Raw genomic sequence first — 72,089 nt, forward strand, 5'->3', positions numbered from 1 at the left:
AGTCAGTCAGTAATGGAAGGGTAGTTGTGAAAACATACTCTGAGCCTTCCCATGAATCTTTAAGGAACATTGAATAATGAAATCCCAAACAAAATGAGTATTTGACCAACTTGTTTGAACATGTATTACCATTTCAAAAACAAGTCAGAATTACGTGTTTTTGTGTATAAAGTCAGTTTGCAATTCTTTCATACATTCTTTCTTTAGTATTTCTCTGGTGTAAAATGAAAAGGTAGATGCTTTTGCAGAAAAACAAAGGATTTCCCTCTCCTTTAAAGTATGCAAAAGCCCCTTGAGCATTTCTTTTATGAATTGGGCCCCCTTTTTTGCATAGCTCCAACTATTCTTGCTTTATTACAATGGCATATTATGGCTCAGACATTTTTTTGTCACTCATTCATAGCCCCCTAGAGAAAGATGCTTCAGTAAGCAAGAAGAACTCACTAAACTTACCACAGAATCAGTGGAATACTTTTTTAAAAAAGTGCATAAACTTCTGTTCTTAAACATTGTCATTCTTCACCTTAACAAGCACAGAAAAAAAGAGGTTCCACTGCTTTCTCTGCCTTGTTAGGTCTATCATCTTTTTAATTAATAGTATTTTTACGCAGCCGTCTGAACTGTGTCATTTCCATTATCAGGAAACCACTGCCATTAATGAATAATTTTCATTTCTGATCTTTGATATCATGCTAGTTGATCTTCTGTTTCCATGCTGACGAATGATAGCATCGTTTTCTGCCCACGATCAAATTTAATTTGGACTCTGATTATATTATGCTGTTGCGACTGAAGTGTCAATTTTTGTCAGGCAATTAGGAGCTATAACCTGTGAAGTTAAGTTTGATAGGCATTGTAATTGGATTGTTACAGTAATAGCTTAGAACATTCCCTATTTTTTCTTGCTTCTTTGATTCTTGGTGCATATTTCAGTTGTGTGAACAAAAGCATTTTGTTGTTATGAAACTGTAGGACTCTCAAAACAACAAGACAGAGAATGGGTTTTTCTGCTCTCTCATAAAAATAAATATATCCAGTATTTATTGTTTTGTAGCAAGCTTCTGGAAAAAGCTATGGACAAGCTAGATGGCCTTCTCAAGGGGTCAATCTATATTTCCTTTTGGGACAAAGAAAATCCAACCACTCAATAATTTTTATATTAATATATCATTATTAGATACAAACCCTGTAACCTTTAGGATGGTGTAGTACTTTGGAGAGGGCATGGGCACATACAATCTGCAGAACTTTAAACCCAATACACCTGTTTTAGGATCACTCCAGTAGTGGGTTCCACTTACCTTTGCTACCGGTTTCGAACTGTGAGCATGCATGCGCACTTACTTTGCTTGCACGTGGCGCTTCTGCACATATGCAAAAACTTCTGCGCATGCGCAGAGCATCCGTGATGATGTCCAGGAGGGTGGGCAGAGTCTCCCACCACTGCCACCACCACCGCTACTACTGGTTCGTTCAAACTGGTAGAAACCCACCACTGGATCATTCCAAAGATCAGGTTCTGCACTTCCAGTATTTTGAGTTCAGTCCTAAAGTGAAAGTAGTAGGTTGAAGCTTCTCTGGGTATGATGGAATAAAAATCCTTTAGGAAATCTAGAAACGGAGTATTTATTAAACACAAGCTTAGACATCTATTGGCAATTTTGCTCACTTTTGCCAAAGGCCAGGTATGCATAGATGACCCAGAATGAGGGGTCATAATCATCTGGAAAAGGAATAAGTGCTAATATCCTCTTGGTGTATGATATTTTCTCCCACCAAAGAATAGAATATGCAGATTTAGGGATTTAGGGCAGAAGCTACTGTATGGTACATGCCTAGCAGAGGTAGGTTCCTCCTGGTTCCGCCGAGCAATAGCAGTGACGATATGATGTCACCGAACCAGTTCTCTTTGTTCAGGAGCTGGGCCCTCCCGTCCCACCTGTGTTATTCTTACCTTTTATTTGGCCCTGCCCCCAATCTATTCGCTGCCTCCCGAGTCCCAGCTGATGGCTAGAAGGAAACAAACTGTTTAAACTCTTGCCGTGGGGCTTCAAAGGGCCGCCCTACAGCTGATCAGTGTTAAAAGGCAGTGTGGTGGTAGACCGGTGCCTCGAAAAACAAATGGGTAGACCGGGATGCTCGAAAAACAAATGGGTAGACCGGGACGCTCCAAGAACAAATGGGTAGACCAGGATGCTCCAAAAACAAATGGGTAGACCAGGATGCTCCAAGAACAAATGGGTAGACCAGGACGCTCCAAGAACAAATGGGTAGACCAGGACGCTCCAAGAACAAATGGGTAGACCGGTACAGCTCTGCAAGCAGTTAAAAGCCTGGTAGACCAGTACCTCTGCTAAATCCTAAAGAATTGTCATATGACCATCAAGCCATGCCCACAAAATAAGCCACGCCCACAGATCTGGTAGTAAAAATTTTTAGAACCCATCCCTGATGCCTAGCCCTAATCTACCCAACCCAACCTTGCCCTTGTCATGTTTTCTTGCTGTAGAAGAACTGGTGTATTAACTAACCCTAGGCATGACTGAATTATCTGTAGACTGTCTGAATCATCCCATATCCAATTCGATAGCCCTCTTGACAGTCCTTTCCATAGGGGATACCAGAAAGACAAGATAGAAGTTGCAGCACAGTCAAGACCCTGTTCTTCAAAGATACAAGTGTCATTGATACATACCATAGGGGTGGGTCATCTTCCCTTTTCTGATCCCCTATAGGTGTGATTGCCTACAAAACATACAGCTGAAGTTGGTCAAAACAATGACTGAGTCTCAATGGTATATTTGCCTCTATCTTTTGCTGTTGCTTTTATTATTTTTAGAAAAAAACAAAGGTGGACATTGATTAGATAAAGCCTGAAAGAATATCTAGCTTTACTTTTTTAATTCCTACAAAGGAGGGTCAGATATATTCAGCTCTGCTCAGCTAATGATACTATCAAGCACCTGGACTCAAAAAAGCTCCCAGAATCAGATAATTATTTTTAAATATTATTGTTAAAAAGGTATGGCTTGTCGCTACAGCAGAGATTTATTCCAAAATTAACCCCTTTAACATATAGTACATGGAACTAGAGCTTCCCTATTCTTTGATCATAATTTTGATGAAGTATTGTATTGTGTTTGTGAGTGTTTCTTTGAGTCAGCATTGACTCCTGGCAAACAGCCTGAACTGGTCTTGCAGTTTTCTTGGCAAGTTTTCCAGAAGTGGCTTGCCATTGCTTGCTTCCTAGGGCTGAGAGAGAGTGACTTCCCCAAGGTTACCCAATTGGTTTTATACCTAAGACATGACTAGAATACCGGGTCTCCCAGTTTTTAACATGGTGCGATAACCACTATAGCAGAGGTGGGTTTCAGCAGGTTCTGACCAGTTCTGGAGAATCGGTAGCGGGAATTTTGAGTAGTTCGGAGAACCAGTAAATACCACCTCTGACTGGCCCCACCCCCATCTATTCTCTGCCTCCCAAGTCCCAGGTGATTGGGAGGAAATGGGGATTTTGCAGTAACCTTCTCCTGGAGTGGAGAGGGAATGGAAATTTTACAGTATCCTTCCCCTGCCACGCCCACCAAGCCACGCGCACCAAGCCGTGCCATGCCCACCAAGCCATGTCACACCCACCAAGCCACACTCACAGAACCAGTAGTAAAAATTTTTGAAACCCTCCACTGCTCTTTAGCATGCATAAAATAGCTTTCTTACTGTTTCCTTCCTGTTGAGAGAAATGTACATATTTTCAAATACCTTATCAGAAAATCAGCAATAGCCCCCATCAGCTGTTCAGGAGCAGCTGGGACAGAGTCTATCTCAATACATGTATAGTGAAATAGCTAATTGATACACCCAATTGTCTGAAAGGGCTCTGCAGCTGCAGCCTTAATTGCTGTGTATGCATTCCTTGGATTGGGGTCTTTGAATGCACATGTTCAAAATTCAGAGTTACAAATATTCTACTTCCCAGCCCACCTTTCTTACCTTTTTACTTTTGAGAGGAAGAGAATTAATCATATGATGAAATGGAGACAAAATTAATAAGAAAGAACGATTTGCCATATTGTGCTCTCCTGCACTTCCTTGAACAGAGAATCTATGGCTCTAAGGGTCAGCATGAAATTGGCTTTACAGCTTTTTTTTATTTCTGAAAAGCAATTTTGGGGATAGTTATAGGGATATTTATTAATTCCCCACGTAATTTTGTACAGATACAGGTAATTAATTCATGTAATTCATGTATCATCAGCTAATTAGCTGTAATGTACGGTAGTCATAAACAGTACAAACCATTTAGAAAAAGCAACTCCCATTTGTTATGAGCACTCTAATCAAGAGGGAGCAGTATGTGCACCCATAAAAAAAAAAGTTTCCAGTCTGGGAGCAGCACCTCAACCGAGTACCAGAATTTACATGTAAATTGGAATCATCATCTTAGGAGATGGCAGAGCTCACAGGCTCATCATTTTCTCTCTGCTGGGTTAGCAATGTTTTAACCAACTGGGGGCAGAGTTACAATATATATGTATGTAATGTGCATGGGGGTGGGGCTGGAGTTATGTGTGTGTATGTATACGCACACATACATAACCATGCAGACATGCACTCACAACTCGTGTAAATGCACACACATTGTTCTAAATCTAATGTCTCAATATTATAATGAGTGCATTATAATACGATATGGATTCTTTCAGGGAAAAATGATGTTTTCTTGCCTACTCTACCACTTGAAATGTTTGCGCTTAGGTAGATTTGCTTTAAGGTATTTAAATATTTCAACAAATGTCTTACCTCTAAACAGCTCTTGAAACTATCAAGTCTCTTCTTGCTTTTAGGAAAGACAGCAATCTGCTGCTTCACATCCATTTCTGGTAAGAACAGGGGCCAGGATTGGCTGATAGCAAAATGGCTGTCATACAACTATTGCTCTTTAATCTCTCCCTCAATTCCTTTTATATGTTTCACCCTCATCTGTCATTTATGTGCAGTTTTCCAGTCATGCTTATTTCCTAATTTCCTTCAGTGGTTTATAAATAGGTTATTTTTCAAGGGAATAAACGCTTCATAGACCTATTACTAATTTCCATGTGGCCCTGTTCTGGACTCAGCCTTTCCTTTTGTAACCCTTGGCAGGAAAGTTGTTGCCATATGCCTTAATTTCCTCAAGAACTTTCTTAGTCCCTCAGTCCCCAAGGTGACTTTACTACCATGTCATCAAGTGGTTTCCAGTAATCTCTTCTTCATGTGACATTGATTTTAGTGCAGAAAGCTCTTTTAGGTGAATATGGCTCTATCTTAATCATACTTACCACAAAATTGTCTATGTAGTGGCTGTTTTAACACAGTCTTTCTGGTCTCCTGTCTCATTTTTCTTAAAAATGAAACTGATGAAGTTTGAATTAGGAATTGATATACACCAGAGACATGCTTATTCATCAATCAGTTCTACTTATGACCATGTAAAGTTACTTTTCAAGAAAGTGGTATGTATTTCCTAGCCATGTAATGTAATGTAAAGCAATTCAAAATACAGCTGCAGTGTAAATATTAAACTTCTTCCTCTTCCATTCTTATAAATCTATTCCTTTTCAAGGAAAAGAAAATCCCTCAAAGAGTACAACAATTTAACTATGAGAATAATTATTGAATTTACATTTAGGCCTAACAAAAATAAACAAAGAACTAGCAGCAAAATTATAACCTATTTGCAAATGCAGTTTAAAAATTTAAAGCTGATAATATTGTACATCTGATCTTATAACTATAGCAAGGAAATTGAGAAAATGCAAGTTGTTGGAGTTCATTCAAAATATATTTAAACTTATAAACACCAAAGATGATGTCCAATTATTAACAAATGCAATTATTTCCCCAAACGTATGCCCAAAATTCTCCATATCTGCATTAGAGATATAGAAGTAATCTGTCATAAATTTGAAGTCTTTTCAAGTGGAATGGTGTGATCCAGCACAATGGAACTTGTCATGAGACAGACAAGCACATAATTCATGGAGTCTGTTAGCATCCTTCTCAAAACATTCCTTGTCTCAAAAATGTCATTAAAATGCATATTTTTGCAGCTTCAAAGTGAATGCCTTTCAAATCGGTGTCCAAAGATGAATATTGAGAAAAATACTTTAAAAAAGACCAATGTTATGCATGGTTGTGTATATTAGGAAAGTCTCCATAGCAGAGGACAATTAGTAGAGGACAATATATAAATTAAATATATAAATATATTTTAATAATTCAGAGAAAATTAAATGAAATTGACTCAGCCTGCAATGTATTTGATACTGGCAGTTAGATAAGACAGGAATACATTCGTCAAGATTTGGAAATTTTCTGAATTACCCAACACTTTTTCAGAAGTATAGTAAGTGCTTTGGATTTTCCATTGTTGCGTTTTACGCTTTTGGATGTTGCCCAGAATGCTATGCATCAGTTTCCTCTATTTTTTAATGGTCCCCTTCTACATATCTATATCAAGGATAATGCACAGGATTATTTATGTGCATCAAAAAATACTCCCTTTAAAGAGCCTGGAAAGAATATTCTGCAGTCAGTAATAGAGCAGGTAAAAATAATTGCTTTCTTCTTCAATAACTCAATCCCAATCTTGTTTCTTTAAAAAGAAGCTCCAACATGGATCTCCCGGCCAACATCATTCTGTCTGGGACTGTTTCAAGATGGAGACTAAACCCCCTTTATATTTGACAGCTACATCATGTGAGGTAATGGAGTATAGTAGGATCCTTGTTAGCCATGACAAATTGTACCTCAGAGCTCTTGACACACCTGTAATAACTGGCATTTTGATAATACAAAATAAGAGGTCAAGCTTGTAAAATACGATGGCTGTGGTGGGCTGAGTGTCCTCTCATGCGAACTCCCTTTGCCATCTCCACAAAAAAATGGCTGTAATTCTGGGCTTTTTCTGACAGCTCCTTCCTGCAGTTTTCAGTTAAAGTAATTGAATGGAAAACCTTGATAATACTTCTTATTCTTTCTAATTTGTCATTTCTGGGCACACTTGGGATGAAGATGACCTTTTGAAACTTGACCTAACTTTTGGTAATGGGCAGCATCTTCATTCTTGCTTTTTATTCATAGGAACACTGCACACTTCTCCATCAGCCGGAATAAGAGCAATTAATATTGTTCTATTAACCTCTTTTCCAAGTTTTTATGACCTTTCTCCTAAAAGACAATTACCGAATTTTATTCTTAACAAACCTCATTTATCAGAACCTTTTGTGCTGTGTGGGTTATTGCAGCATTTAAAAAAAAAAAATCTCCTAGACTACATTCATTTTGTTTTCAAAGGGTTGTACTCAATGTGTGCATATGTATATTTATAAATATGTATATTTATTTGTTTGTGTGCACATACAGACATACATTCACATATATTCACCCACATATATACGTTCACAGAAAGAGGAAATTGGCATGAATTATATACATTTACTTTAAGTCTTATGTTAGCTTCATATTCATTATTTAAGGCAAGATCACAGAGAATAAGGTTTATAGCTTTATATTTTCTTTTGAACCAAGTTGCTTCTCCCTTCTCTTCTCATTGGTTGTGATTAAAAAAATAATTAGTGATGCCACCAGACTTTAATGTTGTGCTGATTTCAATTGCCCAAAACTTTTCACTTTGTGAAAAGACTTATCTGGAAAAAGAGTGGGTTTTCAACTCTGAGACTTTAGCTATGTTTCCTGCGTAGCTGGAATGTCTGGGAGTAAGGACAGCTAAAGAAAACTTGTTATCCCTTGGACTAGAAGAGGAAACTTAACAATTAATCCTTAACAATTCCATGCAATTAAATTCTTTTAAAGGGCTCCCCTCACAAGAATATCATTATTCTACAGCTGAATCTGCTTTTCACAAATGAAGGCAAAAATACATGTCCCAGGATAATGTCACAGGATCTAATCTGAATTGGTCAGTAGGATCACAGATTTAGTTTTCCAAACTTTCAGACTCATGCTGGAACCTAGCCTCATGGAACTTCTCAGATTGGACCCTGAACCTGGTTTTGTTCTGTGCATATTTAAAAGATCCAGCCTTTAATAGCAAGAAGATCAGCACAAAAATACTGTTGAGGGGCAGAGACTGGAGACTGGGTACAGAGCATACACCAGCCATTTGGAATGGAATATTTGTGTATGATGATGGGCACCAGGCAGTTTGGTCTTTCTTGCTTTGCTCATGTAGGGAGAAAACACTGCTTTGCATAGGGTTCAATAAAATTCCACTGGAGTTTTCATTACCAGCAGGTTAGGAGTGGGTTGAGGATGTATGCTTAATTGTGTTCTGACCAAGCTCCCCAAACAAGACAAACCCTCTGATATAAACTCAAAAGACTCCTTTATTAGGAGTGCCAGCGCCCTGGCAAAAAGTTTCTCTCGCAGGCTAACAAGTCCCTTCGGATGGAAGATGTATAGTTGTCTGCCACATCTATTCATCTCTGCCCCTGCCTTTAATCCCCAGAGCTAGGGTGGGGCTTAGCTAGCAGCGGTGGCTCTTCCTTCCCCAGGATTGGCCCACGGCTTTCCACTGCCCTCCTCTTCTCTGCCTCTGATTCAGCCGCACATCAGGCACAGGACCCAGCTGTTCCTCCTCTTCTTCATCAACGACCTCCAGACCTGGGGGCTGTTGACTCTCCATCTGAGGGCTGACGGACGGCCCAGGCTCTGCCTCTGTGTCTCTCTCTGCCAGCTCCATTCCCTCTTCCCCCTTGGAGCTCTCGGGTTGCCCTGATGCCAACCCTGACTCCCATGCCTCCTCCTCCTCTGATTTGGCTGCTGGAGGGGCCGGTGGCCAACAGGACACAATAAGTTGCTAACATACTATATTCTGAATATTTTCTCCATTGTGTGCCCATTCAAAGTACCCATTCAAAGTCCTGGCTGCCATGTTTCATAAAGCAGAAAAAAAGGAAACATTTCCCTGGGATTTATTTGTGGTGCAGAAAGTGGAAGAAGCTGTAGAGCATCAGATCAGATGATTATATTCTAAGGGGCAGTATACCCACACACAACACACAAAGAGATAAACCCAGACACACAACATTCCTAGATGAAGGTGTTTCTAATTTCATTCTCTCTCTCTCTCTCTCTCTCTCTCTCTCTCTCTCTCTCTCTCTCTCTCTCTCTCTCCCTCTCTCTCTCTCCCTCCCTCCTTCTCTCCCTCCCTCCCTCCCTCCCTCTCTTAGAGGGAGGGAGGGAGAGAGAGAGAGAGAGGGAAAAACTTGCAGAGATGTTTGAGATAAAGCAAAGTCTTTCCAAAATTGTGGAATGGAAAAACATTAATTTCCAAACACTGTGGGAGAGATTATGACTTACTTTAGTATGTGCTGGCCATGGGTTTTAAACTTAATAGAAAGTAAAGTGGAACCTTACTTGTTGTTGCATTTCCCAGAAAATATTGAAGCCACATGACAAAATATCTTACTTTTTTTCTTCTGAATCTCTGCAAAGAATTCAGCTGATTCATTTCTCACCACCGCATTCCCTGAAATGGCTATTGGATTATGTTATCACAAGTTATTTAGAGAAAGCAGAAGGACAGAATCGGACTGTGTGTGTTTTTTTAAAAAATAAAAATAAGAGGTAAAATATCCTGAGACATAAATTTAACACCTCTATCTGCAAGGTGGAGAAAACTTTTGCTACTTAAATATGTTTGGGTACTTGGTAATTTATGGGAAACCAAAACAGGTTTTTCTCAAACTTTAAATGTGGTTAAGAATAGTTAATGGGAGGGGAGCCATTTGGCTCAGCCCTCAGATAATTTTTAACCAAATCCAGCAATATCTTCTTAATGTCTCCTGTCAAATTGAATATGATATGGTGGCTGATAGCCTACTGATAAACCACTGCAAATTAGTCCAGATTTGATTCTAATTAAAGATGCAAGATGCAAAAAAGTCATGATTCAATTTGAATCAACAATTTGAAATTTAAGAGCAAGATGATATAGCATTTGATTTTAAAAAATGTCCATAGATTTTGCCCCTAGACGATAATGGGGAAGCATCAAACATTTTGGCTGAAGAATCTTAGACTGGTCACGTTTCAGCAGTTTTGGTTTAGAGCAATGCACTTTTGAAATAGTTCTGTCAAACCTGTCTTAAGACAGAAATAATAGAGAGGTCTTTGAAGAAGCTTCCAAATTGTTCAGCAAACAGACTAGAGAGAAGTTGTGCAAACAATGCTGAAAGAGGGTAACTCTGAGAAATCACTGTTCAGCTAAACTTGCTCTTATGAGGACTTTCCTTCCTGTCATCACTGCTTTTATGGGATGCCAGGAGAGTTATCATAAGTGGTTGGCCAATGGGGGGTCTCCTAGGAAGGACCCCTCTGATCACTTTATCAGGGTTGTAGCTTGCTGAAAATATTCTATGGTAGTTATGTATTTATTATTTTTTATTTATTTATTTATTTATTTATTAGATTTCTATACCGCCCTACTCCCGAAGGACTCAGGGCGGTGCACAGCCAAACAATAAAAACACATGCAATACAAAATTTAAAAAATACATTTATTTATTAATGTTATATGCCACCCATTTCACCTACTTAGAAGAGGCAGCAGGGACAGAATGGCATGGCACATGTGATATTTCTAGAATGCACAGGGTTTGTATAAGACTTGGCATTCTTGAAAACAGTAAATATTTAGCTGGTGCATATAGAATTAGTCTGGCCCTCTTCATCAGGAGCATTAAATCTGTCCTGGTCATGCTGAATTTAAAAAGAAGTTTTAACCTGAGAGTGTAGATCATCCTTGAGGTTATATACAGAGAGCTGAACTGCACTTCCAGTATGTTGGTAGGTTTAGCACTGAATTGTAATATTGCAATACTAACCCAGAGGCCAAGTTAATGCTTGTGGCTGGCCTTATTAAAGGAGTTGAGAACAAAGAAACTGTTGTGATCTAGGCTTCCTGAGTCATTAAAACACATGAGTAGTCCCAAAAACCTCTTTTATTGTAACAGCTATGAATTACGTTCATTCACAGCTGAGTCCCAATTAGTTGCAAAAAGTCCTTTGGGAGAAGTCCTTTGGGATAATCACCAACCTTTATCTCCCTTGACACGCTGCCAAAGACCTACTTGGCAAAGCCACATGGAGTCCAAAATCAAACAGAGATGCTGACTGGGAACAGAATTAACAACATTGCTTTCCTGCAAAGGACCCACATGCCTTTGCTCCTCTTTTAAGCCTTAGGGGAGGGGCCAATCATCTCCAGGCCTTACTCCTGAGTCATCCCTCTTGTTTTAACTGTTATTGTCTTCTGGCAGCTCTGCGCATGCACGCACTAGAAACAGGCTCCTCCTGTTCCTTTGTCTCTCTAATGTCTGACTCTAGAGGCTCCAGAGTTCACACATAGCTCCCAGATGGCCCTGGCCCCATCTCTGCCTCTGATGCAGAGCCCTCATCCAAGCCTTCCCCAGACTCCAGGACTGGCTCATGTTCCTCCCCAGCCTCCTCACTGTCCGACTCCGCTGCCAGTTCCGCAGGCTTCTGGTGGACCACAACAGAAACTGAATGAAACTCAAAGCAATGTTAGCTCTGCCACACCAATAAAGGTGTTATAGACAAGGAAGTTAGAGGCCCTAGGCTGATTAGCTAATGTCAAAGAATCCATCATACCTTTAAGCCCTCCCTTCAGTATTCTCTATATGTGGAAGTGATGGCATTGCAGCTTGTTTGTAACACTCTTAGGAGTGGCAGCAGCAAAACAACAACAACACTGAATTTGTAATGTGTTTCAAGAAACTTCAAGTACTTGAAAGCTATCTGACTTTATTTACTGCTTTAAAGCAAATTTAATTCATAAATCAAATTTACTACTTCAAAACTGTATTGAACCAAAGGATGCCTTTGCTCAGCCCTAATGCCTATTCTTTTAAACTTTATGCAATTGGCTGAATTTTATGTAGTTCCCCAGAAATGCTGTGTCAAGTGACCAAATCTTTAATCAATTCCCTTGAGTTTTTCTGTTCGTGGTTTTGTTTTTTCTGGCACATGTAGACTAAATACATGGGGATAGCTGATTCTCCATAATATTTTATTACGAGGCACACTATTTCTGCTCTGGGAGATGATGAGGTTATAGCTTGTCTTTTCTGTTTATGAGAGCCAAGACACCAGCTGTTCAGTCTGAGAACCTGAGATCAGTCTGCTATACAAATGCCACATAAAAAAGAAAACTGCAGGAATGTTTCTCCAACTAATCATAAAGAATGAAGAAGACCAAATAGGAGGAAACATTCTGGCAGGTGTGTGAACATCTTAATGTCATAGGCAAACCAACAATATCACTGTTCTGTTTATAGAACTGGTAAGTTGTATGCCAACAGTCTGATTGCTGGCTGCCCTGGCTTTCTCAGATCCAGCCTCCTTTCTCTTATCTTGTGATGATGATTTATTTAGTGGGAATCAAATGGGTGGCAGATGTGAGGTCCCTTGAGCTGCAGATTGAGGTAAATAGTGTGTCATAACCCATTCATCAATTGATAATGCAAGCCAAATAGAAAAATCTACAAGAGGAAAGGAATTGGTAAGCATTTTGCCCAGGAAATTGCATGGATTATAAGCAAATCAGTGGGATTTTTCTTCTGCAAAAGAAAACCCCAGTTTAGGGATCTGCGAGAACAGTCAATATGAATGAACAGTTATACTGTAGAGAACAGAAGAAGTAGCTAAGGCAATGTTGAGGAGGACTACACAAATGCTGTGGAGTAGGGTCACATTTTTCAATGTAGCACATGAATATCAAAGGAGAATTGGCCACAGCTTGTAACACAGCGGGAAGAAGAATCAGAAAAATCAGATACCTTTCTCAAATAACTGCCTTATGTAGTCTTTACAGATCCTTTCTGCACTCCTTTTCATATTACTATACATTGCATGGGTTGTTAAAATTGTTGAAGATAAAAAAGTGAAGCTGGATGATCATCTATAATTAAATCATGCATTTTTCAGCAATTTATGTAGAAGAGATCCTGTGTTGTTTAAAAAGTCTTCATCTTGTGTCCTCCTACATGAGCCTAACCTACCAACCAATCATGGTAAATGTGAGTAAGATATATTATAATCAAAAGATTTATAACTACACCTATTAGGAAGCTTTCTTAAACCAAATCATACAAGTTGTCTACTGTGTTAATTGCATTGATGAGTGTGACTTTCCAAGATTTCTCACAAAATCTTTTCTTAGCTCTAGCCAGGAATCCCAGTGACTGAACCTGAAATCTTCTGCAAGCAAAACATGTGATTTATAATTAACCGTACCTGACTTAAATAGATTGCTTCTTATTTTCTTTTGGAAACTTTGGTTAAAATTCTTTCTGTCCATATGTGTATGTATCACAATCAGTCTGATGTAGTGCATAGAGTTCAGTATCCCATACATGTTGAATTCAATAGGCATATAAAATTGCCCATCGATGGTGAATGAATTTGGGTTGAATATGAAAGTGAATGTTGAATACACAAGATGTTGAAGTGGTTCGGTCCTATAAGAAAGGTAAATGAGGGTTGAATCATAAAACACACATATGAAGGAAAAGTGATTGGGTCTAGAGGAAGGGAAAGTTTGAGAAAGTGCCTGAAGTTGATAAGACTCTCAGAAGGAGTAGGGGGGAGTTTAAAGAACAAAGGACAAATTATAAAGTAGCTTCTGTACAGCAAGCAAAATAGTTTGTAAGGATCGAAAGAATTGAGGGATATAATAAAATTTTTCTTTTGTAAACTGAATTTCATTAAGAGTTCCTTTTGTTTTTATTTCTAACATTTAATTAATTTTGCGCAGTATCTCTTACTTTTTTCTATGCTTTGCATAAGGTTGTTTACTTCTAAATGGTACCACATGATATGTATCATATCTTTGGGTTTATCACTTTTAAGGTATATACTAGGTTACATATCTTGCTAGTGGATATGAGGAATATGTTCTTTAATTTAATGGTTGCCTCAGCCATGAATATAATAAAACTTTATACTAAAACTTTCTATTTTGGCTAGAGTCTCTGAACAGTCTACAACATGGAGAGAATAGTAGCACTTTTCATATTTGGTTTAAATATTTATAAAATAGTATATATTTTTTAGTAAATCCTAATTATTATTTATATAAAACTTTATATTTCACTTATTGAGTTGTGACTCAATATATTAAACAGATAAAATTAGCAATATATAGCACAGCTGTTATCAGAATAAGAAAAGTATGCAAAAGCAGCAATTAATTTTAAATGGTTATTATATCATTTATTTCATCATTTATTTATCTGTAGAGGAGGTCAAGGTAGTATACATAATTCTCCTTTTTTCTATACAACAACAATCTTGTGAATCACACTGAGTAAGAGAGAGTGATTAGCCTCAAATCACCCAATAAGTTTCCATTGCTAAAAGAGGAACTGAATCAGGATATTCACAGACTTGGTTTGACATTGATTTCTTGCAAATAAATTAATACCTCTGACAAAGATGTTACCTAGCCTGGTAATGAAACATCCAGAAACAAACCCACAAGCTCGGAGAATGAACCTTCACCCTCAAACTAATACCACTAATGGATAAAGCTTTGATTTTGGAGGTTTCAGTCATAGACAATTTAGATTAATCTTTACATCAAATCAACTTTCCCAATCAAATTGGAAAATGAGATAAAATACTCAGATCAAATCAGAATAAGTCAATTTAAATATTTTTGCACACGGTTAGAACTCAATGTTTTAAAACTGGTTTGTTTTTAATGATTTTAACAGAAATAGAGAATGATGAAGACTGAAGAATTTAGAACTTGATAAATAAATCACCCATGGAAGTACAGTCAAAGTGTATACAGTATATTCTAGGATTTATCTATACTTAGGAAGCTAAAGTACTAAATAAATTGTAAAATAATAAGGAAAAAGCATATTATTACAAAAGACAGTGATGATAAATTGGAATAGTTAAGAGAAAGAACCAGAGCGACTGAAAACTATAGGGACCAGTTATTGATTGGTTTACAGACTTTATACATATTCTATGATAAGCAAAATAAATGAAAAACTAGAAGTTAGTAATCTGCAGACTAAAATACTGGTAGCTGCAGCTGATGAAGCTCTCTGTGAGGGAGTGAGACACTTTAAGAAGTTTGATATATAAACAAACAAATTAATAAAGCATGAGCTAATCAAATGCATACTGATAGAACAGCAGACCATTTAGAACCAACAGATAAGAAAAACAGAAAATAAGTGAATTAAAATTCAAAGAATTAGGGGGAAAGCAAAAGTGGAAAACCTTATTACCTTTTTAGTTGGTTTAATTGCATCAACAGTAGAATTGGACCATATAATTATTGATTCAGCTTACCTGTGTGAATGTCTAAGGAAAGGATATTTTAGTAATATTTCAAACAGTTCAAGAAGAATGCTTTGGAGAGCTATATGGAACACTGTGCTATTCAAAACTAATTTGTGCATATTTTGGCAATTTTTTAAACTTGAAAAAGGGCAAGAATGACATTTTAATAGCTAACTGAACAGGATAAAGTGTTTCAGGTCAGGTGGTTAGGCTTACTAATTCTGAAAGCTAAAAGTTGCTTTCTTAGATTCTCTTATCTTGCTCCCTTTTTCCTATTCTTGATTGCCAACACCTGATTTTTTCTCAGCAACATGAAATAGTGTTCACTGGCCATTTGAATTCTGCAGTACATACATTACATTGGGTCTTTATTTTTCTGTAACGCCAGGGTAAATGTAAACATGGTTATGGGGTTCAGTATTCAACACCAGTCTTAAAGCAATGTAGCTACAACTGTTTAGGAGGCAAGTTTAGAGTTAGAGGTAACTAGTAAAGGGACTGGAGGTAAATTGGCCTGGCATCATGCTTGGGTTGGTAGGTTTAAGATGAGTCCTACTGGAACCAGACTATACTGATACTCCCCCCCCCCCCGTGCTCTCTTTCTCTTTCTCTTTTTCTTTCTCTCCTTTTCTCTGACTCTGTCTTTGTCTCTATATGAAAACAAAGGAAAATAAATACAATAGCGTAACACAGTGAACAGTTGAATATTATTAAATACATGGAAAAACACCATTATCTATGGTCTGATCTAAGCTTAGTACACAAAATTGTTTGCTGCAACGTCCTACTTGTCAATGACTACTTCAGCTTCAACCGCAATAATAGATGGGCAAACAATAGATACAAACTTAAGGTAAACTGCTCCAAACTCAATTGCAGAAAATATGACTTCAGCAACAGAGTGGTCAACGCCTGGAATGCACTACCAGACTCTGTTGTTATGCCCTCAAACCCCCATAACTTTAACCTTAAACTGTCTATCGTGGACCTCACCCCATTCCTAAGAGGTCTGTAAGGGGGTGTGCATAAGCGCACCAGCGTGATTACCATCCCTGTCCTATTGTCCCCATTTATTCGTACTAATTTCTTATGTCTATACTTATACCTGTTTATACTTATATGTTTATTTATGTTTATTTATTTTTTTATTTTATTTCAAATTTATATACCACGCCTTCTCCCGAGGGACTCAGGGCTCAGCCAGATAAAAATATACAATACAAACATTAAAAACAATTAAAAGAATATATATTAATTTGGCCCCAATTTAAAATGACAAACCAATTATATTTTATGTTTATACTTATACTTTTTTTCTCATACATGCTTGACAAATAAAATAAATAAAAAAATCAAAATCAAAAAGGACAAAAACAGGATTGTCATAGTAGCTCTCTTTGAGGGCATTTTTTTAAAAAGTTAAACATAATTACAAAAAGGGCCCTTTGCTTTGTGACCACCTTCACTTTGGCAGAGGCATCTGGAGAAAGGCCTCAGTGGAAGATCTTAACTTCTGGGCAGGAAAATGCTTTGTTCTGTGCAATTTGGGGCTTAATAGGCTAATACTCAGTGGTGGGATTCAGCCAGTTCGCACTACCTCGGGAGAACCGGTTGTTAACTTTCTGAGCAGTTTGGCAAACTGGTTGTTGGAAGAAATCATTAGGACAGAGAACCGGTTGTTAAATTACTTGAATCCCACCATTGCTAATACTAGTACAGAAAATTATAGGTTGGGATATTTCCACTGTTTTCTGATAAACTTATTAGTTTAATGGAATGAATTTTAGGAAGGCTAACGCCAAAGAAACTTGTTCTTTTATTTTATTTTTTTTTAAAAAAACCCTGTCTTGCTTGTTAAATTTGCACTGAATAAACCAAAGTGACAGCTTTTGTTTTCAAATAAAAATTGCCGACACCCACAGAAGATGGTATGGATCACTATTCCTTTCATTTCCCCGACTTGTCCCTACTCTCTTCCGACTCCCTTGAAAATTTATTTCTGTGAGTCTTTTAAAATTCAGATCCTATCGTTTGTAACAAATGATGTGAAGTCTTAGGTATAGTACTTGCAGTCTCTGTTTGTTAAAATGAAGGAAGAGGCCCTTCCAACACTTTGGGATTTTTATGAATGATTTACATCTGGTGCTAAAGTTCATAAATGAAACGTGGGGAAACCAGATGCTTCATTTCTTGACTGCATCGTGTCTGCACATACTGATGGTGAATTGAAAACAGAGATGCCTCATAAATCAACCAAATCTATTTTTGTACTCTCAATTTCCATTCGAAAGATCCATATAACTCCCAAACAAATGTAATAAAATTGGTTCCCGAGAAACCCTTTATGTTTCTCAGTGTGGACATGTTAATAAAACTCTCTCTCTCTCTCTCTCTCTCTCTCTGAGGAGAGGGTGGAAATTGAGAAGGGAGAGATATGAGCACAAGTAGAAAAAGGCAGCCTCTTTCTTGGAATAAAAGTTCTCCTGAGTCTCCGGAGAAGGGCGGCATATAAATCAAATTAAAATAAAAAAATAAAATAAAAATAAAAATAAAAAAAGGGGTTCAGAATAAATGGCTGGTCTAGAACTGTGATGGTGAACCTATGGCACGTGTGCTACAGGTGGCATGCCGCACCCTCTCTGTGGGCATGTGAGCCATCACCTCAGTTGAGTTCCACCACTCATGCACGTGCGCCTCCTGCTGGCCAGTTGGTCATCAGGTCTCTGCCTTGCATATGCAGGGGGTGGGGCGCATGTGGGAGTGGGGGTGGGCGCACACAGGGGGGCTCGCATGCGCATTGCATTTTGGTGGTTCAGGCATATGCACGTGCATTCACACGTGCACGTTTGCACCTTGGGCACTCAGTCTGGAGAAGGTTCACCATCATGGGTCTAGGAGATCAGTGCAGAAGGTGTGACATTTAGCAAAACAGATGGAGGGAATCTGCCAAACCATTAGGCAATCTTAACCATTTGTACAAAAGGGAACTATGAATTAGGAAAGAAAAATGTTTCTGTAGCACTGCTACCCTGGATATCATACAAATGCAAGTGGGGGTCAGTGGTGGGTTTCAAAATTTTTACTACTGGTTCTGTGGACATGGCTTGGTGGGTGTGGCATGGCTTGGTGGGCGTGGCTTGGTGGGCATGGCAGGGGAAGGATACTAAAACCTCCAGTTTTACTACTAAAACAGTAGTAAAACCTCCATTCCCTCCCCAATCCAGGGGAAGGTTACTGCAAAATCCCCATTTCTCCCCGATCAGCTGGGACCTGGGAGGCAGAGAATAGATGGGGGCGGGGCCAGTCAGAATTTTTACTACCGGTTCTCCGAACTACTCAAAATTTCCACTACCGGTTCTCCAGAACTGGTCAGAACCTGCTGAAACCCACCTCTGAGTGGGGTATATGTGTGACCAATGTCATCACTGATGTCCCATGTTTATCTTTTTCTTTTGGAATATCTTCCATCATTGAGGCAAATTATTTAGTTATTGAGAACATTTTTATCCTGTTCTTTCAACTGTGCAGAAGACGTTCCCAAGGCAGTTCACAAAAAATGATAAGACCCTTAAATTTACAACCTTTAAAAAAGATAGGTAAAAGGCTAGGAAGAAAACTGGAAAAGTCAGTTCTCTGCCTCTCACACACAAACACAAGTTCGCACCACATTATTTTCAAACTGATTCAATTTACACAGTATGCCATCTCTCTTCTAGGTGCTCAAAAAGCCATCCATATAATTCCCTCCTTCAATTTTTTCACCCTTACAAAAACTGAGATAAATTAGACTGGGGTGTCCAAACTTGGCAACTTGAGGACGTATGGATTACAATTCCCAGAATTCACCAGCCAGCCATACAATATAATATGAGTAAAATTAAACTTTCACTTGCTGGACTCCAGAATCTCATGCCTGTACTGATGGCATTGAGGGCAATGCCCTTTAACTTTGTGCATAATGCAGTTTCTTGTTAGAGGTTACACAGTACATCACCTCTGACATCACCCTTTCTCTTGGATGAAGAAAATGAATTAATCAGGCTTCTCCTTCGGAAAATCAGATTGGAAGTGGGTTAGGACTCTTTAGCCCGATTTAGCTACTTGCTTCTAAATGGAGCATAATGATACTAGTATTGTTGATAATAAAACTAATGTTATTTATTTATTCAATTTCTACAGCCACTCGTCTCACATAAGTGATTTTGGGCAGCTAAATGATGAGCAAAGAAAATTAAAATCTATAGCATCATCCTTGACTCTAGGAACTTTAAGTGCATGACTACAGAACATCAGGCCTATCCCATAGAATTACAGGATCAGAGAGGATCTTGGAGGTCTTACCCATTGCCCAAGGCAGGAGACCTTATTGCATCTTGGGCAAATGGCTGTCCAATCTTTTCTCCAGTGCAGCATCTACAACTCTGAAAGGGAAGCTGATGAGTTGTTCTCACGATCAGGAAATTTCTCCTTAGTTCCAAGTTGAATCTTTTTAGTCTTTACAAAACCAGGGAAGTCTGAAATATTTCCCAAGCTTTTCCCCCACCTGTGGACTGAGCTGTCTCTTATCAGTCTGTTGCCTAGACAGTCAGTCTTTGTCCTATCTCCCAAGTTCCCCTATATCTTTGCATGCATGCATGGATGGATGGATGGATGGATGGATGGATGGATGGATGAATCAATGGAAGACAGATGGACAGACAGACATGCCATCTCCCTTGAATCCAGTGGAGGATTCACAGTGCTAGCCTACAGTTTTGAATGCATCAGATCCCAGGGGAACTATGGGGGATATTGAGTTGAGAGACAGTTAATTCATTTCAGGGTTGAATGCAGAATGGAACTTATCCCTGCCTAGTTGAAGTCCAACTCTGTGGGGCAATTCAAGTGCTGATAAAGACTCCAGCATGAGGTGTTAAAAAAACCCACTGCTAGATAGAGGGGACAACATTAGTTTAACTGGACCAAAAGTTTGAACTCAATATAATATAAGATGGTTTCTCTGAAGCTTATTACAATTCACCAACAAAGTTTTTTTTCAGACTGAAGTGCCTTTTTCAAAACAGGTCAGGAAAAATGCAAAAAAGGTTGCAATATGTTATCTTCTTTGTGCATTGAAGTATTTATCATTCTGCATATGAACATTTACAATACACTATTTCATCTTAAGATGAAATAATCATTCACCCCCTGCATAGATTTTCAAAGCAAAGAGAGATGCAAAACACACTGTAATCTGAAAGGAGACATCTGGAATACAATGCTTTATTAGTTACAATTGTTACTGAATTCATGTATAATCCATCCTTTCCCCTGACCATGAAGCTTCAGGCATATTAAGTGGGGCTCCCAGACAGTCTCCTGTATATCTCAAGAAGCTTGCTGTATCATATGTCTTCTGGTTATGCCAGGATGTTAATACTCCAATAAACAAAAATTGAAATAATGAAGATTGATGGAAGCCGCCATGAATACATTTGAATATTTGCTTAAATGACAGAATGATCAACCTACTTTCAATTGTGAAGCACAAAGTAACTCAACCTTACACTATATGGCCCTTATAGCTATATAAAGTTCACTCCCTCTAACTCCCTAGCCCACTTAGTAGTTGTCAGTGCTAAAAATATAATATAATCCAACCAATGTTTTAAACTTTAAAATAGATGATTTTAACAAACTCAGAGAAAGCCTAAGCAACATTCTATGGATAAAAATCCTAAAGGGGAAAACAACTCAAGACACATGGGAAACACTGAAAAATATGATCATAAAAGCCCAGTCCAACACAATACCACTGAAAAAGAAAAACAAGAAATCCAAGAAGAAACCGGCATGGTTGCACAAATATCTCTCTGATAAACTAAAAGACAAAATGGATTAGTGCAAAAAATGAAAAGAGGGGTGTTAAGTTGGGTGAATGAGGACGCAGCAAGCCAGAGTAGTTAGTGACAACAGCTCTTTATTATATGGTGAGACTCCAGCAACTGACCCAGGGAGCCAGCTCCCTTTATATACCTTGCAGCTGTGGTGGTCAGCCAATCAGCTGATGGTCAGTTAATTCAAACTTCCCGCCAAACAAACCTATTTACATAACACTCCTCCCCTCCCAGAAGTCACTTGGGGTGTTATTTACATACAAAGTCTCTCAGGTGACTAGGGCGTGTTCGAGTCCTAGTTGACCTGCGCAGTTCAGTCGGAGGGGCGGCGTCGAGCAGGTCGAAGGGACTTTCTATTTCTCCCTGCTCCACCAATGAGGCCTCCGGGACCTCTTCGTGGGCGGCGACTTCTCCAGCTGTTTGGACTACCTCGATGGGGCGGCGCTGGATACCAGATTCCTCAGCTAAGTCCTCCGCTCCACTCGGGCTTGTAGTTTGTGTTTCCGGTTGGTAGTTGTGGTCAGAGATGGGGTCGTCTAATTTGTCGTCGGTGTCTGTGGTGATTCGTTTTCTTAATTGGTCAATATGTCTGCACCAAACTCTCCCGTCCCCCATGTCTACCCTGTATGATTTGGGCCCCGTGATTTCTGTGATTGTCCCGGCCTCTCAGAGCGGGCCCTGTCCATAGTTCCTAGCGTGTACCGGTGTCCCTATGGTGAACTCTCTAAGCTTCCTCTCCCCCACCTTGAAGACTTCTGGGGAGTAATTGGGGTTGAGCCTATCTAGTATTCCTCGGAGTTTCCGTCCCATTAATAGTTCTGCCGGACTTCGGCCTGTGGCTGTACAGGGTGTGGAGTGCTGAGCTATTAGAAACTTGTCTATCCTTTCCTGCCAGTCTCCGGGACTTAAACGTGAAAGGGCTTCCTTTGCTGACCTCACAAATCTCTCAGCCTGTCCGTTACTAGCCGGATGAAACGGGGCCGAAAGGACATGTCTGATCCCAAGCCCCGCTAAGTAACCCTCGAACTGTGTTGCGGTGAATTGTGGCCCGTTATCTGACACTAGGATGTCCGGTAACCCATGGGTGGCGAATAACTGTCTTAGCTCCCTGATGGTTGCATCGGTGGTAGTGGCCTTCATTAGCTTGATCTCCAACCATTTGGAGAATGCGTCTACTATGACCATGAAGGTCTGTCCATGAAATGGGCCTGCAAAGTCAATGTGTATCCTGGACCAGGGTCCCTTGGGCTTTTCCCACTCCCTCACGGGTGCTGTTGGTGGATCTGATCTGGGTTGGCATCTCCCCACCCACTCGGTAATGTCTGTATCCATGCTGGGCCAACAGACGTAGCTCCTGGCTAGCCCCTTCATTCTTACAATTCCCGGGTGCCCCTCATGCAACAATGTTAAGACTTTTTCCCGTAAACGTAAGGGAATAACAACCCGATCGTCCCATAGCAAACAACCCCCTTGCATTGTCAATTCGTCCCGTTTTCCCGCGAACGGTTTAAATTCCCCGCTCCCAATCTTTTCCGGCCACCCCCTCATGACCCAACTTGCGACTGTCCGGATCACGTGGTCTTTGGTTGAGGCTCTTGCAACCTCGGCTGATGTTATGGGCCCGGAGTCCAAAACATCTATCAGCAAGATGGGGATGCCGGGTGTGGGGTCTTCTAGGCTGTCGGGTAGTGGGCATCGGCTGAGTGCGTCCGCGTTGCCCATGTCTGCCCCTGGTCGATGTACCAGGCGATAGGAGTACGCTGCGAGGAAAATGACCCAGCGTGTCATCCTGGGCGATAGTGCTGCCGGTGTTGGTCGATCTCCCGCGAGGAGACCCAGGAGTGGTCGATGGTCGGTGATTAGTTCAAAATCCCTCCCGAACAAGTACTCGTGGAATTTCTTTACTCCCGAAACGGCGGCGAGGGCCTCCTTGTCGAGCTGGCTATAATTTCGCTCGGCGCTTGATAGAGTTCGGGAGTAGTATGCGATGGGTGCTTCTAGGCCATTCGGGAGTCTATGGCTCAGGACAGCTCCCACCCCGAACGGGGACGCGTCACATGCTAAAACAAGGGGAAGCGTTGCGTTGTACTGTATTAGGAAGCTTTCAGCTGATAACAGTTTTTTAATGCCGGCGAATACCCTGTCTTCCGCCTTCCCCCATTTCCAAATGGCTTTCTTGGTTAATAGTCTATGTAGGGGTTCTGCCACTGTTGCCTTGTCTTTTAGGAAAATGGCGTAAAAGTTTAATAGTCCCAGGAAGGCCTGTAACTCTGCCTTGTCTTTGAGGGTGGGTGCTTCTCTGATTGCCCTGATCTTGCTCTCTGTTGGGTGTATGCCGGTGCCATCTACCCTGTATCCTAGGAATTCGACTGAAGGGACTGCGATCATGCATTTATTTCGTTTCACTCTGAGTCCTGCGTCCCTGAATTTCCTTAGGACTTCCCTCAGCCTTTCTCTTAGTTGTTGCTCATTGTCGGCGGTAATGAGCACGTCATCAAAATAGGGCACCACCCCGGGTATACCCTGTAGTAGCCGCTCCATGGTACTTTGGAAAAGTCCGGGGGCTACGCTTACTCCGAATTGCAAGCGGGTGCACTTGAAGGCCCCTCTGTGGGTTACGATAGTCTGTGCCTCTGCGGTAGCGCCATCTACTGGCAGCTGCTGGTATGCCTGCGCAAGATCGAGTTTTGCGAAGATCCTGCCGGGGCCCAGGGAATGCAACAAATGGTGGACGATGGGCACTTGATAGTACAAGGGTTTAGTGCACCCTGTTATTAACACAGCTGCCTGCAATTTCTGCTGGTTCGAATCTCTCCAAGGCTCAAGGTTGACTCAGCCTTCCATCCTTTCTAAGGTAGGTGAAATGAGGACCCAGTTTGTGGGGGCAATAAGCTGACTTTGTATAAAATATACAAAAGAATGAAGGCTATTGCTTAAAGCATTGTAAGCCGCCCTGAGTCTCCGGAGAAGGGCGGCATATAAATCAAATTAAAAAAACAAAACAAAAAAAAAACAAAAAAAAAACTGGATAGGCGCTCTGCTGCAGGGCCTTATTAATTGTGCATTTATAATCAGCGCATATGCGCACTGATCCGTCCGGCTTTACCGGTGTCACAATTGGGGTCTCCCATTTGGCGTGGTCGACTGGAACGAGCACCCCTTGTTTGATTAATTTGTCCAGTTCAATGTCAATTTTGGGCTTCAGGGCGAATGGTACCCGCCTAGGCTTTAAACGGATGGGTGCAATATTGGGGTTGAGATTAAACAAAATTGGGGTCCCCACATACTTGCCAAGCCTTTCGTTGAACACGTCCTGGAACTCTTGCATCAGGTCCTCCTTCAGGGTGCTTCGAACGTTCCTTACTCCGGTGAACCCCATGCCTAGGGCTCTAAACCAGTCCATGCCCAGGAGGCTTGGGAGGTTGTCGCTGACGATGGTGAGGGGCAGTTTCTCGGAAAACTCCCCGTACTGTACTTGGAACTCGCCTCTTCCTTCGACGGGTATGCGGTTCCCCTGGTAGTCCTTCAATCTGTGTTGCTGTGGCTGGAGCTGTTGCTTGCGTGCGCTGGGGATGACTTTCTTTAGGTTCTCCCAAGACATGATGGATATCGGTGATCCCGTGTCGATCTCCATCTGGCACTCCCGTCCCTTGATCTCGACCGTGGTGTAGGTCTTTTCTCCGGGCGAGGTGCAGGTCTGTTCGATGAGTATGGTGTAGGCCCCAGCGTCTTCAAATTTCACGCCCTTCCGGTTTCCGCCATCTCTGTTGGGCCTTCGGTGTGGTGCCGGCTCTGATTGGAAGGGTTGGCCACGTGGTTTGTAGCTCTGGTGTGTCTTGGATCTGCAGACCCGAGCGATGTGGCCCCTCTTCTCACAGGAACGGCAAACGGCGTCCCTGAACTTACAGTTTTGTTGTGAGTGGGACCCTCCGCAGCTGGCGCATCCGTCTCTGGGCTCCCTGCGGGCTGTGCGGGACTGCTCGGTGCGGTAGACCTCTTCTTCAGACTCCCCCTCGCTCGTGGTGCTCGTGGTATCTCGGTGCACTGGCGCCATCTTTTGCGTTGTTCTGGTTAGGTGGGAGCTCTTTAATCTCTCTGCAGCCTTTACTGACGACTCTTGCGCCCTGGCCTCGTCTAGCGCGATGAGTAGGGTCAGGTTTGACCTCGCAAGCAGCCTTCTCTGGAGCCGGCTATCTCTCACTCCGCAGATTAGTTGCTCTAGGAGCATCTCATCCAGGTCTCGGTACTCACATTGGGTTGCGGCCTTACGCAGGGCAGCGACGTATTCGCTGATCGATTTGCCCTCCTGCTGGAGCCGTTGCCGGAAATCATAGCGCTGGACGTACTTCGATGGCGTTGGTGCATAGTGGTCTTTTAGCAGGGTCTGTAGCGTCGACCAGGAAATGTTGTGGACCAAATTCGGCTCCGACAATGCTTCCCCTGTGTCGAAGACCCTAGGCCCGCAGTGGCTCAGGAACAGGGCTTTCTTTCGAATGTCCGGTAGCCCTTGCATGTCGTTTGCCACCATGAAACACTCGAACCGAGACATGTAGGATCCCCACTTCTCTTCCTTGGGGTCGAAAGGCGCTGGCGGGGTATAGGCAGACATCGTTTCGGGATTCTCCTGTGCTCCACTCGCTCGCCTGGCTGGATTCGGATGCGGTCTCCGATCCCCTTCTCCGAACGTGGCTTCAGCTCTTTTTCTCGAGTGTGGCTTCAGCTCTCCTCTGCTTCTGGCCTCAAAATCCCACCTTTGTCGCCAATGTTAAGTTGGGTGAATGAGGACGCAGCAAGCCAGAGTAGTTAGTGACAACAGCTCTTTATTATATGGTGAGACTCCAGCAACTGACCCAGGGAGCCAGCTCCCTTTATATACCTTGCAGCTGTGGTGGTCAGCCAATCAGCTGATGGTCAGTTAATTCAAACTTCCCACCAAACAAACCTATTTACATAACAAGGGGCACATAACTAAGCCTGAATCTACAAAGATAAAGTCAGGAAAGCAAAGGCTCAGAACGAACAAAGACTTGCAACAAAAGTCAAAGATAATTTAAAAAGTTTCTTTCAACATATAAATAACAAGAAAAAAGTCAAGGAAACAATCAGTCCATTAAAGAGAGAAGATGGCAAAGAAGTAACAGGTAGTAGAGAGAAAGCAGAGCTGCTTAACTCATTCTTTGCATCTGTCTTCACACATACAAAAAAAAAAAAACTATAGCCCAACCTATCAAAAACATAACTGTGAAGACAGACTAGGGAATAAAAATTAAAATAAGCAAAAAATGTAAGAAAATTCCTGTCTGACCCTGATGAATATAAACCACCAGGACCTGATGGATTACATCCCAGAATTCTGAAGATGCTGGCAGATGTTATCTCAGAACCATTGTATCATATCTTTAAAAAATCATGGAGCACCGGGAAACTATCAGAGGATTGGAAAAGAGCTGATGTGGTTCCCATCTTCAAAAAAAAAAAAAAAAAAAAAGGAGGGGGGAACAGACCCAGGAAACTACAGACCAATCAGCCTAACATCAATATCTGGGAAGATACTGGAAAAAATAATCAAAAAACAGATCTATGAACATCTAGACACAAATAAAGTTAAAACTAGTAGCCAGTATGGGTTTGTCAAAAACAGATCATGCCAAACCAAACTTATTTCATTTTTTTGACAAAGTGACTAAATTAGTAGACTAACAAAATGCTGTGGACATAATATACAGTATTTAGACTTCAGCAAGGCATTTGTTAAAGTAGACCACAACCTACTTCTTGGTAAGCTAGAAAAATGTGGATAGACAGCATCACCACCAAATGGATTTGTAACTGGCTGACAAACCATACTCAATGAGCAGTCCTTAATGGTATTACATCTATATGAAGATCTTAGGCCCAGTACTCTTCAACAGCTTCATAACTTAGATGAGGCAATAGAAGGGGAACTCATCAAATTTGCAGATGACACTAAGCTGGCAGGAATAGCCAACACCCCAGAAGACAAGCTCAGGATTCAAAAAGATCTTGACAGACTTGAACAATGGGCCCTAGCCAACAAAATGAAATTTAATGTGAAGAAAAACAAGGTTTTACACCTGGGTAAGAAAAACCAAAGGTACAAGTACAGATTAGGCAAAATCTGGCTCAAAGACAATAACTGAGAGGGACCTTGGAGTCCTAGTGGATGAACACTTAAACATGAGCCAGCAATATGAGGCAGCAAGCAAAAAAGCCTATACAATCCTTGGTTGTATAAGCAGAGGCATAGAATCAAAGTCACATGAAGTAGCACATGAAGTGTTAGTACCACTAATACTGTATAAAGTTTTAGTAAGGTCACCACACCTGGAATACTGCATCCAGTTTTGGCGACCACATTATAAAAAAGATGTTGAGACTTTGGAAAAAGTGCAAAGAAGAACAACTAAGATAATTAAAGGCCTGGAGACTAAAACATACTGTATGAAGAACAGTTGCAGGATTTGGATTTGGCTAGTCTAGAGAGAAAAAGGACTGGGGGGGACATGATAACAGTATTCCAGTATTTGAGGGGCTGCCCCAAAGAGGAAGGGGTCAATTTATTTTCCAAAGTACCAGAGGACAAGAAACAATGAATAAAAACTAATCAAGGAGAAAAGCAACCTGCAATTAAGGAGAAACTTCCTAACAGCGAGGACAATTAACCAGTGGAACAGCTTGCCTCCAGAAGTTGTGGGTGCTTCATCACTGGAGGTTTTTAAGAAGAGACTGGACAGTCACTTGTCTGAAGTGGTATAGAGTGTCTTGCTTGAGCAGAGGGCTGGACTAGAAGACCTCCAAGGTCCCTTCTAGCTCTATTCTGATTCTAAGTGAGGGTTGTGCAAAGTCCTAACACATCAGGTAAATAATTGAAGAAATCTAATCCAGAAGAAACCAAGCTTCTATGGATCCTAATTTCTCTCTCTTCTACTATGGGCTGGCTTCATTGTCTACCCAAATAACCATCAGTTTCCCATCATGGACAGCATGCAGAAATATAACCAGGGTAGGGCTATTAAGGTGATGCTACTAATAGTACATGGGCAAGGGTTTAGAATCTGATGGGGCAGGGCAAGACCAAACAGTTTCCACTGTTGTTTTTTTTTTCTTATTTGTAATTATGCAATTTTAATTTCTGGATTGGATGTTCTTATCATGAATGGATCAGATTCAGATTAACAGAGTTGGAAGGGACCTTATAGGTCACCTAGTCCAACCCCCCGCTCAAGCAGGAGACCCTACACCATTTCTGACAAATGACAGTCCAATATTTTCTTGAAAGCCTCCAGTGATGAAGCTCCTACAACTTCCGAAGGCAAGCTATTCCACTGGTTGATTGTTCTCACTGTCAGAACGTTTCTCCTCATTTCCAGGTTGAATCTCTCCTTGTTCAGTTTCCATCCATTATTCCTTGTCTGGCCTTCAGGTGCTTTGGAAAACAGCTTGACCTCCTTCCTCCTCTCTGTGACAGCCCCTCAAATATTGGAACACTGTTGTCATGTCTCCCCTGGTCCTTCTCTTCACTAGACTAGCCATGCCCAGCCATGCATTTGAGTTAATGATTGTGCAAGCCAGTGAAAAAGGAAGAGGAAGAGAGTTTACAATGTCAATGTGTTATTTTTAGTACTTTAAAATAGCCATGTTGTCTTAAAGGGCTCTTGTTCATGCTGTTAAATTTGTCCCTATACCTCTGGCCTGAGAGTCCTGTCTTAAATGGGACAATTGTCCTTGAGTTTAACATGTTCTGGCTTTCTTTTCATGCTTTCAGGAATTTCCTCAAACTGACACTACCATTCTCTATTCTCCCTTGGTTACCATTCTGTTCAAAATATGTCCTTTCCTAATACAAATCTCTATATGTCATAAAACACAAAGGGAAGTACTTTTCATGCCAAATATCAGAAGAGTGCTCTCTTTTTCTCAAATGCCCAAATAACCAAAATGATGTGTTCATTTGAAATTCCATTCATGTAAGCCCTAATAAAAGCTATTATAAAATACAATTGTGTGGAGACAAAAAGAGAGATAATATCGCTATAGCTCAATATAAAATTTAAGTAATTAAGACATGAAAACTATTACACAATTTACTTTGAATGCAACATGAATAGTAAAACATTTAACCATTACTTGCCCAATTTTTCATGCTTTTTTTAAAAAAAGATTTTAACACATTCTGCTAAGGGCCTTCTCTCCATAATCTTTTTTTTAAATAATGAATTTACAGGGAGAAAGTCTAAATATATCTTAGAACGGACATGTTTTCCTTTTTTGTAAAATGCAATAATTTCCCTCCCACTAAAAGACGCCAAAATTATAAAATTAGTCAATGGTAAAAAATCAAGAATGAAAAGTTACGTCATTAATAACCTCACTATGCATCATCCTCCAAAATAGAAAATCAGAAAATATATAGATTTAAAATGAATACATTGTAGGAATTCTATTTTGATTTTTTTACAGGTTGTTTAAAGAGCTTAGTGTGGTATTTGTTGCTCGGTCTCTATTTTGTCCAGTATGATAAGAGGGAGCATTTTCCCCCTTTTTGTTTTTGGATATACTTATAGAGTTTCTTTTTCTTTCTCTCTTTATAAAGTAGTTATTCTACTTTCTATCATAGTCTCTGTTTAGCCTTTCCCATTGGGGTAGGGAGATAGATGGTGACTAGGGAACTCTGGGAGTTGAAGTCCAGACATCTTAAAGTTGCCAAGGTTAATAAACACTGGTCTATATTAACCCTGAGCCCTGGCCACAGGTGGCAACTACACCAGGGAAATCAGTCAGATCTTCAAGAAATAGCCCTAGGCTCTTGGTGAGCTATTAAGATTGTATAAACCCTTCTTTCGAGGGTTATACTATGTGTATTTTGGTGCACTTTATATCCAACCTGTTTTTTTTTTTCCCTATCATTAAACTGAGAAAGAGGAAGGACTGAACGTTTGGGATTCTTTTTTTTTTATCTCTCCATCTTCTGAAGAGGGAATGAAAGTACTGGACCATTATCAGGACTGGCATCAGTCATTTTGTCTCCTGTGCTGACTTCTTGCACTCAGGAATTTACATCTATACACTATGCTTCTTTTGTACAATTTAGCAGCACCCACTGCATAATCTAACTACACCTTCCTTGTTTTTAATAAGGTGCCTTGTTTCATCACATCTACTGGCAAGGAATAGTTTCTTTTGTTTCATTTTGGGTGCCTTTCACTGGATCACAATATCCCCAGGCAAAGATAGCTATTGCTTAATGCTTCAGTAGGTGGCACTCTTTCCTTTGAATCCAGTGGATACCCTCAGCACAAAAGTGGTATATTCAGTAGCCTTGATGGAGGCTCTGTCACAAGTGTATGCATGGGTGTGTAATTTTTTGCACTTATAGGCATTTATTTCTCTCTGTTTCCTTCATATATTCCCATTTGACACAAAACACCTGCTTGCCAGGATAGCGGGTCTTCCTAGCTGCTCACAGGCCTGCCCTATATATGAATTCAAATAGATGGTGAATTCTCCTCTTTCTTTCCTTATAAGAATATGCACATGATTGTATCAGACCAAAGCTCACCAGCACTTGTTTTATAGCAATGACCAGTGTTAAGTTGGGTGAATGAGGACGCAGCAAGCCAGAGTAGTCAGTGACAACAGCTCTTTATTGGGAAGTGAGAATCCAGCAACTAACCCAGGGAGCCAGCTCCCTTTATATACCTTGCAGCTGTGGTGGTCAGCCAATTAGCTGAAGGTCAGTTAATTCAAACTTCCCGCCAAACAAACCTATTTACATAACACTCCTCCCCTCCCAGAAGTCACTTGGGGTGTTATTTACATACAAAGTCTCTCAGGTGACTAGGGCGTGTTCGAGTCCTAGTTGACCTGCGCAGTTCAGTCAGAGGGGCGGCGTCGAGCAGGTCGAAGGGACTTTCTGTTTCTCCCTGCTCCGCCAATGAGGCCTCCGGGACTTCCTTGTGGGCGGCGATGTCTCCGGCAGTTTGGACTACCTCGATGGGGCGGCGCTGGATACCAGAATCCTCAGCTAAGTCCTCCGCTCTACCCGGGCTTGTAGTTTGTGTTTCTGGTTGGTAGTCATGGTTAGAGATTGGTTCATCGAATCTGTCATCGGTGTCTGTGGTTACTCGTTTTCTCAGTTGGTCAATGTGTCTGCGCCAAACTCTCCCATCCCCCATGTCTACCCTGTATGATTTGGGCCCCGTGATTTCTGTAATGGTCCCTGCCTCCCAGAATGGGCCCTGTCCATAGTTTCTGGCATGTACCGGTGTTCCTATGGTGAACTCTCTAAGCTTCCTTCCCCCCCCCCTTGAAAGCTTCTGGGGAGTAATTGGGATTAAGCCTGTCTAGTACTCCTCGGAGTTTCTGCCCCATTAACAACTCTGCCGGGCTTCGGCCTGTGGCTGTACAGGGTGTGGAGTGCTGTGCTATTAGGAATTTGTCTACCCTTTCCTGCCAATCTCCGGGGCTTAATCGTGAAAGGGCTTCCTTTGCTGACCTCACAAATCTCTCAGCCTGACCATTACTAGCCGGATGAAACGGGGCCGAAAGGACATGTCTGATCCCTAGTCCTGCTAAGTAACCCTCGAATTGTGTCGCCGTGAATTGTGGCCTGTTATCTGACACTAGGATGTCCGGTAACCCATGGGTGGCGAATAACTGTCTTAGCTCCCTGATGGTTGCGTCGGTGGTAGTGGCCTTCATTAGCTTGATCTCCAACCATTTGGAGAATGCATCTACAACGACCATGAAGGTCTGTCCGTGAAAAGGGCCAGCAAAGTCAATGTGTATCCTGGACCAGGGTCCCTGGGGTCTTTCCCACTCCCTCACGGGTGCCGTTGGTGGATCTGATCTGGACTCTTGGCAGGGCTGGCATCTCCCCACCCACTCGGTAATGTCCGTATCCATGCTGGGCCACCAGACGTAGCTCCTGGCTAGCCCCTTCATTCTTACAATCCCAGGGTGCCCCTCATGCAACAATGTTAAAACTTTTTCCCGTAGGCGCAAGGGAATAACAACCCGATCGCCCCATAGCAAACAACCTCCTTGCATTGTTAATTCATCCCGTTTTCCCACGAACTATTTGAATTCTCCACTCCCAATCTTTTCTGGCCACCCCCTCATGACCCAACTAGCAACTGTCCAGATCACGTGGTCTTTGGTTGAGGCTCTCGCAACCTCAGCTGATGTTATGGGCCCGAAGTCCAAAACGTCTATCAGCAAGATGGGGATGCCGGGTGTGGGGTCTTCTAGGCTGTCGGGTAGTGGGCATCGGCTGAGTGCGTCCGCGTTGCCCATGTCCGCCCCTGGTCGATGTACCAGGCGATAGGAGTATGCTGCGAGGAAAATGGCCCAGCGTGTCATCCTGGGTGATAGTGCTGCCAGTGTTGGCCGATCTCCCGCGAGGAGGCCCAGGAGTGGTCGATGGTTGGTGATCAGCTCAAAGTCTCTCCTGAACAAGTACTCATGGAATTTCTTTACTCCCGAAACGGCGGCGAGGGCCTCCTTGTCGAGCTGACTATAATTTCGCTCGGCGCTTGACATTCTAGGCCATTCGGGAGTCTATGGCTCAGGACGGCTCCCACCCCGAACGGGGACGCATCACATGCTAGAACAAGGGGAAGCGTTGCGTTGTACTGGATTAGAAAACTCTCAGCTGATAGCAGTTTTTTAATGCCGACGAATGCCCTGTCTTCAGCCTTCCCCCATTTCCAAATGGCTTTCTTAGTTAACAGTCTATGTAAGGGTTCTGCCACTGTTGCCTTGTCTTTAAGGAAGATGGCATAAAAGTTTAATAGTCCCAAGAAGGCCTGTAATTCTGCCTTGTCTTTGAGGGTGGGTGCTTCTTTGATTGCTCTGATCTTGCTCTCTGTGGGGTGTATGCCGGTGCCATCTACTCTGTATCTTAGGAATTCGACTGAGGGAACTGCGATCATGCATTTGTTTCTTTTTACTCTGAGTCCCGCGTCCCTGAATTTCCTTAGGACCTCCCTCAGCCTTTCCCTTAGCTGATGCTCATTGTCGGCGGTAATGAGCACGTTGTCAAAATAGGGCACCACCCCGGGGATTCCCTGTAGTAGCCGCTCCATGGTACTTTGGAACAGTCCGGGGGCTACGCTTACTCCAAATTGCAGGCGGGTGCACTTGAAGGCCCCTCTGTGGGTTACGATAGTCTGTGCCTCTGCGGTAGCGCCATCTACCGGCAGTTGCTGGTACACCTGCGCAAGATCGAGTTTTGTGAAGATCTTGCCGGGCCCCAGGGAGTGCAGTAAGTGATGGACGATGGGCACTGGATAGGTGCTCTGCTGCAGGGCCTTATTAATTGTGCATTTATAATCAGCGCATATGCGCACTGATCCATCCGGCTTTACCGGTGTAACAATTGGGGTTTCCCATTTGGCGTGGTCGACTGGGACGAGCACCCCTTGTTTGATTAATTTGTCCAGTTCAATGTCAATTTTGGGCTTCAGGGCGAATGGTACCCGCCTAGGCTTTAAACGAATGGGTGCAATATTGGGGTTGAGATTAAATGAAATTGGGGTCCCCACATACTTGCCGAGCCGTTCGTCGAACACGTCCTGGAATTCCTGCATCAGGTTGTCTTTCAGGGTGCTTCGAACGTTCCTTACTCCGGTGAATCCCATGCCTAGGGCTCTAAACCAGTCCATGCCCAGGAGGCTTGGGAGGTTGTCACTGACGATGGTGAGGGGCAGTTTCTCGGAAAACTCCCCGTACTGTACTTGGAACTCGCCTCTTCCTTCGATGGGTATGCGGTTCCCTTGGTAGTCCTTCAGTCTGCGTCGCTGTGGCTGGAGCTGTCGCTTGTGTACGCTGGGGATGGCTTTCTTCAGGTTTTCCCATGACATGATGGATATTGGCGATCCTGTGTCGATCTCCATCTGGCACTCCCGTCCCTCGATTTCAACCGTGGTGTAGGTCTTTTCTCCGGGCGAGGTGCAGGTCTGCTTGATGCGTATGGTGTAGGCCCCAGCGTCTTCGAATTTCGCACCCTTCCGGCTGCCGCCATCTTTGTTGGGCCTCCGGTGTGGCGCTGGCTCGGATTGGAAGGTTTGGCCATGTGGTTTGTAGCTCTGGTGTGTTTTGGATCTGCAGACCCGAGCGATGTGGCCCCTTTTCTTGCAAGAACGGCAAATGGTGTCCCTGAACTTACAGTTTTGTCGTGAGTGGGACCCTCCGCAGCTGGCACATCCGTCTCTGGGCTCCCTCCGGGCTGTGCGGGACTGCTCGGTGTGGTAGACCTCCTCTTCAGAATCCCATCCTCATCGCCAATGTTAAGTTGGGTGAATGAGGACGCAGCAAGCCAGAGTAGTCAGTGACAACAGCTCTTTATTGTATAGTGAGAATCCAGCAACTAACCCAGGGAGCCAGCTCCCTTTATATACCTTGCAGCTGTAGTGGTCAGCCAATCAGCTGAAGGTCAGTTAATTCGAACTTCCCGCCAAACAAACCTATTTACATAACAACCAGCCAGATTCTTTGCATTAAATCTTGCAGCATCTTATAGCCTATGCAATCCCTTGCTTCAGGACATGATGGTATAATTCACTGGTATAATTCACTATAATCACTCAGGGTTTTTGGGACAGAGAGAAGGACTCTTGGTTAGCTAGAACTCGCTCCCAACACACATCAATAATGGTCTTTCTGGCCACGGGATAGATGATAGTCAAATGATATCCTGAGATCCCATAGAATGAGATTACATTGCATTTCTGGCTCCAAGTATCAAGGGACATCACAGAGATGTGTCCTTGAAACAATATGAATTTCCAGAAAAGTAGAAAACTCATGGACCGAAAGCGTGAAAATGATGCTAAAAATGGATTGTTTGGTGTGAAATATGATAGGTTTCTAACTCAGAATAATGCATGAAGTATTATATTTTTAAAATATAAAAATGTATATTTTTGATAAAACATTATGGACAAAATTTATGAGGATTGCTTGAGACACTTGAAAACAAAAAGCTGGAAGAAGAGCCTAAAGAAGAGAGGAATGTAGAGGAAATTGCCTAATCAACTTTGTTAAATCTAGGTTTGATGAAGGTATTATTGCCAGTACTGGTTGTATCTAAAACAAATCTATCTTTCCTCATACCCTAGAAACTTTTCATTTAATCCTACATCAAACATTGCTGTGATTAATATGGTGCTAAAAATGCATGTACCATAAGAAGATAAACTATGAGTCCCAATAATTGGCTATTACACTTAGCATCTGGACAGAAGACTAGGCCAGCAAACAAGACTGATTATGATCTCCTTTTTTAACTTAATTAATCTTAATATTTTTATCTTGCTTTTATCTTGCTTTTAAAAATACTCAGATCTTTTTTCTAGTGCAGATGGGAAAGTACATCGCATTTCTTCAAAAATTATAGTAATTATTTGTGATTTCATGGGTACATTTGTAGAAATTAACATATGTGAATTGGTTGAAAATATGCATCCTTTCTGTCCTCCTTTTGGTGTTGCATTTCTTATTTTTTTTCTTAAAATGGGGGAAAAATCCAATGTACAGCTTAGTGTGTATTGTTAGCTGTTCAGATGGATAGTTGTTTTATTAAATGTAAAAAGATCCTATGCAGTAAAGAAAAGAATAGCATTGCAGAGGAGGAGGAGGAGGAGGAGGAGGAGGAGGAGGAGGAGGAGGAGGAGGAGGAGGAGGAGGAGGAAGAAGTATTTGTAAAATAAAGGATAGCTTCTACTGTCCCCAAAACATGACTCTTTAGAATAGAACAGAACAGAACAGAACAGAACAGAACAGAACAGAACAGAATAGAATTCTTTTATTGGCCAAGTGTGATTGGACACACAAGGAATTTGTCTTTGGTGCATATGCTCTCAGTGTACATAAAGAAAAAATAAAATATATTTGTCAAGAATCATAAGATACAACACTTAGTACTAGTCATAGGAAACTAATAAGCAATCAAATCATACTAGGAAACAATAAAAACAATATAAGTTGTAAAGATACAAGCAACATGGATATAGCCATAAGTGGGAAGAGATAGGTACTAGTAAGGATGAGAAGAAGAATAGTAATACAGTCTTAGTAATTAATTTGACAGTGTTGTGGGAATTAGTTGTTTAGCAGAGTGATGACATTTGGGAAAAAACTGTCCTTGTGTCTAGTTGTTCTGGTGTGCAGAGCCCTATAGCGTCGTTTTGAGGGTAGAAGTTGAAACAATTTATGTCCAGGATGTGAGGGGTCTGTAGATATTTTCACAGGCCTCTTTTTGACTCATGCAGTATACAAGTCCTCAATGGAAGGCAGGTTGGTTTTTCTGCCATTCTAACTATCCGTTGAAGTCTGTGTCTGTCTTGTTTGTTAGAGATGGTAAAATTATTCAGATCAATATGATCCTGCCAAGCAAAGAAATTGTCAACTTACTGGAGCTTCATTGGTCTTTCCTGAAATGTCATATATTTTTCTGCATGGATTTAACAATGAATTTTCTTGCTTGCTGAAATTTCTGTTCTGCGTGCAATAAGTTGAGCAGGGAAGCAGTGTGCCAAATCAGTTGATGTAGGTAAAAATGCTTTCCTGGATAGTTTTTTAAAAATGGTGATGGTTATTTTATAATTTGTGTTTCTTCCTCATTAACTCTAGAGCTTTTAAAAGATAAAATTAAAGGAGTGGATCTTGATCTTCTTTACAGTAGTAATAAATGCCTTTATATTTACCGTCTCGCTCTCAGGTTACATCAAGGATTCTTTCTTTCCATATTCTACCTTTTTTAATGATCAAACCCACATTTATTTTTCCACTTCTAGTCACTAACAAAAAAGTGTGGGCCTTTTCTGATCCATGAAATTGGGTTTCTGAGTTTAAACAAACAAACAAACAAACAAACAAACAAAACAACAACAACAAACAATACTTTAGGTTTGGTTGCCATCAACTGCACTAGGCCCTGAATTATGGACCACCAATATACTTTCTCCTCACCCAATATTCCAGTATTGGAATATTCAATTCCAATATTCCAATATTGGAATATTCCAATATTCTATCTTGAACTCTAGACATTATGTAAATTTAACACTGTGTAAAAAAATAAAAGTGGCAGATATTAACCTGGTGTCTTTTCTTTCTCTCTTTTTCTGCCCTGAAGGCCCTTTTGAAAGTGAAGTAAAAATGGAGAAAAAGTTGCTATTATATAGGTGGAAAATAGTTAGATCACTGGGATGAACAAATGATCTATTAAGGAAAAGTAATATATGGTGTTTGGATAACCTATAACTGTGTTAGTATTTGTTTTAGATTTTTTTAAAATGTTGAATTTATACATTTCTCTTTTATAGGTGTCCCTGTCCTGAATGTTCTAGAGAGATTAGAAAATAATTGTTTTCAGTAAAAATAAGGGGCATTTCTCTTAGAAAATGTCCCTTGTATTTACATATGGGAATAATGCCCTGCCTGTCTCAAAGAGGTTGAAGAAATAAAAATGGCATGAAGAGTCATTCCCCCAGGCATCATTTGTATCTCAGAACAATTTGCATCTCAGCAATTTATAAATCTGACACTTGGGAATGGAGCAAGGATTTGCATGCTTTCCATGCCTAGAAGAAAAATATGGGCGGGAGAGGACAGAGGTCAGCATGAAACAGTAGGGCTGTTTTTATATGAAGGTTGGGTGGCAATCAGAATATTTCTATGCATCATAAGACAAAGTCTTATGCTTTGCATTTTTCTGAGTATTGTAATGCAGGTCTTTGCCTAAATAAGGCCCAGGAAAATGGCTGGGTTAAGGAAGATCATATATAAATAGATACATTAGAAGAAACAGCTTAAGAACTGAATACATTCTGGAAATTGTGCGAAGGGATGGATACTAATATTTGTATAGACTTTAAAAAATATTGCAAACTCATGCAAATTCAGGATGAAACTAACTTTCATTCTCTTGGTATAATATAGTAGTTAAGTTGGACCCACAGGTTGAAGTGCACACTGACATACTGTCTTTCAGCCTATGCTACATCAGCAGGATTGTTGTTGTAGAGAAAAAAAAGGAAGGGAGATTCCCATGGAAGATGCCTTGAGCTCTTGGAAGACGGTGGGCTAAGTCTAACAGATAAACCAAGCCAAGCCAAGCCAAGCCAAGCCAAGCCAAGCCAAGCCAAGCCAAGCCAAGCCAAGCCAAGCCAAGCCAAGCCAAGCCAAGCCAAGCCAAACCAAACCAAATAATGAATGTGCTAGAAAATAAAAATACATCCTATAGAAAATAAAATAGATTCATCCATATCTGTCTCTAATTATGGGTTTTTTTTTTGTTATTTTCACTTGTTGTCTTAACCTTGTATAGATGATCTATACTTTAGTGACTGAGATGGCATATACAGTAAGCTGTTTGACAAATTTAGTTTAGTGGCAGTCATATTTATTTTACATTCATAGCTCTCCTTTGTCCTCATTTCCTATCAGAGAGAGTTCCAGGAGATGGAGGAAAGGCTATGGTGTCCTATATCATGGGCCTGCACTTGTAATTATGGCCTTCTAAAATGAATACTTAATTTTGCAATTTGCACATTTGCTTACCAACTCGCATCTCCAAAATATCCTATAGTCTTGGTTTTAAAATAGTGCTGGTATTTCTCCATCAAAATGCTTTCTGTAAAAAGTCAGCTAAATTGACACATATTTTCCTTTAACAAGTTCTCTAAATATAGCTCCATTTCTTTCTTTATAAAACTCACTGTCGGTTTCCAACTATGATAAAGAATATTAAAATTAAAACCTACAGTGAAGGGGGGGATTCTTTGTTGAAAATTTTATGATTGTTGCATCAAACTACATTAAAAAGAGTAGTGATTTTTTAAAAATCATTTTTCTTTTTAAATGGTGAAAAATACAAAATTTAATACCTTTATGAACCTAAAATGAGATGCAAATAGGCATATTTTCAGACATGTCACTTTTATTAAACAATTAACAGATTTATTAATTATCTATTGCTGTCATGTATCCTTCAGAAAGGGAAACTGAGTAATTTCTTGTCTCTATTCTACTCCAGCTATACTTTTCTTATATTTTTGATATTATGATGAAAGCAGATGTGTTTACTCAGGGGAGGGGTAATCAAAAACACCTTAGGAGGGCAGTTATAACCATGAAGTTGAAGCTCCCTGTGTCATAGCCACCATCTTGATATTTTTGACCTCCCTCCGCAGACTTGCCTGGATGAAACTATAATACTATGAACTTCTTTTTTCTCTTTCTCTTTTCTTGTAATAAGAGCGGTTCTGTTCATAGTTCCTGCCAGCTAATCAGGATCAGGGGGTGACATGATAGGAGTGTTCCGATATCTCAGGGGCTGCCACAATGAAGAGGGAGTCAAGCTACTCTCCAAAGCACCCGAGGGCAGGACAAGAAGCAATGGATGGAAACTAATCAAGAACAGAAGCAACTTATAATTAAGAAGAAATTTCCTGACAGTTAGAACAAGTAATCAGTGGAACAACTTCCCTCCAGAAGTTGTGAATGGTCCAACACTGGAAGTTTTTAAGAGGAGATTGGATAGCCATTTGTCTGAAATGATATAGGGTTTCCTGCCTAAGCAGGGGGTTGGACTAGAAGACCTCCAAGGTCCCTTCCTTCTGTTATTCTATTCTATTCTATTCTATTCTATTCTATTCTATTCTATTCTATTCTATTCTACCCTACCCTATCCTACCCTACCCTACCCTACTTTCTAGTCTCGTCTCGTCTCGTCTCGTCTAGTCTAGTCTATTCACTTTTCATTTGTTTAGCTGCTTTTTTCCTCATTTGAACCACAATTTAATATTGTGAAAAACTGTAGAAATAGCCTTGGGAAGGGGGATGGAATAATTAAACTGTTAATGGAGGAGTTTCAGGAAAGACATCTCAGCCCTGAGCAACAGGAAAGTATGAGGAAGAAACTCAAAAGAATCCTGGCTTGGTTTGGAATAGTATTGGGCAGAGATAAATCTCTGTTATTCTAGGATTGCCACAACAAAGACCATTCTTAGGCTGCTTCTGTTTCTTGCCCTTTCCTGCCTTAAATATCAATCAGGAGTCAAACTAATAAAGCAGAGGGGAAAAAAATCATGGATGCTAGTAAATTTGTTAGTGACCATTAGCTATTCAAATATTGAGTTATAGTAAAGGATCTTTGTCTAACACTAACAGGATTGGTGCCTGGCATACTTCCTGGAAAAGATTTTCTACATTTGCAGTGCTACCATCAAGAAAATTGTATCTTGTGTGTCATTATTTACTACACTTATCCTGTTACATCCTGACCTGATGGAAGACAAGGAGAGCTTGACAGAAGAAGGGATTTTCTTTTGTTCCTTTTTCATCACCACCACCTTCAGCTGACATTCAGTATTTCAGGGTCATGGAATATGTCTAGTCTGCATTGAAATACTTTTTGAGTCCTCTCATTGTATGTTTGGCCCCATATATTTGTGTCTATGTTTTTTTTTTTTACTAATCTATTTCTCTTTTGTATTAAAAACACCATTTTGCATTATAAAGATGTACACTTACATTATGAGCTTATTTAGGACATGAGCATACTGTGTTTCAGATATTTAGAGCCATACTAGAATAAGTATTTGAGACTAGTTTATTATTTAGTTCAGTTGCAATTAGGACTGTATTCTAGGACTATCAGATCTGGACTGAAAATATAAATCTGACTAACAAATGGAGTTGGTGTAGTGGTTAAGACACTGGGATAGAAATTGGGATATTCTGAACTTTAAACCTGCTTTAGCACAAAGCCAATCGAGTAGTCCAGGCAGTTGCCAGGAACTGACAATGACTCAAAGGCACCAAATCAATTGATCAATCAATCAATCATGTTAAGATGCTCTTATATCAAAATAACATATTAAAATGTGTATCTCTATAGAGCTACCCATGCAGCTGGCATTTCACAGAAATTTACAATAATCATTATAAAGTGCAATAACATTTTTATTGAGAAGGTTTGAGCAAAGATCGACAGACCAATGAACCAAAGATTTTAGTGGTCTTTGTCTCTATTTTCTTGTTGAAGATCCTGAACTAAAATTAAATTCCCCAAAAAATTCTTATGTAATCATCCCCCTTCTATACCACTATTTAAGCAAACTACAATTGGCCCTCTTATTAAATTTCATTTAATTTTCTTTTGATTATTAGATTGCCGGTATAGCACAAGAATTACTTCTAATATTTATGCAGAATGCAGATCACTGTCCTCCTTTATCCTATTTTGCACAGAACTGGCCTTTGACTGAAATCATGCAACTGAAAGGCTGCCCAATTCTACTCAGGTTCACAGGTTAAAAAAAAAAAAAGGTTGTATGACAAGAGCTTTTTGCAAAGCTGTTAAGAGGGAGCTTTCCTGCAGGGATTTTGAAGCTTGATGTCATGCTGTTTTGATTGATTGAACTGACATCTTTGAGTTGATTTTATGGTTTTATAGTTTTCCTTATGGACAGTTTTAATTGTATGTTTCTGCTATACAAATAGTTATGCGTCATTCCAGATTCACTGGAAGGCAAAAATAAATAAATAACCTCTTTGGTGATAATTTGGTTCTTGTGTAAGACTAATACAGAAAGGCGTTTGATGGTCTTTTGATTCCATACTATTGCTTTTCAGTGAAACTGTTATTTCTTTTAAAAAAACAGAATCATCACCTTCTTACCTATAGAGCCTTAAAAAAACCCAGTAGTAGAAAGAGCAAAAGCTTGATTCTAACTTTTTACTTCACTTTGGGTTCAGATTGAATCCCTGATTCTGAACAACTTAGTCTTGTAGTTTTTAACCAAACATGTTTATCACTTGTTCTGAAAGTACAAATCTGTGCCATGCAGTTTTATTCCAGTCAGTTTTTTTAAAATTGTCCTTCTGCCAAAGTTTAAGTGCTGTGTTACTTTTTTTTTTTCATTAGAAATTACCAAATGTTCTATCTTAAAATAGACTGACAACAGGTCAGGCTGCTCCTGTTTAAGTATTCTGAACCTAAAATGTGCCAAAGTTTCTTCAGATTGATCTGTTGTATAGCTACCTCTAGAGTTAAAATACCTTATTAGTTAGTTGATACTGTTCTTTCAATTACATTCTTGAAATGTTTCCATAAAATAGGTGCAGTATCATTGATTTTTCTCTCTCTTTTAAAATCTTTAATCTTTGCAAAAATAACGAAGATAGATCTGTTGATTATGGAAATATATGATTTTTCATATACTGTATCATCAATTTGAAAATCAATTTGCATTTTTTTTTAAAATTGCACCCATTCTACATAACATCCATATTAGTGGGATGTGGACATCAATCTGTAGCTTGCAAAATAGCCTGTAGCTTAGAGAATTTAGGGTATGCTTTGGACAAATTTGGTTGACCTTATGGTATTCTGGCCAAAATGCACCAGAATTCATTAATACTTTTTTTAACATTAGCAGGAAATGTTGTATGTGGCTTGGGTACAAATAAGGCTTGGTAATGTAGTTACTTTTTTACATAAAACTAGAAAGACTTGTGTGAAAGTTTCAACTAATCAAGGGCATGATAGGCAGTGAAGGTCAATATTGGTGGGCCCTTTGGGGATAAACATGACATATGAAAAATGGTAACTAGGAATATACGAGGAATAAATGGTAAAGAACATTGTGGTGGTGGCCTAGAGATGGAGCTCTTGCCTCACAATCAGGAGGCTGTGAGTTTGATCATAGGTAGTGGCAGTTATTTCTCTCCCTGGCCGTAGTGAGCGATTATCCGCTGTGAACTCCATGTGGAACATCAGGAAGGGCATCCAGCCAGTAAATGCTCAGTTCCATTCAGTCACCCGACTCTACCTTGATGCAAAGGATAACAGGGTCATTAAAAAAAAAAGTAAATAGCATTAAATATACAGTGCATGAAACTATGAAAAAGGAAAGGATGTAATATATCTGACTGTAGTTTAATCTTGACAGACTACAGAAGGAACTTGACAGGCTTAAACATTGGGCGCTATCTAACAAAATGAAATTGAATGGTAAAAAAAAGTAAGGTTCTACATTTAGGCAAGAAAAACAAAATGCACAGGTACCGTATATGTGGTACCTCATTCAATAGTAGTAACTGTGAGAGGGATCTTGGAGTCCTAGTGGACAACCATTTAAATATAAGCCAGCAATGTACAGCAGCTGCCAAAAAAGCCAACACAGTTGTTGGCTGAATAAACAGAGGGATAGAATCAAGATCACATGAAGTGTTAATACCACTTTATAATGGCTTGTTAAGGCCACACTTGGAATACTGCATCCAGTTTTGGTCACCACGATGTAAAAAAGATGTTGAGACTCTAGAAAGAGTACAGAGAAGAGCAACAAAGATGATTAGGGGATTGGAGGCTAAAACATATGAAGAACGGCTGCAAGAACTGGGTTTGTCTAGTTTAATGAAAAGAAAGACTAGGGGAGACATGATAGCAGTGTTCCAATATCTCAGGGGTTGCCTCAAAGAAGAGGGAGTCAATCTATTCTCCAAAGCACCTGAGGGTAGAACAAGAAGCAATGGGTGGAAACTAATCAAGGAGAGAAGCAACCCAAAGAGAATTTTCCTGACAGTTAGAACAATTAATCAGTGGAACAACTTGTCTCCAGAAGTTGTGAATGCTCCAACATTGGATGTTTTTAAGAATATATTGGATAACCATTTGTCTGAAGTGGTGTAGGGTTTCCTGCCTAAGCAGGGGGTTGGACTAGAAGACCTCCAAGGTCCCTTCCAACTCTGTTATTCTGTTCTGTTCTGTTCTGTTCTGTTCTCTTCTGTTCTGTTCTGTTCTGTTCTGTTCTGTTCTTAAGGACTGGAGCTGATTAATATACACAGAGAACTGAAGATATAGTTTTAAGTATTAACAAAAGGGCTAAAATTTATGACAGATGAGTTGGGAAAAATGTGCAAAACAGTGAATTCAGTGGTCAAAAATATGATATGAATGGACTGGGGGGGAGATGAGATGGTTGATAAAACATGATAGGCTGACTTAGAGGTTTGAGAATGAATATTATATCTGTTGTACTGGAATAGTAAAATGATATATTTTAGTTAGAGAGTTAAGATTACATCTATTTATACATACATAATGCAAAAAGTAATTTGTTTATTAAGAAATATTGAGGAAGGTATTGAAAGATTCAAGGGTGATGAGAGATTCTGAATTTTATGACAATCAGGAGCAGATGGGAAAGTGGACATAGAAGGAAAGGAAAGAAGTGAAAGAAAGGAGAATTCACTACAGAAAGAAAAGCATGAGTCTTGCATGAAAAAGTGTTCGAAGATAGATTACTTTTGCAACAGAATGAGGAAATTAGAAGTAAGAGAAAAGAATGTGAAATCTGTTTGGAACAGAGGGAAAAGAATTATATTACAGAGTACCATGGAATTATGTGGAGTTCTGCTAATGAAAAATATTTAAAAATGATTGGCAAACTGATAGAGGCTGAGGCTGAGCATGAGGATAGAGAAATGAATGGGGATGATAAAAATTTGCTAGGAGATAATGAATCCTAAAAAGACCTCTATGGAGTCACATGTATAAAATTAAAAAGTTGCAAAGAATGTACTGAACATGAACAAGAGATACACAGAAAGTACAGAGTGAGTTTGATAGATATTTTTAAAAAGAAGTTGTAGAAGCAGTAAAGAGAGCTAAACAAGAAACCTATAGCAGAATGAACAGAATAAAAAAAAACGAATGGATAAAATTGAACTCAGTGAGTGTTGCAAGAAATGTTTTAGAGATGTACTGTATATAGGGTTGATAGTGATATGTTGGTGATCAGAACTGAAATGAATACTATAAAAGTTAGTGGCTGGGGGAAAAACCAAGGGAATGAAACTTGTAATTGCTCTGAGAATACTGGGAAAAGGTACTGCTGCAGGTGTAGATGGTGCAACTGGAGAAATGCTAAACTATTTCTGTGGTTTGCCTAAGAAGCAATTGTGCAACTACTTTATTGGGTGTGTGAAGGGTGCATCTGTGCCTGATATTTGGAAAAATGCTATTACTGTTTCCTTATAGTGGGCAACTATAGCTCCTTTACAATCTGTGGACTTCAACTCTCAGAATAGCTGGCTTAGGAATTATGGGAGTTGAAGTCCACAAGTCGTAAGGGGCCATAGTTATGATAGTTGCCCACCCCTACCTTATACAAAAAGAAAGATATCAAGAATAAATATAAAAATTGCAGAAGGATTAGTTAGTTAAGTGGGCCCAGAAATGTTTAGTAAAAATTTGATGACCATTAGCATAATTGGGAAAGTACATGACTGACGAGTAAGGGTATTTTTTGCTACAAATTTGCTACACAAGGTTTCAAAAATTACAATACACATAAAAGTGACATTAACATTCTAAAAGCTCCCCTTCCCCACAAGAAAACCCCTGAGGTTTTGTGGAGCCCTCTGGATTGGAAAGCTCTAAGCGGTAGCTTGTTTAGTTTCTGCCCAAATCTAGCACTTCCAAAGGAATCATGGGAAGATTGCAAAACATGCCTGTGAGAGGACAGGCTATCTACAAAATGGTCAGTACCTCTGTTGCCTTGTCTTTTGAAGACTTCTCCCTAGGCAATACAACAACTGTTGGCTATAAAAGCTGGCAGAGAGGCAGGTGGTGGTAGTGGTGGTATGTGGGAGGGGGGTTGAGGGAGAGGAAGAAGGAAGTGTATTATATGTTTATGGAAATAAAGCAGGCTGAAGCAGATAGAAAAAGATATTGTTCTCCGGCAGTAGGACCAGGGGTGGAATTTTGGGGGTTCGCAGGGTTTTGGGAGAACCTCTAGCTAAGATTCTGTGAAGTTTGGAGAACCTCCAAATCCCACTCCTGGCTGGCCCCACTCCGCCCCCCTGCCCTCCCAGGAGTCCCCACATGGCCCATTTTGGATGCAGGTAAGTGCAGGGTGCATGCAGAGGCTCGGGGAGGGGAAAAACGGGCCTACCGGAAGTTCAGGAAGGCCAGAAATGGGCGCATTTCTGGCCTCCAGGGGTCCTCCAGAGCCTGGGGAGGCCATTTTCGTCCTCCTGGAGGCTTAGGCTCAAATAAAGCTTCCGGAGCCCAGGGAGGGCAAAAATGCTCCGCCCCATGGTGCAGGAGGCCGACTAGGCCACACCCACAATGGCCACGCCCACCCAGCAACCAGGCAGAGAACCCCTTGCTAAAATTCTTGAAGCCCACTCCTAAGTAGGACTCATGAGGAGTAGTAATTGCAGGAGCAGTAGTAGGAGGTATAGAAGAAATGGGAAAGAGTGGAGTATTAAGCAGGGACTTACTAGCCTTTGAGTGCTTGGGTATGTTGCCTAGGGACATGTGCTGCTGTGTTAGCTCTCTTGTGTTTATACATGCACTGACTTTTGTACATGTAAAAGAACCTGTGACAATGCCTATGCTTCCTCAGGATAAAATTTGAGAATGTGTGACCTCAAAGAAACCTGCGACCTTGCAAGGCCTTCTCAAGCCCTGATACTTTTCTCCCTGTTGTTTCAATTATCCGTCCCTCTTCCTCTGAACACCAAAACTACCTAACCCAAGTCATTTTGCTTTCATTGTGTTACTTAAAACAATTGCATAAAGCAAAAGGGTTACCAAGCTGGTTCTTGTGTTGTTTCTCCCTCTTCTTCCCTCCCCCCACCCCTTTTGCAATCCCTTCTAAACAGCATGAGGAAATTAGAGTAATTTTGATATTAAAATGATTACTGCCACTTTTGTTATAAACTGATGTGACTTTAGAAGTCTGTCCCTGATATCTTTCATGATTTAGACATCACACACTATATAATTGTGCTATTAAAGGAAAGAGAGCTAATCTTTCTGCATTTGAAGTAAGCCCTCATCATCAGACCCGACAAAGCCAGACAGATCAAAAAAGTGCCTGTAGAAAAAGAAAGAAAAGGAAAGGAAAAAGAGCATTTAAGGAAATTAGCACAAGTGTCAGTTAAAAGGTAAAAATTAATGTACTTATTGAAATATGGTTGAAACCTACGTTCTTTTCATTCCTTTGATATTGCTAAAGCATAAAACATTCAATTAAATTTCCATTGTGTGGAAGAAGGTGGGGAGGGACAGGAAATTGTCAGCTAAGAATTGAGGGTGCAAATGAAGTAGAAAAAAGAAATCAGGTATAAACTGGACTAAACTGATTTATGTGAATTTGGTCAATTATTTTTTACAATTGCTAGAGGTTTTTCTTGCCAGCACAATGCTTGTATAGGATGCCAAATGCAATAAAGGATATGTGTCATGGTTATAGGCAGCTCCATATATAATTTTTACTGTTACTAGTGTAAGAGAACCCTTTATTTCTTCAACCCAGGCACTCTCAGATTAAAGAAGGCTAACGTTTGAGATATAAAACAATAACAACAAATGACCCTGTGTTAAAATGCATTTAGTAGTATAAGCAACATTAATGCACTTAATTTGTATTTTCCAATACAAGTGAAGCAGCAAAATGGAAGTTAATATGTGGAAGTTAATTTCATATATATCTTTTCTTTAGGTAATTTACAAGGGCAAGATAGATACAGTAAATAGAATCATGCATTCTTTTTATTTACTATATCTATCTTGCCCTTGTAAGCAATTCCCCCCACCCACTTTTTTCATATTAGACCAGACAAGTGTAAAATAAAAAGAAAAGTAGATAGTAACTGAAACTATAAATATACAGAGATGGTAGTGAACAGACTGAGGTTTATATTACCATTTTGAAATATTGGGCAGAAGTTTTTAAGAAAACTGCATTTATTTAAGGTTTAACAATATTAAGCTCATGCTGTAATGTTAGCATTGGCTTTAATTAAAAAAGTATTTTGCTAATTGGCATAAAATATCTATGTGATTATTTTTCCATATATTTTAAGCTTTGCAATGAGAGAACAGCTGCTAAATATTTTCTTGCATGCTGATTCTACTTAATCAACATTCTTCTTCTTAATGAAGGTGACAAAGTTGGAAATTGTGTTTACCAAATGGGTTGCTTAAAAATATCAGCATGAAGACAATGAAATTCACTTTTGGGTGCTGATATTCAGATTTAACCCCAAATTACAAATTAACTCTAAAGTTAACCCCAAATTTAAGGTTTCGGATAAATCTTCAGGATACACCGTTGAAATCAGCTGTCAGCAGACTATTTTTTAGTATTCACATTCAGTAATATTATGATTATTATTTTAGTTATCTGAAATATGCTGATGTCATATTGATAGGTTTAGAGTTTTGGCAATATATTGGATCAAATTACAAACATTGTCTTCTTTCTCTTCCCTGCTTTCATCCCCGCCAGTGGTGAAATCCAAATTTTTTAACTACCAGTTCTGTGGGCATGGCTTGGGCATGGTGTGGTTTGGTGGGCGTGGCTTGGTGGGTGTGGCAGGGGAAGGATACTACAAAATCTCCATTCCCACCCCATTCCAGGGGAAGGATACCACAAAATCCCCATTCTGTCCCCACTCCTGGGGGAAGGATATTGCAAAATCTCCATTCCCACCCCACTCTGGGGCCAGCCAGAGGTGGTATTTGCTGGTTCTCTGAACTGCTCAAAATTTCCGCTACCGGTTTTCCAGAACCTGTCAGAACCTGCTGGATTTCACCCCTGATCCCCACCCTTTATTATAGTCATCAACTTCTATCGAAGATATTATGTGCTTGAGACTTGAAGTATATATTTTCACAAACTAAAATTTCAGTACGATTGTAACTTTTTAAACATATTTTCCCATCTTTGAACATTTTCCAACTGCTCTGCTGAAATCAGGCTTCTGTTTTTAGATGGATAAATCTTAACTTTCTGCATATTTGAGTATCATAAATCTGGATATCATAAATTTGTATTTTGCCATACAACTTATCTAAAGTTGCCAAAAACCAACAGCATTCCAGGTAAAATGCAATGCATGACCTTTAAAGATTTATTAAAAAACTTGCATGAGTTTTGAGACAAAATCTGCTTCATAATAATTTTATACATATATAATAATTTTGTATATCTGTAAATCCCGTATTTCATCTCTTTTTCCAGTGCGATTTGCAATGTTAAAAATATTCAGACAAATTTTGGTTTTTGAATATGTTTATTCTAAATGGATTCACAAGTATTGAAATATACCTACTTTAGTTCAAAGCAGGGCCGGATTTAGATGAAAAGAGGCTCTAGGCTATTCCACTTATGAAGCCCTTTCACCTATAGTGAAAGTGTATTTTTAATTTTGCTAACAATTTGAGTGTAGGCCCCTCTTGATCTTGAGGCCCTAGGCTGAAGCCTAGTTAGCCTATAGGAAAATCCAGCCCTGGTTCAAAGCATAAATTTCTAATTGAATGTTACTCTTAAAACACGCATTTTGAAATAAATGTTGTTCTGCTTTTTATATCCAAAGTTGCATCACAAAGTTGGACTTCAGGGTTTAGTGACCGTGGTCTTAGAGAACAGATTTCCTGAAATTTTACCCACAACTATCTGGCATCTTCAGAGCCAAGGTGATGTTTGGTGTGCAGGATCCCAGATTGCATACCAACTCCCATTATCTGAGGAACTGTCATCACAGGGATTGGTCTGCCCCACCTGCACCAGCAGAAGGGGTAGGCTGTGGACCCTGTTGGTCAAGGAATTTTGACTGGAGGAGTCCAGGAGAAGAGCCTTTTCTGCAATGGCTCCCACCCTCTGGAACTTTGTACCAGTGGTGAAATGTAAAATTTGTTACTACCGGTTTTGTGGGTGTGGCTTGGTGGGGGGGGTAATGTGACTATGTGGGTGTGGCCAACTTTTTTTTTTTTACTTTTAAAAGCATTTTTTCTACAACCTTAAGAGGTTGCAGAAAAAAATGCTTTTAGAAGCCTCTGACAATCAGGCAACTCAGCTGGGATCACCAGAGGCTTTTAAAGGCATTTTTTTCTGCAACCTCTTAAGGTTGCAGAAAAAAAAAATGCTTTTTTTTCTAGGAAAAAAAATGCTTTTAAAAGCCTCTGACAATCCCAGCTGAGCTGCGTGATCATCAGAGGCTTTTTTTTTTACTTTTAAAAGCATTTTTTCGGCCGAAGAGGTTGTAGAAAAAATGCTTTTAAAAGTTTAAAAAAAAAGCCTCTGATGATCACGCGGCTCAGCTGGGCATTGGGGGGGGGTAGGGATTTTTGCTACTGGTTCTCCGAACCATCCGCTGCCATCGCTACCAGATCAGGTAATCCGGTCCGAACCAGGAGCATTTCACCCCTGCTTTGTACCCTCCCCTCAAGGTGAGATCCACAACCTTTTGGCCTTTTGAAAGAGCTTGAAGACATTTAGCCTGGGGCCCTGATAGGATCATCTCATACTGGAAGTGGTTAATGGTTAAGACCCTAACTTCTCCCCATGTGCATCTCGCTCCCTTCGTCTCCATTAAAAAAAAAAAAGTTAGTTAAATTAGTTTGAGTATTAACATTGATTGTTTGAATGTTTTGTCTTGTTGTTTTTATGGTATAAGCCACCTAGAGTCACCTCTAGGTGAGATGGACAGCAGCACATAAGTTTAATAAATAAACAAATTCTGCCTGAGGGAATGTGACCTCATTCAGACTTAACAATGGAAAATAGCTAGATTAAGGGGCCCCTGAAAGTCACAGTCGTTTAGTCTTGTCATGTTTGAGCTGAAACTGATTCTGACCAATCTGGACCAATCCAGCCTCCAGGGAAAACATCCCGATGGCATATCCCTGGGGAAACTGAATATAACGATACTTGACCTTGTGCTGATGGATTAGCTTCATATAGATATTAAACAGAAGCAGGGATAGTATAGTGCTATAGCACTCTGCAAAGAAGAGGCTTAGGGCCAGACCTATTCCTCCCTACCAACACTGACTAAAAGTAGCCTTGGGGGAAGGAAGAGAACTATTGAAGAATAGTGTTTTCCCTATTCCTAACCACCTCAGTCAGCCCAGAATTATACAATGAATAATGGTACTGAAAGTGTCAAGAGATCAAGGATGATAATGATAGATGTATTACTCCCATCCCAGACCCACCAAAGGTGATGTACAAATGTGATCAATGTCATCTTGATTCCATAACTCAGATTTAAACCCAACCACAAGGGTGTCTAAATAATCTACTTTGTCCAGAACACTATGGAGCTGCAGGCCTACCATTTTATGAACAGCCTCAACAAAAAAGGAGGGAAACTGGACAAAATTGTTCAAAACTGTTGGGTCAAGAAATGGCCTTTTGAGGAGGGCCAATTTGGGAGGGAGGGTCTTCCTTGATCAATTCTTCTGAAGGATCAGGTGATAGCTATTCTTCACACAAATTCTGCTAATGTACAATCACATCTGTTTGTGGAATGACAAACCTTTTAGACAGGAACTTGTGCTTTACTCACTTCACATGTGGATTATTGCAACATGCACTATATGAGGAACCCTTGAAAAACATACATAAACTGCACAATGCTCCAAAATATAATGGCAAGGGTATGCCATGGTATGCTCATGTAACAACTGTTTTATGAACCAGCACTAGTAGGCTTCTATGTGCAATCCATGGTGATAACCGATAAAATCCTTCAACAAATAGAGCCTGGTTATTTAAGGGACTGTCTATATTCTGTAGTTTATGTCAGTGGTGGGCTCCAAATTTTTTAACAACTCTGCCCTAATGACTGGCTGGGTGGGCAAGGCTGGGGGGAGGTCATGTGACTGAGTGGGTGTGACCAACTCTACATCACTTGTGTGGGTGGTGCCTGTATGGGACAGGCAGGGCTGGGGAGGGAATCCAGGGGTCTACAGTGCGTGGTGGGTGGGAGGAAAGAAAGATACAACCTATTTGTGTGTGTGTGTGTGTGTGTGTGTGTGTGTGTGTGTGTGTCCCCTTCTCTCTTTCCATCTCCATTGCTGGTGATCCTGTGCGAAGAAGGGGGCTAACAAAGAGGGGAAGAGTGTGAGGTTGCTGCTTCTGGGATGAGGGGACCCAGGAAGCGTCTGGGTCTGGCTCACCTGGCTTCTCTTCCTCTTGCAGTCAGCTTTTTGGGCTGTTTTCCGGCCATTTTTCCGGCCATTTTTCAGGTTGATTTTCACTGGAAAAACAGCCTGAAAACAGCTCGAAAAATGTCTGAAAACGTCCTGAAAAATGGTCAGGGTGGGGCCAGCCAGTGGTCTGATTTGCCAGTTCTCTGAACTGCATAGAATCAGAACAACCGATTTGGACGAGCCAGTCTGAATTGGCAGCAGCCCACCTCTGGTTTATGCCCATTCTGTATAATTGGGAAGAGATGGCATATTCCAGGTCCCATTGATTAAAAACAGCATTACCTTTTGGGATCCAGAAAACAGGCCTTCTGGTTCTGGCATCTGCCCTCTAGATAACACCTGCCAGAGTTTCATGTTATCTTCACCCAGATTTTCCTTAATAAGCCTTTAAAACTTGGCTTTTTCTCAGGCTTTGAGCTAGAATAGATGGTGGACTATTTGTCAGAGTCAGTTTTTTCTTTGACTATTTTTTTGTATTATGTTAACTTCTTTTACTTTTGTACCTCACACAGAGTTGTAATGGAGTTGGAAGGGTGTATAAATTTAGCTAAATAAATACCAAGTGAAGATACTAAAAGAGAAAAAAAGGCGATTCTAAATTATTTGTGATCAGATATGGGTTAATCGGTTACAATTGCCCTAAACTAACTGGTAGGAGGCAGCTTGTTTCTGAAGAACACATTACCCAAGGGAGGCACTTTTTTGTGAGGTTCTTCCATCCACCCATGGTAGTTTCCTGGAAGTCAATGAATAAGAGGTTGATTTAACTATAAAAGTCAGTTGTCCATGATAATCCAGTGTGTATTTATCTTAAATTGAAATTTGAGTATGGAGAACTTTCAACACTCTAGTAAGGATTCTTGATTCTCATTTTAATACAGAACAATCTAATTCACACTTCATTAACTAATATATGAATCAGAATGTAATTATACAGTTTTCTCACTCCTCTGGATCTTGCAAAACACTTCTTCAATCAAAACATGTGTACATTAGGGAACATTGTGTACAAAACTGTGCATAGTGGAGAAATTTGCATATATTATGGTAGACGCAGATAAAATTATAAAAATGATTGTGTAGATATAGGAAAAAATGTTCTAATGCAGAAATGAGTTGGTATGAAGCTGTACTTTTATCTAAAAAAAATAGGAAAAATGAAATAGAATATTCAATTTTAGAATTTCATCATTTTATGACTGATTGCACAAGTCCAACTCTTCTTACGTTAGGGAATACAATGGGTCTTGGTAGAAAGCATTATATCAGTTCTTTCCCAAATCAAAACTCCAATTTCAGAAAAGGGCAGGAAACAGATCCACAGTTCTTCTGGATGCCTAATACTCCTAAACTAGCAATAACAAAGAGAAAGGTGAGGATGATGTTAATGAGGAGGAGAAGAAGAAGGTAGGGGATTGTATTTTGAAAGGAGGGAAGGTAGGGAAGACCAAAATGTCCATCCCTTGGAGATTTTAAAGAAGAGATTGTCTAAAATGGTTTAGGATTTTTTGCCTGAGTAGGCAGTTGGACTAGAACACCTCCAATATTTTTATTTTGCTACTTTTATCCTGATAGCAGAGACTTTTCAGGATAAGGAAAGAGTATTTAATTTCTCAGAAGTTCCAGTGTTATAACTCTACTATACTGTAAGTAATATGTATGATGGCCATATGTTGCATACCAGATTGACACAGAGAAATTAAAAGGTTGTATACATTTTGAAATAAAATTTGTTACGTTTATGAAGGGCTGAATAACTCAGTAATGAATATTAACAATAAATAGTATTTCATTATCTTTCTAGTATTCCTTACTTTAAATCTGTAGGACAAAAGAAAACCTAATAATGACATGCATGGATTTATAAATTCAAGTGATTTTGGCCATTACTTAACTCTTACTGCTTATTTTGATTTGAAGCATTTACAAATCTTATCAAATAGCACAGAACCAATACTACTCTTTGGGTGAACCCAGAATTTGTTCACATCAATATTGATATATTCTATTTATTCTTTCTTCTTTTGTCAATAATGCCTTTTTTAAGAACTTTGATGGGGACATTCTCATGGGTCTCTTAGAAAACTAAATGCTGATAGAAATAATTATGAGAAGCAAAGTTGTTATGACATCAGCAAAATTTATCCTTTTACGAGATAAATAATTCTACTTATTATTACATTCCATCTGTTAATATTGATATTAGGTTATCAAGGCTGACACATCTATAATCTCCCATGTTTTTTCCTTGGTTCCTTTTAAAATATTAGTGTTGCACAGGCTAACTTTCTTATTGTTATGGAAAACATAATATGATGTCCTTCACTGTGCCCATGAAAGAAATCCTAAGCATGTGTAAGGATTTATAGAAGTAAAACTTCCTCTGAATGTCAATGATATACTGTATTTCATGAATATGGAAGGCAATTTACTGTGAATATGGAAAAGATAAGGAAGTGAGGATAAGTTGTAGGTGTGGGAGATCAAATATTAAATGTTAGTCTTTCTACTGCTTTGACCTTACTACAGCATGATCCACAGGACAGTTAGATCTGACTACTTTTGCACAAAGCTGTTACTCATTTCGATCCACACATGTTTGCCCTAGGGTCTTGTTTACTACTCTATATAATTATTAAAAGTCTTTTACCATTGTAGTTGAAGTTCAGAGCTGACATCTATGTCAGCTGTGTGGCATAGCATTATGTCTAATTTTTCCTTTGTTCCTCTTGTTTAATGTTCCAAAGAATAATACTCAAAGGAAGTACTCAGTCATTTTTCCCTTACCATTACCAGATACATGCTCCACCTCTACCTGCCAGAACCACTAATTTATTTTTAAAAATATAGATGTGGAAAATGGATTGGCATATTCTGATGTAAAGTGAATAAACATTTCATTTTCAAGACTGTCTCTTAAGACAGAGTAACTTGGAATTACTTCCTTATTAATATTAAATAATTCCATTATAAATATATTTAACTTCCAGCTTAACAAAATCATATGTATAAGAACAAGATACTGACAAGCCATAATATATTTAAAATATACTGTAGCTTGCAACATTTCATAACTGCTTTCCACTGGTACATGTTCTTAATATTGCCCCATCATTGTGAATTCTATTGGAGGTGAAGGCTGAGGAGGAAGTACTGGATGTTATAGCAAAGGAATGGTTATGCAAAGACAGTTATTTGTCCAAGGAAGAGCAACATCAAGCCCACATGGAAATCACAATCAGCTACGACTTGGGCAAATGAAGAAAATGCGCCTCTAAAGCACCTTTCTGATTTAAGACAATAAAAACAAATATAGCCTTAACAACGTTGCAGGCATTCCCTCAAAATTTCCTCTGGTAGATCTGAGTAAAGAATAGCCAAAGAAAAAAATAAGACCTCAGTACCCGCACAAACTCTCTACCTCTATTTCCATTGGAGACTTAAAAATTACATCATGATGAAGGTATTTCTGTCTCAGGTGAAATTAGAATCAGTCATTTCAGGGTAAAAACTCTGCAGCTACCATAAGCCCTCCAGATATAGGACCCCTTCATCACAGTTTCTCTTGGATATTTTAAGACTGAATGTGGTGCTCTTGGGCATCATTGTGCCCATGGACACCTACTGAAGACATACTAGGGCCACTTTCTCCACTTCACTTGATTTTTTAATCAATACTTCCATTTGAATAAAAAGAAAGGAGCAGGCTGCAAAACAAAATGGCAGCCTCTGGAATTATATATATTTATGATAATGAATGTTGTAGCCCTGTTGACTCATTTTTACCTTCTTTAATTTAGAAGATAAAAATGGTAGATGCTCAGTGTCTTGTTTGGAACTGTGGTCATCTACTAAAATAAGGAAGCATTCTGGGAACCTGCAGAAAATGGGAAAGACTAGCCTCTTAAGTTTACTTTTTCATAAATTGCTCTGCCAAAGGCATAGGACCAAAAAATTTGGGAATCCCTGCTTTAGAAATTGCATCAGAATTGGGGAAAGAGAGGTTTCTTGCAGTAGGCAGCTAGAACTCTAAATGCAGTTTCCTTCGTGTATCATTTTTGAGAAACTGGTTGCTAGTTATACTTCGTAAATCCTTGACTTTGTCTTTTGTGTTCTAATAAGTGATAATTACTCAGTTTTGGCAAGGTTGAAAAGGGTCAGGAGAGATGGGTGGCAAACAAATTTAATAAATAACAAATAAATAAACACAGCCCATTATGCCCAAGCACTAGCACCTGATAAATTTGTTCAAATATGTAACAAAGAGCTAGCAGCCAAGATTAGCAATGGGTAACAAAGATATGGGTGGGGTTTCTATGCCTTTATACATTTAGGGCAGGGGTGGGTTCTACTTACCTTTACTACCGGTTCTCAATGGGGCCGCATGCGCAGAAGCTTCCTGATGATGTTGGGGTCGGTGGGTGGAGCCTCCCGCCAGTTTTACTGTTTTCTATAGAACGGGTCTGAACCGGGGGCAACCCACCACTGATTTAGGATGATCTTCAAAGCAGCATACAAACATTAAAAAGATAAGAAGAAACTTTCAGGATCAATCAAAACTGTTTTCCAGATAGAAACAATTGCATATTAATTTGAGAATGGTATCTGCTGAACTTTCTAGAAATACTTTGTTGGCTACCATGATCCTGGTAAGCTTGATTCAGGAGAATCCTTTTTACACTAGATTCTGGAACAATGAATTTAGTGCATTTATTACCTACTCAGAGAAACATTCTTCCCTCTTCCCCACTTTTCTGGTCTTTCTATCCTGTTCTTAGGTTCTGTCATCAATGTTCAAATATTACCTTGAGAAAAGCGAATTGACCCTTCATTATTCTTGCAACTAGGAGACTGGGCTGAAAGGAATGCTGCTGTTTGTTTACACAGAAGTTATTTAAATCAGCCTTTTCACTTTTTTATTTTTATTTATTGCTCGAGATTAAATTTTAATGCATGCCGGACAATTGAGCTGGGCAGGGTCAGCCAACTAAAATCTGTAGCACAATCATCAGCGTGCACAGCAAACTGTATTCATAGCAAAATGACAATGTATGTGCAATGTATGTGTATTAGGCAAATGTAGAGTTAATACACTTGAATCTGAAGCAAGGATATAAAATGCAACTTCATAGTCACGCTTGTCATCATTTGTCCCCTTCCCTACACTCCTGTACAAGAGGACTCCATAAGCACAATTTAGCTAATACAGTGGATTAAACAATTCCAGAAAAGAGATGCTTTCTAAGCTTTCTGATAAGCTTTCTAATCAGTGATGGCATTGAAAGAGGGTTCCTATTTTAAAGGACAGGCGTTATGGGCATAGTTGCAATGGTGACCATTGCAACTTTATCATTTCCTTGGTTCCCAGTATATAACTAAAGATACTACTGTTAGGTTCATACACCAGTTTCTCTTCAGATTGTATAAATCTTTCACTTTACCTATTAGAAAACAAAAATTCATTGGTGTGCTGCTCTATCTGTAAAATGAGTAAAATGTGTTTCAACTATCTTTGAACTTTTATTCATTTTTCAAGTGTGCCTTTCTGTGATAACACATGTCAAATATATTAAGGTTTGAAATGTAATTGGCTCTGCATATAGAGTTCTTATTTTGACCTTGAAGTACATTGTGCTAATCTGGATTATAATAGATTGATATCAATGACTTCATATCATACATTGCTGCTAATGTTTTGCTTGATTTTGAGTTCCCTCTCCCTCTGCCATCTGACTTTTTTTTTTTTTTTTTATCCCCAACCATTATGGAGATACAATTCCTAAATTTACTCATATCATAATACTTAGTGGCTATATTGTATGAAAAAGTTTTGTTTTTCCAAGCTGGTCTAGAACCTCTCCTGCCAATTGCAGAGGCACAAAAGGAGAGAAACAAAGCAGCCAATGGGTGCTAGAAGTTGTAATGTTGAGATTTTAAAAGATGATGGCTGAAATATTTAGATTAAATAAAATATCTCTGTAGAAAAAAAAATGTCTGAAAAATGTTCCATTACTTGAAAAACTCAACCATTGCTAAATTAACAGTACTACTCCCCCCCGCCCAAGTGTTTTAAAAACTGAATTGTTGGAAAAAAAATATATCTAGAAATGGCATCCAAAATAGCGTTTAGAAAAAATGAGCAGGGGCATTTGCAGCACTAAAGCAGAATGTTAATTGAAATCCAACTGTGCCAACAGGAACATTGGAAAAAGACCAGTCAGGATTAGACTAATTAAGATGTCTGTAAAAGAAAAAGGGGAGGGAAACTACCCTGAACAGGTTGAATGGTTTTAAGGAGACACTTAACAGCTATGATAACATGAAGAATATTTAAACAGTTTGTCCAAGCCACAACAGTACAACTCGGTGAACGTGGAGATAAAGAAAGCATAGAGAATTCTATTTTGTTTTTTAAAAAATGATTGATGGAAAATTGACTTTCTTTAATACAGACATTGACATATCTATGGGTACGTTCAGGCTTGCCTGTCTGTTTGCATGAAGTTGTACAAAGGCTGCCTGAGCTAAGCCAAACCAAAGTAACTTTTCTGTTCTATGTAGTGTGATGTAGGATTTCAGTTGAGCTTTCTGCAGTGTAAATAATTATCGGTAAATATAGGAAGAGAGTCATGGACTCTGTCTGAGATGGAGCATTGTAGGAAGACATCTAGGTTAGAACACCCCAATGTCTCATAATTAGCAACAAAGTAAATTTGCTACAGATAGTTGGCAACTAAGAGTAAGCAAGCTGCCTAGAGTCTCCTGGGTAGCATAGAAGTTAAGTAAGTAAGTAAGTCAAAGCATTTCCAGAGCCTTGTAGGAACTTGGATCCACCTGACTATGCCTGTGCAAAGGGTTTGAAGAATGGGATAAGGCAGGGGTGTCAAACTGGATTTATTTGAAGGCTAGAAAAGCATTGTAGTTCTCCTCCATGGGCCAGCAGGGGGGTGGGGGGGGAAGAGGGCCTGGACGGCCTCCTGAAGCACTTTGCCAGCCAAAATGGGGCACGGGGGGGGGGAAGCAAAGTGCTGCAGGAGGCCATCCAGGCTGAAAATGGGCCACACGGAGGCCACGTGCGGCACCCACACCCTGTTTTGGCTGCCAGAGGCACCACAGACCTTTGCTATTTCCAGGCTGGCCCCAAGGGCCAGATTTAAGAACTCCGCAGGCTGCATCTGGCCTGCAGGCCTTGAGTTTGACATCTCTGGGATAAGGAATATCTGCTGGCACATTAACCATTTCTAAAAGGGAGCTCAACAGCTTTATTAATGGCAATCCATATATATTTACTTATCATTATAGGGGAGTCACAGTTCCACAGAGTTTGAGAATCTCTGAAGAGAAATCCTTTTGTTGTCAGTTGCCATGGCCTTCAAACAGATGCACATTTTTAACATGGAGTTGCCCACATATAGCAATAGCAATAGCACTTAGACTTATATACCACTTCATAGTGCTTTACAGCCCTCTCTAAGTGGTTTACAGAGTCAGCATATTGCCCCCAACAATCTGGGTTCTCATTTTACTGATCTCGGAAGGATAGAAGGCTGAATCAACCATCAGCCTGGTGAGATTTGGACTGCCAAGTTGCAGGCAATTGGCAGTCAGCAGAAGTAGCCTGCAGTACTGCATTCTAACCACTGTGCCAGAGAATCTTTGCACTGCACAGTGCAAATTAATTAATTAATTAATTAATTAATTAATTAATTAATTACAAAGTAAGTAATTAATCCCATAAATTACTACTATTGGCATACATTAACATCTGAGTTCTGTGAAGGCTTCATGTAAATTATATACATTTTTCATCATAATTTACATAATAATTTTTCCAGTGACCCATTTCCAATCTATTGAACCATGAAGCAAATTAGATTCAATAATGGTTTGCTTGACAATCCTAGAACTGTACCCTAAAAGTTCAGTTTTGATTGCATAAGCATGCCTTTATAATGCATCCTGATCAAGTAAAAATCTCTGCACTTAGAGTAACTGGTATGATACAAAATAAAAGTTTGTGAAGGGGCTTTAATTATGTTGGAGTCTAAGTATAGTATTCTTTTAAATTCTGTAATGTTTCCAGCTTTCTAGGCATATTGAGGGCTATTTATGTCATCCAAATTTCTACTTTCCAAGTTAGCATAGTTAATTCTCAATTTCAAGTACATTTTCCAAGGTTCAGAGGAAAAATATCTATCTCTGAAGGACTTCTGTGGATCTGTTCAGTTTTGTTGCCATAACAGGGTTTTTTTTTCCTGGTTGAATTGAATTTTTTGTTTTTAACTTGTTTACCACCCAGAGTTTTTTGGATAGATGGTCGACTGCATAAAATGGATGGGAGAGAGAGAGAGAGAGAGAGAGAGAGAGAGAGAGAGAGAGAGAGGGAAGGGAGGGAGGAAGGGAGGGCGAGGGAGAGAGAGAGGGAGAAAGAGAGATGAGAGGGAGAGAGGGAGAGAGAGAGGGAGAGAGGGAGAAAGAGAGAGAGAGTGAGTGAGTGAGAGAGAAAGAAAGAGAGAGACTTCAAAAGAACAACATCCATTTCACTATTAACACTGTTTCAAAGTTTTCTTCTGTATTTTACTATTCAATTTGATGAAAATGCTTTAAAAACAAACAAACAAACACAAAAAAACAGGAATGAACCTTGCTGAAATTTCCTTGAATAGGTTTCCTTGAGCCTATTTTTCTATTGCTTTGAAGATATCATCAGTGAATTTTTCTTATGACATTGCTTCCGATCAGAGAACAACTGTAACCAGGGTTTAAGGCAGTGATTTAAAAAAAAAATCTAAACAGAAAAAAACCCTCAACAAGAACAATAATACTCTGTGCCTATTTACTATAATACTGTAAATTCCCAAAACACTGGATAATGAAGAATTTGTATTCTGAACACTTTTGGAAGTATTATATAGATTTTTGACTGCTAATCACGCAAATAACCTGTAATTTAGCCTAGCACACACAGTTTTACAGAAATGTTCTGTTTTTGCAAAGCCACCAAGATGATTTAACAAATTTCTTTGAGCAGGTTGACAACCTCATTTTCTGTATTGACATTGATGGTTTGTTCACAGCTTTGAGTTGTGAGCATGACTCACTAGAACAGCATCTCTTTATTGATTTATCAGTATTAAGCCTTAAGACTGTCTTAGTACATAATGGCAATACATATCCTTCAGTACCTATTGGCTATGTGGCACACATGAAGGAAGCATACAAAAACATGGAACTGTTGTTCAATTACACCCAGTACCTGAAGTATAAATGAAATATCCATGGAAATTTAAAAATACTAGCTCCATTGCTGGGAATGTAACTTGAATATATCAAGTACTGTTGTTACATATGCAAATGGGACAACCATACAACAGAAATGCATTACATTAACAAGAAATGGTCAGTCAGAAAGAATTTGGTTTCAAGACAGAAAAATGTGGGATGGGAACCACTTGTTGATTTGTCAAAGATATTTTTGCCCCTACTTCACGTAAAATTCAGAATGAAGACAAATGTTGTGAAACCAATGAACAAGGAAGGTGAAGTTTTCATTATTTGGAACAATGCTTCTCTCTCCTGTCCCCTGAACAGTCCACAGACTAGGGAGGGTTTCTTTTGAGCCTCTTGCTTCTTGTTCATTATTGCTGTTGGTTCCGCTGTCTTTTATCTGATTATTTGGTTAGTTGCATCTCTTTTCCCCGTGTTCCCAGGTCTTTCCCATATACCATTACACAGACCTTCTTTAAAATAATCTTTGCTATTATACCAAAATACTGTTTTGGTATATTGTATATTATTTAATTTTCCAAATTTGGTGAACTGGTTGAGAATACTGGACTAAACAGAAAAAAAGAAAAATCATGTGAAAAACAAGGAATTAATGAAAGAAACAAAGACCTCATGATTAAAATAGGGCATGAAGTTTAATTACAATATACAGATGGACAAATGGAAGAGAATGTGGTTAAATGGGATAAAATTCTTCCATGTCAAATTTTAGCAAATGTTTATATGTTTTTTGCAATTAAATCCTCAATATTTATTAAAGTAGCAATATTTATATTCATAAGATTTTTCAGTTGTTTACATAAATGAATAGCTGGTTTAGTTTCTAAAACAATCTAATTTATTTAATATTTTGGATTTTAGAAGGATCCCAATGTATTTACCCAAATTGGGAACATAATAAATACCGTGTTTTCCCAAAAATAAGACATCCCCTGATAATAAGCCTAATTGGGCTTTTGAGTGCATGTGCTAAAATAAGCCCCCCCCGAAAATAACCCCTCCCCGAAAATATTTAAAAGCATGCGCAGCCGGTCCCTGCCATTTTCTCTAGTTTTCTCCACGTGCCCCAAATTAATAAGATCTCCCTGAAAATAAGGCCAAGCACTTATTTCGGGGTTCAAAAAAATATAAGACAGAGTCTTATTTTCGGGAAAACATGGTAATTATATATAATTATATATATATATAATTTATATTTTGCTGATAAAGAAATAAAGGGAGACTATATATATGACACAGTGGCTCATTGACTAAGATGCTGAGCTTGTTGATTGAAAGGTTGGCAGTTCAGCAGTTCGAATCCCTAGTGCCGCGTAACGGGGTGAGCTCCCGTTACTTGTCCCAGCTTCTGCCAACCTAGCAGTTCAAAATCCTTTCTTATGTCCAGATTATCCAAATAAACAAAAGGCAAGTATTCACTTGCTATGTTTAAATAAGATTCTCATAAGAACAAGAAACAAATTTAAATCTCTTTCCCAATAACAATATATCTTCTGCCTTTAATGCTAGGAATACATGTAAATTCTGATGATTTTCCAAGTATTTGTCAAGAGTTCAAAGGATTCAAATAATAATTCTGTAGTTATACTCAAAATGGTACATATAAAAACTCATTAATATGTATGCCCAAAGGTGCAATTGATAGTCTGGAAAATTAAACCTCTCATTTTCATCTAAGAGCTGCAATTTATAAAAAGAGACTCTTGGAATCTGACTGTTCTATAAACATTTGATCAATAACTTATTGATCTGTCTAAAGTATCTGAGTGAAATTAACATGGGCATCCCTCTTAAAATATATAGTAATCATGCAATTAAATTCATATTCACAACATGTATTCTTCCCCATAAACTCTCATGCATTTTCAACCAACTATTATCATTATTAGTTTATGTTACAGAATTTTTAATATTTGCATCTTCTAACAACATTTCTTAAAATAATTATTCCTATATATTTAACAGGATCCAAACAATAACCAAAGCCCCAGTCCTACATATTTTTTGTAGAATCTTATTATTTATAGGTCAAAAGTATCTTAGATTTGTTTTGTTTTCAAAACATTTACCCTATACTTTACAATATCCAAAGACTTAGCCAAAACTTTATTGTTGTTAATAAGACCCAAAATATAATCTGCATGAAATAACTTGTCTCTCTGTCTTGTAGGATTGACCAGTAGTCAAGAAATACACTGCAGACTAGCACTTGGTAAGGCAGCAATTACATTTTAAATATCTTTTCACAGATTCATTAAAAGGGTCAGAAACATGCAGGCAGTCATTCTACCTGTGACACTCCATGGGACCAAAATTTTGGCTTTAGAGAAACAGGGTAGAAAGAACATTGAGGCTTTTGAAGAGGCTGCCACAAAGAGGAGGGGGTCAATTTATTTTCCAAAGCACCAGAGGGGAGAACAAGAAACAATCGATGGAAACTAATCAAGGAGAGAAGCAACCTGGATTAAGGAGAAACTTCCTAACAGTGAGGACAATTAACCACTGGAACAGCTTGCTTTCAGAAGTTGTGGGGGCTTCATCACTGGAGGTTTTTAATAAGAGACTGGACAGTCACTTGTCTGAAATGGTATAGTGTTTTTCAATTTCACCAGCGGGGGGGGGGACGGGGGGGGGCGGGGCTGGACTAGTTGACCTTCAAGATTCCTTCCATTCTGAACTTTGGTTCAAGAAGACAATGGGTAGTCAGGAAAATAAACAAATGGATCATAGAAAATCAATGAAAAAAAATCAATCCAGAGTTTTCACTTAAGGCATAAATGACAGGCTCAAATTATTGTATTTTGCATACATTATATAAAGATCTAGTCTTCCTTGGAAAGTTGGAACGAAATTATGATTATGCTAGGAAAGTTGGAATGAAAAAGATGATCACCAATTGCAAAGTGTATGGTCTCAATTATAGTATCAATTGCTGAACTGTTGGAAGCACTGAAGAGCCAGGTTAGAAACAGGTCATCCTGGAGGAGATCTGTTTGTGTGATCTTTAAAAGCTAACCCTTATCAGAATGCACATAATAAATAAAATTAATTATTGCATGACTGATCATCTCACCTTTATTACTTTATAACTAAGGCAGCGAAAATACCTAATACTGCTTTCTCCTCCTAGTTTCCCCAAAACAATAATCCTGTGAGATGAATTGGGCCAAGGCAGAATGATTTCTCCCAAAGTCACCCAGCTGGCATTCATGGTTTATTATTCAACAATTCTAGCCACCTTTGTATCTTAAATGTTGTATATTATCTGATGTGCATGATATATTTTATTCCATCCTCATCCAAAAAAATTCAGCGTGCATGGACGGTTCTTTCTTCTTTGTTACGCTCTCAAAACCCTATCAACAAAGATTAAGATTAGAAAACAGAACCAATCCAGTGAGACTTTTAATTCATTCAACTCACTATTATTAACACAAATGTATAGCCATTTTCAAAGCAGAAGATCAAAATACCAAGGATAGAGTCTTTGGGATTCAAATGAAATCCTGTGAATTCAAAACATCTGTCCTACTATCTCTAAACTTTGCTCTTTTCCAAAAATCATCTATCAAATTTCATGGCTAAACAGGGATTCAAATTTATTTCTCTCCATTGATGTACACATTCTATTTACTGAAATATGATACATGGATTGATGATTAGACAAACAGATAATTAAATCCATAAGTGTATGAGTACTGATTGGAGGTATGTTACAAAATGCACTAATTGTTACATTACTGCAAACTTTTTTTTTTTAATATCTTCATCATAGGCACTCTTCCCTTCATAGTGAGCATTTCAAGAAAAAGCAAATGAAACAAAAAGATTCAACCAAAGTATACTTAACATCACATTTAATAATGGCCCATAAAGTCTTGTTTCTGAACATTTTTTCCCTAATATAAATGTGTTTTGCTTAATTTCATATACAGTGTATCTACTTTCTGTCAAGGCTGAACAATCATCTATTACAGGTGAAAGGTGAGTTATCATTAAGTTAATAAACAGAACAGATAATTCCCAAAATAATATCATTTTCCTTAAAATGTTTTGATAGGCAACTTCATGTTTAATTACGGAAAGTACTTAGATGTTCATAGACTCCTCTGTGTCTGTGATTAGAAATTTTGTTACACTTTTCAGTTATTTTTCTGCATAAACTTTCTTGCTTAAAAACAAAATGATAGTGTTCATGTAAATAACAAGGCTATTTAGAACAGACCTGGTTGTTTAGATTCTTTTTAAATATATGCAACCCAAAATATCTGAAAGAAAAATAATAATGTGACATTGTTCAAGTTTAATGCAAAAATAGACTTTTCTGCAATCGAGTTTATCTTATTCATGTGAGAGACAGAATGACAGCACGATTATTTTTTGACTTGTGATTATTCATTTATGGCAGCCTTGAAGAAAGTGACTTACAACCCATCCTCAAAGTTACAACTCTTACACTATCCTGCGATCATGTGATCCCAATTCAGGTGTTTGGCTTGTATTTACAACAGCTATAACATTTTGTGGTCATGTGATGGCAATTTGCAATTTTCCCAGCCAGCTATCAAGAAGCAGAGTCAATAGGGGAAGCTAAATTTGTTTAATGACTGCCTGTTTTATTTAATGACCATATAATTTGCTTAACAACTATGGAAAAATGGTTGCAACATCGGATCCAGTCATATGATGACTTGCTTAATAACTGCAGTATTTAATGGCCAAAATTATGATCCCAATTATGACTATAAATCAAGAACTAGGAAGGTGAAGGTTTGTTCTCCGATCTTGTGGGTTGGTTCTGAATGTGTTGTTACCAAATTAAGTAACATCTTCAGCACAGCCAACCAGAGACAGCACTGACCCTCAACCAATCCATGCAACCCACCCCCACCAGCAGTTCACTTCCCAATGACCCTGATCTAATGTAATCTCCTTATCACAAGACCCATCACAAGACTCACTGATGACTCACAGCTGACCCATCACAAGACCCTCACTTGACACACTGAAGCCCTTATAAACAGAGGAACAATGACATCCCCTAAACCAGAGGTTTTCAAACTTGGCAGCTTTAAGACTTGTGGACTTCAACTCCCAGAATAGCGTAGCGTAGCGTAGAGTAGCATAGCGTAGCGTAGCGTACTGGAGAATTCTGGGAGTTGAAGTCCACAAGTCTTAAAGCTGCCAAGTTTGAAGACCTCTGCCCTAAACTCTGCTGAAGATGTTACCTAGCCTGGTAACAAAATGTTTGGAAACCAACCCAGCAGCTCAGAGAATGAACCTTCACTCTCATCCTACACCCGAGCTACAGATATTCGTCACAATTGCAAATCAAGGACTATCTCTATGTAACTTCTTATCGAATTATGAAAGGTACCAGGTTTCTTTAAGCAACTAAGAAGTTAGAATTTTCTCCTGGGCAGCTTTACAGACCAATTTTATAAAGTTGTGGTTCTTTGCTCTTTTCTGAAAAAATATTTAGCTCTGCTCTTGGATTATTGTAGGAAGTTAGCACCCACCCCTTTCCTGGAAGAGTGAAATATTTTAGGAAATATGAAAAAGGCAGAATATTATATTTCCCTGGATGAGAAATATGAGAAGCATATTTTACAGACAAAGCAGCTCCCACCTTCCTGCCCCCCACCCTTTGTCAATGGGCCATTAAGGCCTGGGCCAGTCTATTCTACATAACAAAGATCTGCCTCCTTCAGGCAGAGCCATAGTAGGAATTGCCAAAGATGGGATTAGCCCTCTACACAATAGCAGCAGAAACTAAGCACATGTGACCATCAGCCAGCAAGGCCCCCACCCCCTGGGAGTCTGACAACCAATCAGGATACTCTTTTGGGGCCCCAAGAAATGCAGAGCCAGAGAGAGCATAAAAACCCGAAGATTTACTGTATCAGCCCCTTTTCTGTTCAGGAACTCAAGCCATGTGATCCTGTCCACCATTAAACCATCTTTCCAAGCAGTCTCCATGTTTCCAGTGTCTGTTTCCCCACTTGGAGCAGAACCCAGAAGGATGTTTCTTCCAACAATTGGCGACCACGAAGGGACTCCAAGCTAACCTAACCAATGGACCAGGCCCAGGTAAGCCTCCCTTGCTAGTAGCAGACCCATTGAGTCTGTGGGTATGTTTTCCTGGACCTTGGCCATTTGGAACTAGGTTTTAAAGGGGTTTTGAGTTTGAGCTCAAAGGCTGCTTGGAAAGAAGGTGAGTACCTCTAAATTTTAATTTTGAAGTATGGAAAAGCATGGGAAATTTGTGTATGCCTGCATGTGTGTGAGTGAAGGCCCTTCTCCCACGTACAGCTGGATCTTGCTTCGTCTGTGCATTTCCTAACCGCAGAAAGACTAACAGTCTGGAGAGCATGGGGGTTTTGCCAGAGCACAGGACCTTCTGTTAGGGAAGGAGGAAGTGTGTGTGTGGGATTCCACCTGGAAAACAGTCTGATTCCACCTCTTTGAGCAACCTCTAGCCGCACCTCTACCTACTGCTAGCTCCACCGAGCGGTGACCGGTAGGATAGAGAAAGCAAGGGGGGGTTGCCAAATGTGGAACTTTGTGTTTAAAAGGAATGGAAGCCGAGCGAAAGCCAAGCATGTGAAGGGGGGAAATAAATTGTGAAAGGGAAACCCGGTTTTGTCCAGCCCAGACACGGGGCGAGCGTGTGTGTGTGTAAGAGGAGGTGCCCACACCTGGCTGCAGGGGTCAGCAGGTCCTCGCGGATCCCCTTTTTGGATCCGAAAAGTTGTGGTGATTCCCTAGAGGAAGGGGCCCATACTTTGCAAGGGAATCGAAGTCCTTCCCAGAGCTTTTTCCTCTGAAAACTGAGAGCGTGCCACCCGGCTAAGTCGAAGTGATCCTTCCAGAGAAAAGGAAAGGGTCATGGGTAGCGATAGTTCGCGGGTGGCAGGAACCCCAGTAGATGAAGTGCTCGCGGCCTGGGACGCCAGGCGGGTGTCCATATTGAGGGGCATGGATAAAAGGAAATTAGGAAAATTGTGTCAAAAATGGGCTTTGCTAAGAGATAACACCGGGAGACAAATTTGGCTAAATAAAGGTACTTAAAAGAAAAGTGAAATATATAAATAGGAATGTTGGGGTTTTTGTTTGTTTTGTTTGTTTGTTTGTCTCTCTGTCTTCTATGCAACCACGTGGTATGTTTAAGATTTGTGCCTTCCCTAATTTAACTGAGATTTATGTGGGAATGATCAGTGTGTGTGAAATCTCAGAGTTCTGTTTTCTTCTCTTCGTCTTCTTTGTTTTATGTGTGTGTGTCTAAGTCTTTGTGCGCCCTCGAGGTAATTATAACTGTAAAATGTATCTGATCTCTAGAGACAAGAATTTTAAATTGTTAGAAAAGAAAAAAAAGGTTGAAGCAATGAAAATGGGGGAGAGAGAGAAAAAAGAAAGAAAGAGCCTTTGCCCTGTGTTTGTCTGGCCAACAAACACAGATTAAAGAGAGCATTTCATTTCATTTCTGTTTTTTTTCTCCTCCTCTCTCTGTATCTTAAAGTAACAACTCAAGTTTATGAGAAAACGTTTTAAGTTTGTTTACAAGGAAAAAATCAGTCTTGCATTTACTGTATGTGTTTAAATGGGTTTACCTGTTTATCTCTTTCCTGAAGCATGTGAATCCAGTTTTTTCTTATCTGTTGTGTCTCCATTTTGTTGAAACTGCATTATCTGTTTAGTAACTGCAATACTGTTGTGTTGTTTCTTTTCAAACTCTGCCTGCAAACTATCTACACCCCCCCATTTCTAATCCTGTTACAATGCCTTTCCTGTGAAGATTACCCACAAAAGGGGGGAGGGGACCCTGTTCTCATGTCTTTCAGCCCTGCACAGATGACTCTGCAACTGTGGAAGCAGAGCACATGGATCCAGATGCTGCCTCCAAAGGAGACCTTCCATCAGTTTGAACCAGAAATTGGGTTTGAATCCAGTCTCCACTGAAAGTCATCACAGCAACCAGAGTGGAGCAGATCTTCCCAAACCTGACTGACCAGCCTTACCACAAAGCATGCTACCCAGCAGACATGAAAGAAAAGACCCTGAGATGTATAAGTAAAGACCAAAAGACTCTTTTCAATTCCCAGAAGACAGCTGGAAAGACTATGGGGAGGGTGGAAATTCATTGTAAGGTTTTCTTTCTTATCTCATTTATATTGTAATCAGTTTATTGTAAGAATTGTATTTGAGAGTGGTTGCCACAGCAAGTTATGTACACTCTAGATTTCTGTCTAGTGGGGAGGAGAAATGTGTCCAAAATGTTTGTATTGCCTGTATTGTAAAAGTAGCTGCATACACATGCACACACAGAGAGAGACACACCATTCAGAATTAGATTGAAACTATTTCCTTCACTTACCTCTACACAAAGCTTCTCTTAGGTTGATTTTTGCTCTGTAGCACTAAAAGCCCAAGAAGTCATATCTCCCTGCTAATTCCATGGGGAAGGAAGCAATACCCCTCAGGCAATTCCCTCACTTGAAGAGATAGCAGAAAAGTGATCTCCAAAACCCAAGCCCTGACTGTGACTCACAAATGATGCTGCCCAGTTGCCCAGTAAAGGAAGATATATTGCACTGGTGGTCTCATGAGTAGAAATCCCAGGGCTCATTATGTGTAACACCCAAAAAAAAAAAAAAGGAATGGATATTGTACACTGGCTAACCTCAATTTGGACTCACAAATCCTGGATGCACCACAGTAAGAGCTAGGGCAGGTTCAGTAACCAACCCTTGGAAATGGGCAGCCTGCAATTTAAAGGAAAATCATGGCTGTGAAAAATTTTGGGACATGTGTTTGCTTGAAACCTGACTGGAAGCTCACAGAAAGTAATATCTGAAGTCTGAAATTAATTGGCATGGAAAATTGGATACTGTAAAATTCTTACCAGAAATTTTTTCCTGGCTGCTAGACCTTCATGGTTGAAAGCTTTTGGAAGCCACTGAAGGAATCCTTTTCTGTTGCCTCTATCAATGCCTCCCCTTTGCATTAGAAAATTAAAAGCACCCATTAAGCCTCCCTGATGTGATCAATTTTAATCTTTTGCCAAGAACTTGTTTCAAAACTCACGTTTTGAAAAAAAAAAGAGTAGGGATTGTAGGAAGTTAGCACCCACCCCTTTCCTGGAAGAGTGAAATATTTTAGGAAATATGAAAAAGGCAGAATATTATATTTCCCTGGATGAGAAATATGAGAAGCATATTTTACAGACAAAGCAGCTCCCACCTTCCTGCCCCCCACCCTTTGTCAATGGGCCATTAAGGCCTGGGCCAGTCTATTCTACATAACAAAGATCTGCCTCCTTCAGGCAGAGCCATAGTAGGAATTGCCAAAGATGGGATTAGCCCTCTACACAATAGCAGCAGAAACTAAGCACATGTGACCATCAGCCAGCAAGGCCCCCACCCCCTGGGAGTCTGACAACCAATCAGGATACTCTTTTGGGGCCCCAAGAAATGCAGAGCCAGAGAGAGCATAAAAACCCGAAGATTTACTGTATCAGCCCCTTTTCTGTTCAGGAACTCAAGCCATGTGATCCTGTCCACCATTAAACCATCTTTCCAAGCAGTCTCCATGTTTCCAGTGTCTGTTTCCCCACTTGGAGCAGAACCCAGAAGGATGTTTCTTCCAACATTATAAAATTGTATATAATAGGAATTTTCCTTGTTAAATAAGGAAGTTTCCTTATTAAACTGATAAATGCCCTGTTGTACGAGTAGTATCATGGAAAATGTGCACATGACATCATTTGCATAATGACATCATCACACAAATGATGTAAATTGCTGTGATTATGTACTTTTGTATTCAATGGATATTTGGAATAATAATTTGCTCCAATTAGTTATAATGAGGTTTCATGGCATTTTATTAAACAACTGATTTTGACCTGATTTTGATCTGCTTGCCATGTACACTATACATGTCACAAACTTTGGCTCATATCATCATAATGAAGTGTGCACTGCACAGATTCTAGAGACACATCATGCCTTGCTCAAAAAATAAAAATAAATAAATAAATTGTGAAGTTGTTTCCCCAAAAAGATAGCAATGATGCTGATCTGTCTGGAAAAAAATTACAATCACAGATAGGGACTTAAACCGCTCTGCACTGCATCCACTTATTTTTGTCCTGTGCTGATGTCAACTTAACCCCAACTCCCTCCTGTCTGAACTGAAATATTTTGGCGGTCACTTACGAAGAAGTTCAGTCAAGGGATCAAGCAATTTTCACCCTCAATGTATTGTGGGCTACTATTGTGGGCTCCCAATTCTCCATTTGACAGAAGTCAATTGCCAATTGCAAGTCTTATTACAAATATACTGCATATGATTATAAATGTATAAAATTATATGTAGACATGGTGAATGAATGCACACATCCACACTCCCACAAAGCTAAGGCATCACAATGGACATATAAGCAGGAATAAAAGCCAGCTTTAAAATTAAAAACCCCTTTCTTCTTTTTC

This window comes from Pituophis catenifer, unplaced genomic scaffold, assembly GCF_029215685.1.
Source record: "Pituophis catenifer annectens isolate HBS135680 unplaced genomic scaffold, rPitCat1.0.hap2 SCAF_1, whole genome shotgun sequence".
NCBI lineage: Eukaryota > Metazoa > Chordata > Lepidosauria > Squamata > Colubridae > Pituophis > Pituophis catenifer.